This window comes from Acanthopagrus latus, chromosome 1, assembly GCF_904848185.1.
Source record: "Acanthopagrus latus isolate v.2019 chromosome 1, fAcaLat1.1, whole genome shotgun sequence".
Lineage (NCBI taxonomy): Eukaryota > Metazoa > Chordata > Actinopteri > Spariformes > Sparidae > Acanthopagrus > Acanthopagrus latus.
In genome coordinates, this window is record NC_051039.1 from 15,957,742 (window position 1) to 16,027,703 (window position 69,962).

Genomic DNA, 69,962 nt, shown 5'->3' on the forward strand with positions numbered 1-69,962 from the left:
ATATTAATATTATTATTATGGTAGGTCAAATACAAATTATTATTATTATTGTTATATTGTTGTTTTATTTTAAATAATCTACATGTTTTATCAAATATAATACTAAAGTCTTATCTTCTAATTGTTATATGTGATTACCTTAAAGCTATTCCCTTGAGTCCCATTGAGGTTTTTTTTTTATAGGATCAAGCAAATAGATGCTTTGTTCTTTGTTGTACTGTACTACTGTCCATCTATGGGCTGATTTGCTAATTTAGCTAATTTGATAATTGTTTGTATTTACTTTCAGATACTCCCTTTTAGACTGGGAGAGCAACCAGCTCTGTGGTAAAACAGGACAATGTAAAATAGACGCATTCCATGTCAAATAACTATTGACCATCAATAAAAGGCTTCTCATAGCCAACACTGGAAAGAATGATACAGGTGAATAACTTATAAATGAATAACTATTGTGATTTATTGTTAATTATGTCCACACGGTTGATGCCAAGAACCACAGTGTTTAAAAATACCTCAAAATAGCCTCAAAGAAAATACAGAGTGTAGGGGTAAGAATTTAACCTCAACAACAACAGGATGCAGTTCATGTTATCAGTGAAACCTTGCAGGAAACCCACAGTAACAAAGAGCCTGTCATACTGCAGAGCTCAACATGCAGATGGACAGAAGCAGCAGTTTCGAGGCTGAACGTGTTGATGCACAACCTCATCAAGTTTAAAGCAAGGAAATGTATCTCCACTATTATGAACACCCAAATATCGTTTCAGCTAACTGGTCGCTCTGCTGACCTCTAAAAGGTATATATATATATATATATATATATATATATATATATATATATATATATATATATATATATATATATATATATATATATATATATATATATATATATAAAATCATGATATCCCCTAATAAGGCCATCATTACTAAAAGTAATCCACAGTCATGATCCCCCAACTATGCATCATCAAACAGTATGTGCTTATCACATGATATTCTGTTAATTAAAGAGAAAAACAACATTCTCAAAATTTATTTTTAAAGTGATTTATTCAAAGTAGTCAATCTACCAAACAAGCTCCATGTCAAGCAAATTATTCAACAAGCAAGACTAGTGAAAAACATTAAGTTCAAATAAGTGTTAAATTTAGATAGTAAGTCAAATAAAGTCTTCTTCATATTCATTTTGAATGAAATCTAAATTACAGTATTTTTTTTAATGACAAATGGTCTCAGGGCTTTCAACTACTTTAACCAAGGAGGGGGTTAACGAAAAAAATAGTAGCTGATATATTTGTCTCCTCGTATGGCAACATCACAACAAGGATTCAGTAAGTATGTCTGGTCTGTCTTCTTGTTGATGAGCACAGTAGAACGACGTGGTCGTTAGTTGTGTCAAACAGCACCAATGCAATCTTCATAAATCTCTCTAAGTAGCCTCTTTGAACAAAATGTGTGTCTAACACAAGTTGCGTTCCAAGCTCACAATCAACAAACACGGCAGAAGCTTGACAGAAGATGAAGATTTGCTTTTTATAGGCAGAGAACAATCACGTGAAATTACCTCAAATTCAAAATGTTAATTAATGTTAATTTAATTTAATTTAAATTTAAATTAAGTTAAAATTGTCATTTCCTTGTGGCTGTTGGGTTTTATGTGAGGATTTACAGTAGCATGCTAGTTATTTAGTTTAGTTAGTTATTTAGTATTTACGGTAGTTATGGCGTATAATAAAACACTTGACTGGAAATCTTTAATACAATACATGTACCGTATAAATGTGTTTCCTCCTTCCTTTCTTTTAATGAATTGTATTATTAACAATCACTGAGCCATTTTTTGAATTTCAGAATGGCTTTGGAATCTAAATACAAAGAAAAACAGCATATATCCTACAACTAATAAATAACCCATTTGGACTTTATTCATTTTTTAAGATGAAATTTCACATTTCAAGATGTTATATTGGCAATGTGAAGTTCTTTTTTTGCAGAACAATGCACATAATTTCCAGATTGTACAACCTCGTCTATGTCTTCAATTATCAGCTGTTAATAAATCATCAGATGAGAATAGCCGATGAATTCTTACATTCACATTTCATTCATATATCCCTTACACAGAGACAAACATATTAAGGACTTATTTCAAAAATATATTTTCAAATCAAGTAAAAGCAAGGCTACATTTCCAAATTACTAAAGGTACTAACTTTATGTCTGTAAACAATAAAAGAAAATGTAAATCCTCTACAAACATCAACAAATTAAAGCAATCAAATCAAATGCACACATTTAAAAAAAAACAAAAAAATTCGAAAAATAAATGACAGTTTGCAAGCAAACTGTTCATAAGCGTTTGGCACATGGTAAGTATAAGGTTTTTTTTTTTTTAAAATAATCTTGGGTTTTCTTGATCCACAGGATCAGACCAGATTAGTTTTTTATTATTATTATTATTATTAATGGATCCATTTTTGTTTATGTGAAAATCTGACACATATTCCAAACCTCTGGGCTATGTTTGTTTGATCTTGGTCTTAAAAATGCCCCACTGAATTTAATGATAACACTACCAAAATGCTGTGAGGTACCTCCAAGTGAATGGTAGAGGGCACAAAATAAATCAAAGACACCAGCAGTTTTGGTTAAGATGGTTCATGCATTGGGGAACACTGTCATTAAGAAATATATATTTGCTGTCTGTTTTTTTTTTTTCAACATTTATCAACGGAACCCACCGTAAAAGTCCCGCTGTGATTGAAAATAGCATTTGAACTTTTGCTCATTCTGAAGATTAAAGGGGCTGTCCCTGCTGCAACAGATCCACTCTGACACTTCTCTTTCCATTGATATACAAAAAGTATTACAAAATATTACCTAAACATTAAAAGGATTCATTTAATTTTTTTTACATTAAATAAAGTATTCGTTGCTACAGACTTTATGTTATTTGTGAAGGCCTGTTAAGCTGTCGCACATGAAGTATTTAAGGCCCTGAAAAAAAAAAAAGGTAAACACTATCTATGCAGCATTGAAATGTATCAAATATAAAAGTTAGGGTGAAAAAACATCCTTAGACATCACTTATTAAGACTCGGACTAGAACAATGAAATCAGCAAAGGTGTGCAAAGGTGTGGTTGTTGATCAAACTAAATTGTTTGTTCATATAGGGCCCCAAGAAGCTTATTGAAAGAATATATTTTTAATAGGTCTCTCTACTAAATTGTTTCTTGCTTAATACCATAAGCCTTCAGGATTGGGGGAAAAACTGTGAATGGAACGAAATTAACCCAAACATTACTCAGAATAGAATACGTTCATTTTCTACTACAGTCAGTGTCTTCATTTGTCGTTAAAAACTAATTCAAGCATTGTCTCTTATATAGAAGAGCACTCAGTATAAACATCATGTAACTCTTCAACCACAGGCAAAGCCCCAAAACGTCTACCACTAAAATAATATCTGGCATCAACCACATGTCTACATAAGACTTAACAGAAAATAAATAATTTCCACTTCTTCTCCACTGAGAGATCTAACATATCTAACTGACTTATATGTCCAAATGTCCTGTTTTTTGCATTTTATTTGTTTGTTTTGTTTATTTTTTTTACAGGCAACGATAGACATCATACATGTATTGTGATTCCGTCAGTTTTTTTTTTTTTTTTTCCCTAAAACAGAGAATGCAAACATAAATATGTTATCTGTTTCCCTTACTCTATTTGGTTATTGCAAACACCACTGTCTCTGAAAATGAAAAAGATATCTACAGTGTGGTCAAACTCTCTTTGATGGTTCAATAAAAAGTAAATAATAAGAAAAAAAAGAAAGAATTTTAAGGTGGTTATCAGAGTTTGTGAAGACCGCTTTGAAGCTTTTCTGGAGCTGACTCATTTTTCTTTTTAAAGAGACTTTTCAACTTTAAGGATTTCTTGCTCTTTTCCTTATCATGGTTCTTCCCACGGGGCGATGCAGGAGATGGGACAGCGATCCTTGGCGGCGGCACGGGGGGCTCCGCCTCTGTCAGCAGCCTGCTCTGGGGCAGGTTGGGTGTTGAGACGGAGAGGCTGGTTGGGGTCATGGAGTTGCAGGCCTTCTCAAGGATTCCATCATAAACAAGCTGACTCAACGGGTAAAGGTCCGATGATGACCTCCATGGCCCCTGGGAGGTTGCCATTAGATCTGGCTGTCCAGTTTGACTGGGAGATGAACTTAATTGGGATTCTCCCAGCTCCTCCCTCAGTACTGATTGTTTAGGTGTTTCCATCTGACTATCAATTCTATCCCAAGTGAGACTTTCTGTGGAACTGTCAATGTCAAGTCTCTGCATTCTTGGCATTCTCCTTCGGAGAGATCCTGCAGACATCTCAAGTTCATTTTTCAGTGTCATCCGACTTGAAGATGGTTCTAAACTGAACTCTTGCTTCTCTTGAATATCGGTACCATACTCCAGCTCATCTCTAGATATCTTTCTTTGGGGTGTTCTAGTGGTCTCTACCACTTTGTCCATTGCTAAGGCCCTCACAGAGGAATCAAGCTGGCTTTCTCCTTTATTCCATGGAAGCTTCCTAGAACTTGCGTCTAGGGACTTTCCCATTGAATCTCTTGTGATCCTTCTGGATACAGAGTCAAGCGTACGCTCAACATCGTCCCGTATCATCTTTCTTGAGACATTGTCCATTGAGGAACCCAACTTATCTCTTGATATCTTCCTAGGTACCATATCTGTTGTCGCTTCTAACTCGTTCCAAATAATCTTCCTCACATCCAGAGACAAATCACTTCTTTCTCTGTATAAATTCCTTGAAGCAGTTTCCATCAAATCCCCAATTGTATCTCTGTCTCCTTTCCTGGCTGCAAAGTCTGTGTCCAAGTCACTGGAAAGCCCCTTTTTAACTGCAACATTCATGGGAACATCACCTCTGTCTCTGGATATCTTCCTTGAAGTAGCCTCTATCAATAACTCTTCTTTGGATATCTTCAAAGAAGGAGTTTCCAAGGGAGAATCAAAGATTTTGTCTTTTGCCATCTTCCTGCAGGAAGCATCTACTGTAGCTTCAAGCTCGTGCACAGATATTTTGCGAACTGGAGATTCAGCAACAGCTTCGACTTCTTTACTCCAAGGCATTGTAATGGAGCTGTCTGAACGAAGCTCAGTTTCATCAAGATAGAGTTTTTGAGAGGACGTGTGAATCGTCTGACTAGGGAACATTTTGCTGAGAGGAGGTGAGGTCATATAGTCTGTGTCTGAAAACATCTCATCGGAGTCTCTATTAGTGAGAAAAAGAAAAGGAAGACTATGGGTGAGAAAGGACAAGGAAGGAAAGCAGGACGGAATCAAAGAACGGACAACATGTGCATCAACACAGATGTAGCTGAAACATAGTGGTTTAGCATGGGAGCATGTCAAAATCATTTGTCTGTAAAAATTGTGGTAGACATACTGTTTCTTCAGAGTTTTCAAGAAGCGCCCCTCTTCCTCATCAAAACAAGGGTATGGGGATCGGATGGGGATGAGAAGGTCGGGGTCTTGTGAGATCACGCCAGCTGGTGGCTGAGTGATGACACCAGGACGACGTGACCGACATATGGTGGACCCCCGTGTTCGAGGAGAGCGCTTCAGTGGTGGAGCTGTGACCGGAGAAAGGCCAAAGATGAACCAATCAGCAAAACCACTCCATCCATACATAAGAGAGGAAAATATTAGATTCTAGAAGATTAGTGATGTTGTGACTAGTTACAGCTTGCTGGCAGGCTACTAAGACTGGAGAGCTAATCACAAAAACACTAGCCATCTAGCTAGTGCTATTGAGAAAAAACAGATTTTCAACCTTTTTTCTATTTTCTCTGTTCCTTCAAATGTCCTCTCTTGCTATTGGTCAACGGCACAAATCTAAAACTTTAGAGTCTACCAAAGTTTAACTCAATGTTAAAATGTGTGCAGATTAACATTGGCCCTTTTGATCATCTGATGAACTTGAACACATTTACTAAATTTGCAGCTTTCAAACCTAACAGCTGACGTTGATCACATGCCATGGCCTCCACAGTCATCAGGTATGAGGCTGATGGAATACTTTGTTGACTGTAATGACGAATAAAAAAGGTCTGCTACCTACCTGGCATTTGTGATAAGACTGGAGAATCAGACTCTTCTAACAGATCCTCTATAGATCCCTGGAGAGAGCCGTGGTATGAGCAAGACGACTGGGGCGCTCGGGGCAACCCAAGGGCAGCAGAGTCTGAGTAGAGCTGGGCAGTGAGGTTTGCTAGCCCTGGATTCCTAATGATGGGGAAGCCACAGAGGCGCTCAATTTGCTGCCAGCGATGGAGGCGCTCACGTAGGCAGGCTGTTACTTCAGACAAAGCATTCCTTTGTGAGATAAATAATAATAAAAAAAAAAACCTTTGAGAAATGTGTTGCACATTACACACACAAAAAAACTTGTTTTGCTTGCTATTTTTTTTTTCTCACTTTGCCTCTAGGATCTTGTGGTCAACTTGGTCTAGAGAGGAGCTGTGGGCGACATGGAGAGTCCCCAGCACGGAATTCCTCTTCTTCTTAATTCTCTCTGCCTGCAAGAAAGTGTGGGTGCAGGTCAGATTGCTAAATTCATCATCCTGTGTCTTAACATTAGCAACAATTGTTATTGCGATTGGGCTGTTTCTATCCAGAAAAGGAAAGGAATTTGTCCCTTTTTTCATGAATTACCTCTTCCTTGGCAGAGGAAAGCTGCAGCACTGCGCTCTGCTTCTTGACATTGTAGTACTGGACCTCAACCTCATGTGTCAGCTGCAGCCACTGCTGGAGGGCTTCTGAGGCCGTCCAGCTAGCATGCATGTCCTTCTCTGCCTGCTTCAGCGCTCCGAGGACCTAAGGGGATGACATCAGTCAAATGTTGGAAATTACCATGAGCAGGAGTTGTTGAAAACTGAGCTCAAAGCTGAAATCCTTTTCTTTAAATTCTTTAAACTTTAGCAGGGAAAACGAGTATCTAGCATAGGTTTTGCAAAAGTCGTGTCCTCGAGTTGTATGGTGTGCCACCTGCTCCAACTCCTCCTCTGCGTATCTCAGGCGGCTGAGCTCACTGACAGCTCCCTGCCTCAGCCTGTGCAGACGGTGAGCCTCCTCCTGCGCCCCCATGATCTCATCCCTCATCTTCTCCTCCAGGTTCTGTTTCTCCTCTGCAACATTGCGTTTTTCTTCCTGGGCTCGCTCCAGTCTGAGGAAGCGAAATGTTTTCGGTGCAATCAAAAAGAAGTTATCTTAAAATCGCAGAGCAGGTGAGAGTCACTGGACACCGAATACTCACTGTTCCTGCATATCTATGAGGCTCTGTTCAGCCCTCTGCAGACTCTCCAAGTCTTTCATCATCTTAGCTATGTGGACCTTGCTGGCTTTGTTCTGGGCCTGGGCAAACCAGCAGCCTCCAATTCCCATCACCACTGATACAATTAGCAGCAGGTCCTTCATGTAGTTATGAGGACCTGTGGTGAAATGGAAGGTCACGATTACTTATAGTGCATTGATCCCAAATCCATCACAGGTGAGGCTAGAGGAAAGAGTCATTTTGATTACACATTAGACACAAATAGACAAACTAACACCACACATAGTTGACAAATGTTTTCTTAAACACGCAACATATCATTTGTGCCACTAGGGGTCTCTCAACCAAAACAAAAGACGTAAGAAGCATGGCATCATGGGAGCTGTTGTCTTTATTGTTGAGCAACCATCAAAGCCAGTGAAAATCTATCAGTCTATCATCTATCTATGTGACTTTAAGTGTTCACAGACAAGGTAATGCTTTAAAGTTTGTATTCACATTATGTTATAGTCTCTTTTGCTGATTTCTTTCCTCACTGTCTCCCAGAAGTTATAGCGACAGGCAGATAAATAAAAAGGCACTGTTACCTTGAACAAAATGTAGTATTTCCAGGTGTTTTAACACTGTCAGAAAGATGTTAGATAGTAAATTCATAACAAAAGTCTAATTGTTTTTAGTCTTTTTTAAAAGCAGAACTGTTACATATCATACCTTTAAAAACACTACCAACACAAGAGCTTTCTTGGATAAACAACACAACTGGAATAGTTAGTAGCTGTCCTCTGACTACTGGAAAAATCTGGGGGAACTAAGAAAGTAGTTTGGAATTTAAACTAAAAGAACAGATACATTGACGAGACATACGAGTAAGGAGAGGACTTGTTCTTACGTGTGGGTGGTCCAAACAGAACGACATCCAGAGCTTTGATGTTGAGCTTCTGTTTGTCTCTCTGGTCCTGAACCCTCAGCTGGCCACTCAGGAATGAAGGCTCATTCGCTGCAATCCTGCACACAAATGTCGCAGACAGTTCAGCGTGTTGATATGACGCTTACCAACAACCGACTTGCTTTCACGGTGACGTGCGATGCAGTAGCACACGAGACAGTTGACTATCGCATTGTCAATGGATATTCTCACCTGGGGAGTGTGTTTCCATTGACCTTAAAGTCTTTAAAGTTCCTCTCATACTGTGGCAACTCAACAAACTCCCTTAGCCAGCGAAGCACCGCATCCTGAGTCCAGTTGTGTACTGGGAAGTGAGACGAGGAAAGAAGACAAAGTGAGACTGAAAGTCGGACAAAGTGGACACAAACCCATTCGTTCTTTTGTACACACACAGACACGCACACACACACCTTCAGATGACTTCCAGCCCCTCCAGAGCTCCTCTACGGTGATGTGCTGGTCTTCTCTGTGCAGGTTGCTATGTTTGTTTGTCTGCTGCTGCTTCATGTCCTCAATGATAAACTACAAAGACAGCGAGGGACATAGGAAAGACCGTTTTGAGATAGAACATTAAAGAGCAAGGTCAGAGGGCAGAAGCACTTAAAATTAGCTGAGCATGAACTCTCAGCATCTCTGTCTAAAATAAAGTGGTTGTTGTTATGCGTTATGTTCTTGGGTTTCAATTTGGTAATAAGGACTGGGTTGTTCTGAGACTGTTTTTATTTAGAATGCATGCAGAGGCGTGTTTGTGTGTTGCAAACTTCAGTGATTACGTGTGTGTGTGTGTGTGTGTGTGTGTGCGTGTGTGTGTGTGTGTGTGTGTGTGTGTGTGTGTGTGTGTGTGTGTGTGTGTGTGTGTGTGTGTGTGTGTGTGTGTGTGTGTGTGTGTGTGGTGCTGTCTTGGAATGTGTCCTTGGCTGTAAACTGGAGCTTCATATGATTGCTAGGGGAATTTTGTGGCAACCGCAACCCGAGCTCCTGGATAGTGTGTCCATGAACTGCATTCTGGATGGCAAATGCATTCTAGAATTCTGGATTTACTACCAATGTCACATACAACGAAAGACACACACGGTCCTTGGACAAAATACATGTTCACTCTGTATATGATTTACTCTGACATTCTAGACCGAACTCTGAAAACATGCAACAGAGATCACATACATTACATGCAGTAAATATGCCTTTACATGCACGTGAAGAAGTGGAGGAATGCAGGAAATAAAGACTAAATACTTGTTTACATGACTTAATGAAAGACATGTTGTTCTTCCAAGTTTCTTTTGCAGGAAATCAAAAAAAAAAAAATCATACGTCAACAAACAAAGCAACAGATAAAGGTTTCACACCTTGTTTTGCAACAAAACTTTGTAATATTTCTGAATTTATTCCACCATAAACATTTATTCATCTTTCTAATGATTATTCATTTGTACTTCGATAAAACAAACATCATGCAATTAACAAACACAAATAACTGAAGTTAAATATTTCCCCTCTGTGCAAAAGCAGTGTATGACACCACAGATGCAAGCATTGTGTCCTTTCAAGCTGTTTGTGACGACTATCAAAAAAAATGTATTGAAGTAAAAGAGAAGCTGGAGTCTGGAAACATTAAGAGTTGTACTCTTAAGCATGACTATGAAGGTCACCAGTGTTACAGTATTCTATTAGTGCGAACCAGTTTTGTCACTGAGCCAAAAGCAAAGTTATACCGTTACTATCCTTGAAGCAGCACTTGACTCTGCCGCCGGCCAGCGCACCTGTTGTTGTATTGCTTTACCCGCTCTGTCTTGTGCATGCGAGAACACGCACTAGGATTTGCAAGAGCCAAGAAAATGGGGTTAACGTTTCATGAAGCGTGAGTTTCGTACCTCCACACTCTCCTCCACCTCAATCCCGCCATCTTGGTCATCGTCCATCATCTGGTGGATGCTCCGCAGGGCCTCCAGGCTGTAGCGATCGGCCTCGCTCATACATGGAGGAGACACCACCATGCAAGGGTCTGCACGGATCAGGAAATCACTGTCATTATTGATTATTATGTCGCTGAACTATGCTATTGGGCACCTTTCATTTCAATTCTGATTACAAGTTGAATACTTTCTTTTGTATCATCACTGCTACCTTTTTAGCAGATACAAGAAAAGACTGTCTTACACTGGTATTCTTTGACTTCTGGCTCAGAAAGGGAATGTACACTGTATAATTCCATTCATTTACCAATAAATTATTTTCTTCTACTGTACATTACATAAGTCTCCTCTGTTTGATCCAAAATCCCAACAGGTCAATAGACTAGTTTCCCTGAAAATACATTTAAGATGCAGAAAAAAGAAGACATTTCAGGCCAGCGAGGGAAACATGTCCCCTTTTCAGAGTCACAAACGAAAAGGATTGAGTATCTTGTACTGAAAAAAACATGATCTCTCAGCCTTTTTTAAAAATTTAGATTGATCTCTAGGCTATTTTTTGTCTCATTATTAAGGCTTAGCTATGGAAAATGAGATATAATACTTTGCTAGGAAGAAAGGGCTAAAAAAATAAACATCCTTGTAATTCTGTAAGTGCTGTTTGGCAGGCAACTGGACTTGTTTCACCTCTAATCCAAGAGGCTTCTTCAGCTCTAACTAACCAGAGGGGAGTTGCAGGAATTTAAAACTGAGAATCTTTAAGGCCATCTTTAAGTCTAGAGAGAAAGCAACCTTTCCAATCACGTAAACTGTCACATCTGTCCAGTAATGAGTGCTGTTAAAAGTACCAAAAGTCATAATTAAGCACACGTGTAAGTCACCAATAACACTTGCGAAAAAGCCTTTTGGTATCTGAAGTAATCTTCTGGCAATAAATGTACTTAAGTATCATAATTCTTGAAAATCAAAACCCTCTTATATGTTTTCTATCTATTTCTGTCAAATAAATTAATTAAAACAAAAACAAAAAAAAAAATCAATCCACATGTGCTGTATTAGGCAAATTTGGACAATTAACTAACCACAGAATGGGTTAAATCCATCTGTTAACAAAACAATCTCACCTCGAGCAGCACTCTGCAGCTGCTACACAGAACTTCACATGTTTACAAGTGTAAAAATGAACTCTTTTTACAGGGACTGGAAAGAAAATGCTGTTAAAGGGCCCTTAAGACAACATGATAAAGTGCCCTTCAGGGTGCACTCCCGGTGGAGAAGTGGAGGAGTCTGCCACTGCGCTGACCCAAGGGATGGAGGGCTTCTGCCAAGTTTGTATGAGGGGATATAGATCATAGTTAGTAAAGCAGGCTTTTACAGTCACAACTGTGAACCAGCAACAGTGCCAATGACAAACACTGATTTTATACTGAGTCTAGATCACCATTCTAAAAATAAATTGTGATCGATATAATTGAGGTTGAATCCTTAACTGCATCAGACTTCGAGGCAATGACTGGCCAATGAACTAAGTCACAGCTCAGTGAGGCCTCTCTAAAGAATAGGTCAACGTGGACCAAACAGCTGTGGTAATTTGGATTTAAATTGTGCAGTATGTTCCGAGCTTAACGATAATACCGCAACACAAATACATTAGAGGATGACTCACAGCTTTCCGTCATCTGGCACACTGAGTCACAGCCCATTTTTGTCCCTGTGACTTTAGAGTTTTGGTGCTCCAGGAGCTGAAGGGACTGGGGGTCAAAGGTTTGCTAGTAACCGGTAATACCCGCAATCAAAACAAGCTCCAGTAGCACTAGACGCTTCTTGTATGGATGTATGGAAGGAGGAATGAAGCCATGGGGAAAAGTGACTTCTGGGAAATAAAGATAGTGACGTGAACATTTCTGCAAAAATACTGACATTCATTTCCAAAGTATTCTATTTTTCATGTTGTGCAAATCCTGTCCCATGAACATCAGCCCAGAACTATGGATGTTTAATAGTGCAAGATGATCCTGTGACATAGGGCATCTACATGAGCAGCAGGGGTGCTGTGACGCATAAGGAAGAACGCAAACTGAACATAGGGAGACGAAATGGCTTTAATGATTCATCGCTTCCTTGCTTGACGTGTGGGGATGGATGACAGATGTGAGCTATTCTGTTCATGATCGTTATTGTCTAATAGTTTAAATGCTTCACAGGCATTAGTCAGTTTTGTGAAATGCTGAAACCTTTGAGAGTAATCATGTGAAAAATGTGGTCGATGTTCATCTGCTCACTCTCACAGGCAGGAGCTGGATACCATTGTCCAGAGAAGAGACATCGATCTGTTTGATGATGAAACTTGAATTTCTAAGCTGAGGAAACCTCTCAGCTGGATAGGCTATCAAATATCAATGGAGCATGACAGTCCTCTGACCAGTGTGTGTGCGTGTGCCGGTGTCCCTGTGGGACCTCCACGTGACCTGAGTTTAACCCTTTCCACAGGTGAGCTGGAGCACAAAGCAGCTGACGTCACACCATCAAAATAAAACTCCTGCAAGATTTAGTACTGTGACGAGTTTTTAGTTTTCTGTCTAAATGTAGATTCAAAGTACCTACTGTTTTCAACATGCATTTTGACAGGATATGTAAGATTCACAAAAATAATTTGGGCTGTTCTCTAAAGATGTGGAAAACCGTGAAGCCGCTCACTATTTTGTTATCATCAAAAGGAGGTAAACTCTCTCTCTCTCTCTCTCTCTCTCTCTCTCTCTATATATATATATATATATGTATATATATATATATATATATATATATATATATATATATATGTATATATGATTACTAGAATAAGCCCAACAAGGCATAGACTGTACCAGAATCACAATCCATGAAAAAGTACCTTGGAAAGCAAACGTGAAAACAGACGCACGACAGGAGAGACTGGTGCCCTGCGTAATATCTGGCGCTTCACTGGTGATGTCAGGAGAGATTGTAATGCTCTGTCTAGCAGGATGAGAATTAATATGTCAACCTTCACTATTTGATTCAGTCGCTCTCTCGTTGCCTCATCCACCACGTACCTGTTGGGTCGAAGCCTGCGCCCCCACCGGGGAAGGTGAAACCGTGGAGGTCCCCGGCGCCCTGCGCGGCCACGAAGAGCGCAGCGGGGAAAACGACGAGCAACAAGGGGGACAGAGGCAGCATTTCGGGTGCTTGATAATCTTGTCGTCCTGAGTTGAGAAACTCTTCAAGGCAGACAGAGAAAGAGCACACGCGGTACCGACCCCCGTTCAGGACTCACCGGTGTCAGTCTGCGAAAAGTGTCAAGCGATCTGTGTTGCTATTACGGGTGCAGCCAGGAGTGAGATGTGATACTGATGATTCACTTAAAGAAATCGGGTTAGCTGAATAAGTGCACCTCGAAGTGGGGGAAGCGCACAAAGACAGGATTGCGCAGTCATCCAAACACGATGCGGCCGTGCGTAAAATAACAAGGTGGCCGTGCGTAAAAACAAAGTACTCCAAAAGGTTGCCAATGGTGTTCCGGCGTGATGGCTGTTATAAATCCATTCTGGGTAGAATAACAAGTTAGGATGAAAGTGCCCGAGGCTCATCCATCGTTAATACAACGAAATAAATAAACAATAATAATCCAGACATAGACCTATAACCCTGCTCAGGCTGCACCCCGCCTCTCTGTTCCTCTTGTCCAGTTAGAGTCTGCGCTGTGCGGCCTTCTGGTGTCTCTATAAGCCAGCTATTCGTTCACGTCCGGAGCTCTGTTCCCTCCTTGGTCACCCCTTTCCCAACAGAAACGTTGATGTGTGACGTTCTTACTCGGAACTGAGCTTCTCCTCCCCCCACCTCCCACTCGGCCTGTCTCTGGCAGCGGGGCCCCCAAACACCTTATTATGTTTCCAAACCCACCGCCCCCGCCCAGCGCACAGAGATCAAACATTCTAGTTAGCCGAGGTGTTGATCCAGTGACCTCAATGTACAGTTCCTGGATATGCTTTAATCTGTCATTGGTAACAGAACCGAGCATAGAAACACAGTATCCTAATGGAGGATTTCACCCTCCAGTTGTTTTTTGTGGCTTGACTGATAATGGTTTGGGTGGGGGGGATCAATTAAAGCCTCCAGACTCCACCAGTGCTTGAGATCTAGACTGTCATGCCAGGAATAGCATGTCATATTTCACGTCATGTCCAGGCTGTCTGGGTCTGACAGTTGTATCCATGTTCACAGATCTCCTCGCTATGCGGATAGACACAGTAAATGTTTGCACACCTGTTCGTGGGGCCTCCAGTGGTGTCTGTCTGTGCATGGGTTGCAATTTTTTTTAATTTTTTTTTCTCTTCAGCACGTTTGCACAGAAACACGCAGATGCACGTGGTTCGCCCTCATTAGACTACAAATCTTTGGTAGAAACGTCCAGAATGTGAGGGACACAAACAGACCACATGCACACACACACACACACACACACACACACACACACACACACACTTAAAACAGTTACAAGGCATCAGGTTTCATTCCAGCAATTCAGCACCCAGTTTAAAAATAGAGGGGCAGATTTGACCTCTACCCTGTGGAGCATGCCCATGTGGCAAGTGTCCATTAGGCCTGAGCAGGACCTGAGTGAGGACACAACATATGAGGATTTTACATGATTTCTTCCCCCCAATTTCTGCAGAAGTACACACACACACACACACACACACACACACACAGTTTATCAAAGGGTGACGCAAGTAAGAAATGCGACTGAAGTCTTCAAAGTGATGTAGTTTCAATATTATTTAGATTTAGCATTTAACATTTAGATTTAATACTTAGATTGTTTTTTTCATCTAGATTTAGATTTAATATTTTACATTTACCTTTTACATTTAGATTGAATCCCTATATGTACATTTAGCATTTAGTTTTCATTTAGATTTAAGATTTGGACATAAAATTCAGATTTACATTTTACATTTAATTTAATGTTTTTACTTACCATTTAGCATTTTGCTTTAACATTTCCATTCAAAATTTAGATTTAACATAAATTTGGCTTTAGATTCAACATCTATATCTTTTTTGCAGATAAACATTTTTTTAAACCAATTTGTCTCAAATGGAAATGGAAAATGAGCTAAATATAGAAAATATATCAATTTGAAATCTGCAGTCAGCGCCCCATACATACAGACTACATGTATGACCTACAATGTAAACGGAAAACTGAAAGGGCATCCTTTAGTAAACTGCGGTGTCTGAACTGATATCAAACACTGAATCAAACCATGAGTTGAAGCATCGGTCTGACACAAAGTATTGACACAAAGAGCCATAAATCCAAATGTTGGGCAAATATGCAACACGTGCAAGAAATTAAGAGATTGTCATCGGTGTCAAGGAAACTCCTGACTGTGTTTTTTTAAAGGCAACATAATCTGAATGACATGTGACTCTTGACTTGGTTAGTAAGTCAGGTCAAAGTTCAACCTGCTGAACAAGAGAGGCCAAACAAACTACGAGTTTGAATCTAAATAATCATCTCACTGCAAAAAAACCAAAAACAAAACAAAAGCAGAACCACAGTGGGTTGTATTAAAATGAACTCTATTTGCTGTCAGAAGGCATGTTTCACTTGACTTAATTTACATCAACTTCGTACAGTGACTTTGTTCAAAGGCTTCAGTGAAATAAGCATCGCTGCTGTGTGCACAGCAAAGGCAACAGAGGGACCGAGTATATTTAAAAGTGCACCTTGATACAATAAACAGAACACTGGTTAGAAAACAAAGGCCTTCATCTCCCAGAATACATTGATAGTGTATTACATATCATCACACACATACACTGCTCGCATCCGAATTGACATCTTTGATATAAAAAGTATTTTGGGACTTATCAATTAAATCCAGTGACCTAGAGGATTTAAGGCAGTCAAGCCCAGTGACTGCAGGTAGATTTGCACGTTTTAATTGCCTAGTGACGACTCTCCTACACACCTTAGCTTGAAAGTTTCTTTTTCATGGAGGAGAGCTAAAATTTCCAATTTCCAAATGACTGATAATATGATGCACAATAATGTTGGCACATTCATCAGCAATGGCAGTGAAAAGCTTTCAAAATAAAATATTGGCATCAGCTCAAAATGACCATTTCTTCAGATTTGACAGGCCAATAACATGATGCTTCAATTTTGCACATCTGACCCGAACTGTTGACTACTTTGTCCACTACTTAGATTAAAATGTATAACTGGGTGCACCAAAAGGATGTGCTAGTATACCTAAATTAAACAGTTAGGTGCACCAGTGCAACCAGTGTGAAAGCTGGTCTGGAGCCCTTAATTTGGTGACCAAGTCCCAAAAAACACCAGTGAATATTAAAGAAAGAGGAGACAAGCAGAGGAGCTGCAGTCAGACCATTAAGAGACGCACTACAAGAAATGTCCACTTTGAACAGCCAAATGAGGCAAAACTCAAATAGGTGTCAACATGACAAATTCTATTTGGTAACAAAAGTGAGCTTACTATGTAGAATCATACAAAAAAATGTACCTCGGCAAAAGCTTATAAAATATTATATGAATAAAATAATATAATAATATTCCTTGGTCCGTAAAAACTATGTTACTCTTACAACACAGGTTTCCCTTGCACACAACGTATAAATCAACAAGTTCAGTGAAAACACAATGTCTGTAGAGAGAAAGAACATGGTGAAAACAGCTTCCAAACCCACAGGCATATAAAAACAAAAATGTTCTTGTACAAAGGCTGTTGTGAGCATTAGTTTCATCTTCTTTATGTGAATGTCCGTGGCTATCAAGGTCCTCTTTAGTGGGGCTTTTATCATGTCCACAACACACCACAAGAGGGAGCTAAAGAGAGGCATTCTCTTCAACCAAAGTCTTATCCCCAAATCTCTTCAGCTTTCCTGATGATCACAGTTGATGTTTGACGAAGGCTTTCTGAGCCTGCGGTGTGTTTGCATTTACTCACAGGTCCATGATCCTCTTTGGAAAGTACATGCACACACTGTCTCACTCAGTCTTCCATAACACACATACAAATGACACACAAAGTACACACACACATGGACGCACGCACACGCACGCACAGAATAAGTATTACTACGACAGCACCGACATGTTTGATGCCCCTGACGACATGCCTGAGTCACTGCTGCCATAAGCCCCATGGCCGTCTGTGAGGCCACCCAATGAGGAGGATGGTGAGGATGAAGATGCTGGTGATGAGGAAGAGGTGCTATGTGAGCGCAGAATTGCCCCAGCAGCGCTGCAGTGGGGCCTGGGCCCTGGTTCAGGGGTGTAAGTGAATGTGAGGGCGGTGGCGTAGATGATTCCATCGTTGCGGACCAGTGTGACGGGGACCTGAACCGGCTGCCTAACCCAGCGCCAGCCCTCCCTGAAGGCAGAAATGTCTGGCACCACGCAGAGGACGCTCTCTCCACATCTAACGGGAACGTACAAACAAGAGAAGGGTCAGAGAATTTGAGCTGTTACACACTAAAAGTGCACCTAACAAATATTTTCATTATTGATTAACCTGCTGATTATATCTATGAATACTCAATTGTTTTTAATTGTAAAATTTAAAAACATAAAACATGAAAAATTATCACAATTTCCTAAAAAGACATCTTCCAAACACAAAACACAATGACTTGTTATTTATCATAAATGACAAGGAAAAGCAGGGAATCCTCACATTTAATAAGCTGGAAACAGCAAAAGTTTTTACATTTTGCCTTGAAAGATTACTGAAACAATAATCAGAGTAGCTGATTATTTTATTAGGATCCATTAATCAACTCGTCAAGTAATCGTTGTGACTCTATTGCACGCACCGATATAAACACCTCACCTGTACATGGTGTCAGCCTCCACATCTCCAAACCACACTCTGAGGTTAGGGGTGAAGTTCTGTCCCGTCAGCTCCAACATTGCCACATCTCCTCCACCATTTAACTTGACACAGACATACAGAATGGCTTTTGAAAGGTCTGAGGAAAACACTCAAGTCTGCTGATTTAAAGGAATAACAACCACATTTGAAACTAATAGGGTTGTGCGCGTACCTGCAGGCTTTCCACCACGGGGACAGGTGTAACCGGTGTGGGGACGGGGCCCATTCCCTCATAAAAGGTGTATTCTGCCTTGTCGGTGCTGATGATAGTCCAGGAAGCCCCGTCGTTAATAATCTCCTTGTTAGTCTCTTTGGAGCACGCTGGGGCCTGGAGAACAAAACAACATGCACATACATATGAGAAAGAGTGTCGGGTAGGAGCTCGCACAATGAGAGGGATAAAGATTAGCGTCTCGTCTCCGGCATTCCAGCTCATTAAAACTAATGGGTAGACCTCTTACATGGATACTAATTTCACAACACACACCCGCTGGTAGGTAATGCTCTCAGCAGACTGGTTAATATTCTGTTGTCTGCATGCACAAGGAACAGCGCTATTCCAGCTAATGATAACAAACCACAGACAGAAACATCATCCATACTAACTGCTTTTTACTGCAAAAATACCTGTTTTATCTGCTGCAAAGAGGGAGGAGCTCTTAAGACACATTCACTTCTGGTTATGGAAATAAAAATCAACTTCATTTGTGAATTCAAGCCTTTGGAACACACTTATTTTCCATATCAGGAGTCAAGTTTGATGTGCATACTATTTAGAGCCATTTGTCATGCAAAACTTATGTACACAACTTTATTTGTTCAGTGTTTTTTATAGAGAGCAACATTGAGATTGTTGAAAGAAATTTGAAATGTATATTATTGGGATAGGTACACGTAGAACAAGCAGCTACTTCACAGGAAATCAAAAAATAACGCTATGAAACGGGACCATCAACATTATTTTTTAATCAATACAAAGAACCGGGGCTGAGACTTACAGGAACCGTATTCAGAAAGCGGGATTAAAATAACTGTGTGTGACTGATTGCCCACCTGGAACTGGATGATCCTCTCCTGTGAGAGACAGAGATACATTCTGTCTGTATCTTTCAAGTAGAAGCAGCACTTGTGAAGCTGGGACACTGGGTCATCTGCATCCAATGAGGCAGTCTGTTTGTCCACTTTGCGAATGACCTGAAGAATTTAGGCGAACACACCGATCACAAACAGATGGAAAGGAAAAATAAAAACATGTTCAAATCAACACAAACACATTTGCAAGGTTATGAACATCCCTGCGTGTGTGCACATCAGTGGCATGAGCGCTCACTTTCTCACAATTTGGAACCGTTCTATACCGATCCCACCAATCCTGACACCAATATCAGTAATCGGTGGGATCGGTATTGAACCATACTCAACCTACTTCTCACAATCAACTGACTGACATGTGAAATAAGACAGATGCATGCATACCAGTCTAGGCAGGGCCATGCCAGTGACAGAACAGACCAATTTAACCGTCTGGCCGTAGTGAATATAGCCATCTCTCACAGCAAACTCCTCCCCTTCAGACTCCTCATCATCCACTAAGCCAAACGACACAGAACACAAACAATGATAACGTTACAATGAGAGTATCTGATCTCATGCAGGTACGGTTTAACATCAGTAAAAACAGTCATCAAAGAAATGAGCATGGAGGTTAAAATAAAATAGAAAAAAAGAGGAAACACAGGCGTGACTTACAAAGGTGGATGTAGAATGCTCCCCACTGTTGTGAGCTGGCAAGAAAGTTTCCCCCCTCTACATGAAGATACCTGGTGCTAACCGTCTGGGAACGCAGGCGGTTAAACAGCGCCACCTTAGTCCCTGACGCTATACACACTGGGGAGAAAGAAAAGTAGAATGAGTGAGAAGAAAAGAGCATCTTCGCATGAGCTCCGTGCTTGTTTGTGCGATGACACATCCCGCAACTCACAATCTGCGTTTTTCAAAGACTGCTTCTTCTTGGAGGGCTTGGAGATGACCTTGATCCTCTTGCTGAGGAAGACTCCTATGTTGGCACTATTCCCGTACAACATCTTCACAGACAGCATGAAGTGCTTCCTTTTATCTGAGTCACTGATATACAGCGTCTTAGCGGTGCAGAAGTGCTGAGGAGCAGAAAGAAGGAGAGGTTAGGAGATTTCATGTGAACGTCTACTCTTTCACTTCCCTCTTATGTTCTTCATGGAACAACTTTATAAGTGGCACGGATGCACTAAAAAAAATAGATGACACGCAAGGACATTAGCCACAGCAGGAACACTGTTAGCAGGGTTTTGTGGTGACAAACAACGGCAACAAAGCAGATATATATTTGTTTCGTGCTGTGGTTACTCTGCATGGTTTGTCAAAAAGCAAGCGCCTTGTTTACTGGGAGAGTGAGTGAGGTGTGGGGGGAAACACCTGCAGTGTTATAAATGACCACCCACCTTCCCCTCCAGATTGAGCTGCTGCATCTCCTGCTCACTGCTGCCTATGCCGATGAATGCACATGGCTGGGCCTCCTGCTCTGTGCAGCCCTCCTTCTCCATATTCTCCAACTTCTTCTTCCAGCCACTGCCCATCAGATACACGCATGGTGGAGGGCAGAAAAACCTACATTTCACAAGCATAAGTCAGAAAATAAACATACAAAGGGATTTCAATGCAAGATTTCAGCATCAAATAGTCGTACATTAAAAGTTTGCAGCTTTGAAGCGTCCCACACAAACCTTTTTTCATTTCCATATGACTTCTGCGCAACCTTTGCATGTAGTATGAGAACTGTTTGATCATCCTTTCCCTTCAAGTAATTCCTCATAGCCTCCCTGGAAAGGAGGAGAAACATGTTAGCACTTTACCCTCACAAATTACATTTTTAATCAGGTTACTTCATTCAACTTTCTGCAATGACTCAACAAGCACTGTGAAGGGTTGCTTGTGTCAAAAGGGTTTCTACCTTGTCAGGCGCTGAGGCTGTGGTCGCTCACCAAACTTCCTGCAAAACGAAAACATCAGGTTTGCAAGTTGTTTATACCTGGTTTCAGTGCTAAGGCAGTGTAGCAGAGATGAAAATCAAAATCTGGAACGGAACCTCTGAACAGGATACTTAAGTGTGATAACGTAGATGGAGACTTCATCAGTAGGTTAAATAGGTACAGATATATATGTAGTCAAAACAATATATTTAAGAACTACTTCCAGGTAATATTCAGAAACTTTCTTTTTGATAGAGAGGGGGGTTACAATTTGAGGGAAAGGTTGAATGTCAAGATGCCAGCAGTTCGTACGACTATAAAAAAGAAGGTGCGTTTCAATCGGTGATGTAAAATTGTAAAACAGTATGATCATGGAGCTTAAGCAATGTCTAAGTTAATGATCCAGTTTTTGTTTTTTTTTTTCAAAAAAAGGTACAAGGAGATGATTTTCAAAAGCTACAGGGATGAGGGAGGGCTTAACAAATGCGTTTGTGTGTATTAAATATGAATGTCATGTTATTTAATAATGAGATACAGAAATTAGTACAGGTGTGTGTGTATATATATAATGTATAGTATATGGGTGTGTATGTAAATATCTTTATACATAACGTATTAATAACGTATTAATTAATTATTAAGTGTATTTAGTATATTGAATATATATATTATTAATATATCTTATCTTATTATGCTTATCTGTCGAACTAATTCAACTTTTTCTCAAGTTTTTTTTCACATCTCCCAAATAAATTTGCATTTATTCATTCATGCTGAGAATGATGCTTAAGTTATCGAGCAACACTCTGCTGGCTGCTTAAAGCGACTGCTATGAGGTTGATGTACATTGTGTTGCAGTTTGCCCACTTTATAGGGATATTGCGTTGTTGCTGTACTTATTTGCTGAAGCAGATGACACACACCGAGTAGTTAGTCTACAATACAAAACTGGTGACTGACTGAAAAGTTTCTAAAACAGTTTGAAACAGGACTCAGCACCGCGCGACAACTAAAGAAACGGCAGAGGAACCAGGCGATACTGCGAAGAATAGTTTTACACAACTGACCCCACATCAAGCCACAAGTAGCTCTGCGTGGGGGGAGGCTAGCTGACAGCGAGGCAACAGCGCTAGCATCCAAAAACATCACCTAAAAGCACTTCAGCCTGCCAGTGTTTTATCACAAGACAACAAAACTTTATTTTCAATAACAATATGCTTTGAATTTCAGCACTTACCCCGTAACAACGGGCGCCATCTTCCAAATAACCCCCCCCCCGAAAAAAAAAGAAATCCCAACAATCGCGAGATCCCTCCCCCAGGCCCCCCTCCCTCACCACAGTCAACGGTACAACACACAAGAGCCAGACTGGAAGGAAAGGCAGGGGGGGAGAAAGGGGCGGGAGGTGTGACGGGGCAAAGGGGTGAGAAAGAGGGGGAGGGAGCGGCGACGGGCAGAGGGCAGACGCCAAAACAGCAGGCGTGGGAAAGTTGCAAAGTCGCGCGAGAACGGGAAAACTCTCACAATCGACATGAATGAAGACGGGCCGATTGTATCGCGAGATGAGCAGCCAAACCTCACAACCTACTTTTTTTTTTCTCACAAGGCGCCCTCACTGTAACTCGATTCCCACGCCTTATTGAGCAATAAAGCAAACTACACCTCTCCGTGTTGAGGAGCTGGAAACACAGCATGAGGATTAAAACGCCTTTGAAATATATATATTCTTATATGAACTCTTCATATGGCCTTTATAAGAGGAGTAATTATTATTCTTCAAGACACATCAGTGTGCTTTAGAGGCCTTTAGACTGATGAGGAAGAGATTATTAGAACTTCACAACCCAGCATCAAACGCAAACAACAGAATTAGTATCTTGGAATAAATTTTATTGCATTAACTTACTTTCAAATGGTTAATATAAAAAAATAAATGTATAAAAACTTGTCTGAAAGTGAATTTCATTAATCAAGACAGTACTAGATGAAGAATAATACCAAAATCTCTCAAAGCATTTGGAAATTCTAGAAATGAGAAATGATTTTGTAAAATATGTATTTTTAAAAAATGAATATTTGTATTAACTGTCAATCACAGAAGGGGCACATTTATTTTGTGGCAGCAATGGTAAGCTTATAGAAAAAAACAAAACAAAAAAAAAAACAAACAAGAATCTCACAATGACACTACTGTACATGGGAAACATACAGTGGAGTAATTATAAATCCATGACCAAATTCTTTTACCAAAATGTGAAAAATGGTAAAAAAAAATAGCAAATCCTTGCTTAGAGAAAGGGGGGCATGTGTAAAGACTCACACAAAAGAGGCAGTTTAATGACTTATGGCTTTTAAAAAAGAAAAAAAAAAACCTGACCAAAAAGATCACATGCCATGTTTCCAAGTCAAAATGCAAAACAAGCAGATTCCCGTGTGTTTCAATAGTCTAACATGCCCTCCTTCACTCCCCCTCAACACATGGTAACTAGCGGCATCATATGTCACACCACTGGACACTTGCTGAGAAAGGGAGCAGTGTTGGAGGGGGAGCAGAGGACTGCAAAGGGAAAACACTTGAGCAAGCCGACAATAACAAATGAAGTACAAGAAAGGAACAATACGCATCTCAGAGGTTTAACTTTCATTTTTAAAACCTGTATTTCCCCTTGTTGAAATATCACTTCCATCTTCCACTGTGCAGTGGAAATTACCAAATAAACACAATACATTCTTGGTAGCCTTTTCTCTTGAATGTACATCATTTGGTGTCTGTCTTCATAGCAATGCAACAGTGCTTAAGTTGGCTGCAGTGATCCCCAAGGAGAAGTAGGCTTGTTAAACCACTACAACACCCTGCTACTATAGTCAGTATAAGATGAGGAATGAAAACCAGTGTTTTTTAAAATATAGCAGATTAACTACGTCAGTCTTTATAGTTTTAAATTTTCAAACTATTCTTGGCCATGTTATTCCTGAGTCAGTTGAGATATTTGGCAGGGGTCAGCCGCTTCATATCTGAAGATCTTTGGAAAAAGAGTCTTTAAACATTTATGGTCCGGTAAAGTAGTGAGTAAAAATTGAAAATATGAAAGAAAAAAAGAGGTGCTGTTTGAAAGAAGAAACCCATCAAAGTTCAGAGACAGAGAACCGTCATAGTTTGGACAAATACGATCAGTCTCTTGTTTCCCGCTTTCCAAATGTTTTCAGGTTCTAACTCCAGCAATTGTGATGTAAACAATGTCCTCTGGTTTTGTTGTCTGGCCCCATTTTAAATTTTCCAGAAAATCTTCTTTCTGTAGAGCACGTAGGAGATTAAAACCCAACAGGAAGTAGCCACGAGGTTCTGGGTGAGGTGCTCAGCGTGGGACTGGCTGTTGGCCATTCGCCAACGAAAGGGGAAGTAGTCCTCCAACACTTCATGGCCCACGTACACGAGGATGGAGTTCATTCCTGGAATCAGGTACACAAGTCAGGGTGAAGCAAACGTAATGCAGCATAGCCCAACTCTAAAAAAAATATTTAAAATTGGTAAAATCAATTGATTGGATTCCTCTGTACTCAAACATCCCATGCCAGAAGTTAAGACAGTTACGCACTTGTGCAGACTTAATATAAACTACTTCCCCACAAATACCTGGCCTTTATATTCATATCAAATGCATTCAAAATACCACAGAAAAACGGAAGGGTGAATTGTAACGTTTGTGATGTCATCAAGCTAGTGTACATGCTTTTTGTATAAATAGTCGATGTATCCGACAATACGATGCAATGCTCACCAGGGTAGTAGAAAGGTGCTCCAGACCACCAATGTTTCACGTCCACTGTGTAGTAGATCATCACTAGCAGCACAAATGCAAAACAGGCCAGTGTTGTCACATAGGACAGAGACCTAGAAGTGACATGAACAGTTCAAATTAAAAAACAATTTTAATTTAAAGCCCATATTTTAACAAATTCGGACTGTGCAGATGACCCCACGCACCAACGTAAATGGGTGATTAGTTTGGGCTCCAGATTCAAGGTAGTTACAGTCTTTGACTGCATTTTCTAATTAAATATTTGTGTGTTCAATATTTAGTATAAAGGATGCATGTGTAAAACCTGGACATGACTAGAAGCTTTGACTTTTCTATCACTGTGTGTGAAGCTGGGTATGGTGAAAGCTGGGAAATTGTCAGTACTCTACCAAAAGATAAAATATAGAGGGCAAAAAACAGCCATACAGCGGAGAAAATACGAGTATCAGAGCCACATTAAGTACTAAGTAGTGTAAGTAGTGAAAAAACCTAAAACAAAAGAACCAAGAACAGAAAGATATCAGACGGGGTGGTGCACAACCATAAAAAAGATAGGAATTTCACTTATTTATTAAAGTCGCCTGGCAGCAACTTCCTCAAAAAACAACAAAAAAAAACCAACAAAAAAAAAACTCAGTCATCAGATACCAAAAAGCCATTGCTAAGCAGACATTGTTCCATCTGAAACTGATTAAAGAGGAAACTTTACCACAGGTTTTTGTTGACAGGAATGAAGCCCTCGTCTGTGGAACACTTGGTCAGGACTGCTGATATGACTCCCTGTGTGTTACAAGAGACTCTGTTATTCAGCAAAAGTGTTAATAAATGTGTGGAGGAAAACTCACAGACATTGAGATTATGATCCTGTCGAGCCAAACTCTGACTCCTACATGTACTGCAGAAGCATAAGATGAAATGTAATGTGTAATGTGCTTACCAATGAGAGGCTCCATATTAGAAACCTTGACATTATGCTTGTGTGGAGATCTCTGTAGTGTAAGATTATTTTCCCTGCCTGGGGACATTAAAAAAAACAATTATATCATTAAAATCTTCTTCTTTTTGGTTGTTCTAATGACCTATATTATTATCATTTTCAACACAAAAAGGAAGAGAGAAGCTGACAAATGCACATTACAAACCTGCAATCCAAGAAAAGCCATGAGGATCGAATTGATGCTGCCCAGAACACCTTCTGGATCATAAGGCATACGAGTTGCATAAATCACCTAAATTCAGATAGAAACAGGAGCAGATTTTTGTAAACATACTTCACCCTTTCATCACCTGAGATATTAGCATAGTTGGGGTTCAGAGAGAGAAACCTGAGATGGAAGCTTAAGTTTAACATCCCAAGTCATAGAAAGAGTAAATGTGACCACTGTTGGGTTATTGTGCAAGTCTCTAACCCGTGACGAGGGGGTCTGGTAGATGTGGTTTTCTCCAAGCAGCCATCGGTCAATGAAACCAGCCGCTCCACCGGTGCAGTTAGTATATAGGCCCATGTCCCCGATCCCACCTGGACCAAGATAGCCCCTGTTCAGAGGAGTTATAAATCAGTGTAGGGTAAAGGGTAACACGTGCAAGGTTAATGTTTAAAAACAAACACAACATTTTTAAAAAGTACAGAGTAGCCCACAATGGACAAACTAAACACTGGGTCTAGACACTGCTAGTTGTTTCTTTTGCTTTTTAGCGGCTGCTATAAGAAAGGGTGAAATACGGGTGTTCAAATGGTTGCAATCTTTTACCTCACTGCTAGATGTCACTTAAAGGCTCACATACTGGATCGTTAAGGGAGTTCATCAATTTGGGTTAAACTTTTTGTGCTGATTTTTTCAACCATTTTAATCACTTCTTTTATGACACATTGCGAGGAAACATCTATACTGCCAAAAACACTACAGTAGTGACAGGAAACAAAACAATGTTCTAACAGCAAAAGGTAAAAATTTGTTCATGTTAAAAAATCCTGGGATGGGATGTGGACTAGCTGGCAATTAAGCAATTAAGAGTGCATTCCTCTGCCTCCAAATATATATTAATGACATAAAATGTTCAGAGATTTTAAACCTGCAACTGAACCTTGGCCTGAATTAATATGTAGCTACAGACTAAATTCAGCATGATGATCAGACTAAGGTGTCACTGCCTTTCACACCAACACATACCAAAGACATGAATACTTTTAAGAAGCGGACAAAACCTTGCCGCTTGCTGAGGATCTCCATTATTACACTGACGCAAAAAGAAGTGCAAACATCCTCTGTTTGACTCACCTTGGGCAATCTGGTACAGGAAGGATGAAAGTAAGGCAGAGCCAGAGGGTTTCTAAGAGGAGCACACACAGCCAGGCCGGCCAGTACAGCAAGATGTCAAGGGCAGGAGACCACCATGCGTCCTGTATAAAAACAGACACTCTTTAATCAAACACTTTTGTTCTCCTTCAAAATAAAATACATTTATCATACAGATGTAAACAAGAGAATATTGTCAAAACATCGGAATTAATTTAGAATATCCACAGTAAATATGGCACATTTATTTTAGCTGAACTTAATAGAAAGTTAAACGATGAGGGGAAAATGGGGCTGTTGGCTGACCATTGGAAAGATGTCAAAATGACCTCTTGCCACCAGCAGGTCCAGACAGGCGACAACTAGGTATGACCAGGCCAGGCGCTGCAGCACACCTGGTATCCGCAGGTTGCTCCAAGACACTGTCGAGTTGATAAGGTGGAATGTGAGCACACGTGCAGACAGAAACAGTTTGGAAGAGAATTAAAGAAAGTGCTTTACTATGACCATCTAAATGGTCAGAGATATTATGGTCAGCGTCAAATGAGAAGTGTGTTTATACTCACAAGGTCCCTGGCAGTAGTTTGGGTTGATGATGACGACACCAATGATGAATAGCTGCATGCTTCTCCACACAACTTTCCTCAGCAGCGAGCAGCGGGTGGAGCCTGCACGGAGCTGGGAGTTGATTGACAGGGCGATGGACGTGCCCATTATGAAGACAAACCTGGTGGAGGAGAGAAACACAGAGTGTGAGAATATTAAAACATGGAGTCATGTGAAAATGAGTTACAGCTCATTTGAACTTTGAACGCTGGCTTTACACTTCTAAAGTGAAAGCTTTAGTATGGGAACAAGGGAACTGATGAGGTTTTAGATAGAAAGATTCCCTGTGGACAAATCCAACTGCCTTGAAGAAACCTTAATTGTGAACAATAAAAATATTATTTTTCAAATAGTGAAATATAGATAATACCAGCACAAAACACCCTTGGAGACCTATATTTAACATACAAATTGGATTTTAAGGGTTTGCAGCTCTGGGACACATAATAATATAATGATATTGTATATTTGCTTCAGTGAGTGAATGGAAATATAGAGTGTTCATATAACTGTCAAACTCAAGTGTGTGTGGTCTGCAGGACTGGGATATGCAGGGTTGAAAATTTAAATTCACTTACCAGGGAAAGACTAGGTCTGCAATAGTGAGGCCTGTAAGAAGACAAATGGGAAACAAAGGCTTCAGAGTTCAACTACAACACGAAATATAAATATTAACTAATAATAATAATAATAATAAATATTAACTAATTTGCGAGATAGTTAATGGTGAAAATGAAAAACAGAAGCCTGTGAGGCTCACCATTCCAGCTTTCGTGTCTGAAGAACCAGTATCGCCCTCCTCCATAGTTCACAAACACCATAATAACTAAGGAGATACTGGAAGGAAAAAGAGGGAGGAAATGCATTAAACTCCTATGAAAAAAAATTCTACAATTAATAGTCACCAGATCTGCGCTAATGTCATCAGTAAGGGCTCATTAACAAAAGGCAATTCCGGTTTCAGATGCAAAAATGTCACGCTAAAGTGAGGATCACATGATAAGGCCATAATGTCAAACAATACCAAAGGGGGATCGAGTTAATATTTTTCTTTCAGCAAATTGAGCTGCTGTGGTGAAGGGGAAGAAGGAGGGGGGTGTACCCTCTGAATGTGTCCAAAGATCGCAGCCTCTTGCTGGGGCTGGGTGGTGGAGGGAGGATGTTGTCCGTTACTGGTGCAGCTGTCCTGCCGGGGGTGCCAAGTTCCTAAATGATCAAAGATTTTGTTGTAAAATGTTGTAAAACTCTCGTCATAAACCTTTAATCATTTTTAGTCCTACAATACAAATCCTAATAAACGGCAATATCTGGTTACTTATTTAACTACAGATATAGTGCAATCTTGGTTTAATGAAGTTGTTGCCGACAAAATGCCCTCAACACAAACACTCACAGAGTTGATGAGCCTCTCTGTCTCCATGGAGCTGCTGATTCGGAAGAGGAACGCCCTCACTACATCCAGCCTGGACAAGAAGCAATTTAGCAGTTTAGACATACAATACACACCAGCTCACAGTTCACACTTGAAAGACAACAATACAGCAGCAGGAGCTCTCCATGCTTGGCAGTAATCGTAGCAATAGATGTTTGTGCCACAGCACCACAAGACAAATGTCTCTATGTAATTATTCAAGGACAATGAAATCAGGCTGTCATCAATTTAATATATCATATGTAGACTTGGTTCTATTTGAATATGTGTATGATCCGTATTCCGTAATAGAAGTATAAACTCATCACAAGACAAGAAGAAAACTATAAAATGATCTTACCCTAATATTATTTTTCCAATGGCAGACACCAACGTCAGTCCAGCAAAGATAAGAAAAGCTACCAAGATCGCTGTGTGAAGAGACATGTGCAGCATGTTGGAGATGACTATCGCATCAAAAAACACTTCATGTGCATGTCATGCGAAATTGTTAATGCATTCATGTGACTCACGTATGTAGCTGTTGACGGGGTCTGCAACAGTCACCATGGAGCAGTTTACTACCGAGGAATCGTTCAGGTTTTTCGCCCACAGAGAGTAGTTCCCGTGCTCCCCGAAGTGGTATGGAACGCTGGAAATTAAAACCAATAATGCTTACCAGACAGCAAACCAGCCGCACTGTTTTATATCAGATATTTTTTTCAGAACAAGCAAGCTAGGTGAAAAAGCACACTGAGAAAGACAGCCTGCTCTATGTCAAATGTACTTCCTAAAATGTTGAATATTATGGTTCGCTTTATGTGAAAAGCCTATATGCTGAATGGTTAGGCCAACAATATTCTTTTCTCTTCTTCAGCCTTTGTATGGCTTTATTGATAGGACAGCTTCAGAGATGACAGGAAACAGGATGGGGGGGCATGTGGCAAAGGACCCTGGGCCCAGAATATTCTTTTTTTCCCCAAGCATTTTTATTGTGAAGTGGAACTGTGAAGGATTTTGAATGCTGCATTCCTCCATTCATAATTAGCCCAGCTGTATTACTGTCAATGAGGGTGTGCAGCCATGTACGACAAATTCTGTAATAAACAATTTAAATCCCATGAAAAACATGCTTGGATAAAAATATCACACTGTTATTGTATAGTTTTATATCTATACACAGCACAGGTGTATGTGAAACATGTCCATGAGATTTAGCTGTCTTGTGAGGTTAATACCCTACACTGATCTAATCCATTTGGACATAAAAAAAATAACTTTGAACTTTGTCACTTTGAGGAAGACTTAACAACCAAGCCTGTGTTGCCAAAGCATAAATTTTCCACGTCACAGAGTGCAAGAAGGTTTTGTGTTGAGTTGTTTAACTTACCTGCAGAGCTCCAGGTTGACGGGAGTGCTGTTGAGCTGTAGTGTAATTTCATGCTGTGTGCTCACAATGAAGTCTACTGAACTGGGCTGACCAGAACTGGGCCTTCCAGGTACCACCCCTAGCTGCTGGTACAAACACTAACACACAAGGGTCCAGATCAGACTATCATCATCATCTGAAAAAACAAAACTTATGGTGTGTGTGTGTGTGTGTGTGTGTGTGTGTGTGTGTGTGTGAGCTTACCTGGTAGCAGTGCTCTGACACCCAGGACACCACCACATCAGTGTCCAGCTCATTGATGACCGTCAGAGATGCCTCATCCATCTTCAGGACCGTGTGCTTATGGTGATGAGCGAAGCCAGCTTGGTAGAAGAAACAACAGAACACATCGTGCAGATCAGTCGAAAACAATTAGCAAATCCATTTGCTTAAGAAATATGCAGAAAAGATGATCCAGCCCACAGCTTAGCTGGCCACACCCGACTGTGAAGTCACCCAACTCAATTCATAAACATTATGAATGTAATCTGAAAAAAAACATGACACCATGTTTGCTACGGCACTGATTAGTAAACACGGGCTTAAAATAAAAATAATCCCAGCAACATGTTGACAACCGTGTTGTAGGCTACACATCGGACGAATCACAGCGTTTGGGCTTTGCTTCCTGATGCATATGTAGAGGCTCCAGCTGTGCAGCTTAGCTTCCTGTAACTTACCCCAAACCTATCGTCCACTGCTATCCTATCCTTAGGGGAGGCGAACCATAACAACGAGAAGATTTTAAGACGGAAAGCCTGTCCAAGCTAACTACAAGCTACAGCCAGTGAGCTAACGCTGCAGCCTCGTAGAGGAAAGCATGTGAGAGAGCTGAAATTATGGCTGCTGAGCCCTGGTCACATGCTGAATTAATCCGTAAACTACCCCCGGGAGGGAAGTTCAAACGAAGAGTTTATCCTTGGACTGTCCACTGTTTCCCTGAGTCAGTGCTGTTTTGCGTTTACCACCAGCTAGCCCCGTGCTAACAGATTTTATAACCTAAAAGTTAATCTTCAACATGTCCTTATACGTCGTGACGAATCATGTGTATTGTCAAATATAACGACATAGGTGCAAGGCGATTTTACCACATAAAGTGGTGTAAAATAATGCTGGGCATTAGTTAGCAAAGGAGCTAAATCAAGCTAGCTATGAGGCACTGACAGTGGTTTGCACTTGGTCAACAGTGAGGTGTACTTACAGGTAAAGTTAGACATTTCAGCTGTCAGTGGTGCCACGCTAACGGCCACAAGCAAAGCAATGGCAGCAAGGGAAAACATGTTGTATTTCTCTGGTTGCGCCATTTCTCTCTGACTCGCCTCCCCCCCTGCGACTGAAGATGTGCCTTTTAAGTTCTTTTTTAATTTCCTTTTTGCCATAGCAATGCTTCCGACCCTTCCTTGTTTTGACTTTGTAGGGGGAGCCATAAGGGACAAAGTACATTATCATCAACGCCGCCAGTTTGATGACCTCAGCGGGCACTACTACCAATGCGTCAATCCTGTTATGTGGAACAGATAATGAATATTTGTCTTTTTAAGACAGACAACAGACATCCGTGGGACACACACTGTTGACTGAACCACTTAAGTATGGAGTGCACAGATGAGATCATAAATGGGACTGCAAGATCTGTTGCTATGGTAACGCGTACTCCTTTATATTAACCGATTCATATCTGTGTTTAAGAGCGCCACTTCCGTATTATTTTCCGTGCACTGGAAATGATTTAATACGAGCATAACCGACCCAAATTCCCTTCTTTAAGCGGACGATCATTATGCCCGAGTCGTCAGAGGCCACGGTCTGTGTTAAATCAACTGGCGCATGCGCATACGGTGTGATGGCAAGGACTCTAAATCGATAAACGAGTGAATCAACGACGCCTCCCTCCGGGCTTAAATCCACCACAATGGCAGATAAACAAAATTCTCAGAAAAGGTAATATCGAATGTTAACCCGTTCACGACGTGTAACATCGGCGCTACAAGTTAATTAAAAAATAAATTGATGAGTAAATAGCAACAATGAGGTTATCATGTAGCTAGTATTGAAGGCGATGCCGAATAGGCTAGCTAGCAACGTTAGCTAACATTTTCATCCTATTTACTGTCATGTCCACGGTCTCTGTTTTACTCTTTGCAGCGTCAGAATAGCCGCCGGAGCCGTAGTTTGTGTTGAAAGTGAAATTAGAGGAGACGTCACCATCGGTAAGAACTTTCGCCTCGGTTCACTTCCAAGTAGTTACTGCTGACTTAACAAAACCTGCTTTCCTTTCCCTTAAATCGGACTAGGATCTTAACTACATTCAGGAAATATTAACCTATTAGATTCTTTGTTTCCTCAGGCCCCAGGACAGTAGTCCATCCAAAAGCTCGTATCATCGCAGAGGCAGGACCCATCGTGATTGGAGAAGGCAATCTGATCGAGGAGCAAGCTCTGATCATCAATGGGTAATAATAATAGAAGATTGTTGTTACTCAGTGTGTAGCCTGTGCATCACTGTTACACATTAGAGATGTGTGATCTTTGCATTAAGTGATCCCTCTCTGTTTTAAAATCATCCTTACGTGCTAGGTATCAAAACTTTGCTTGTTCTCCCCTACAGTTACCCAGAAAACATCATACCGGATTCAGAGGTGGAACCAAAGACGATGACCATCGGCATGAACAATGTATTTGAAGTTGGCTGTGGTATCCTTTTGAGTTGCCTGACAAGTTTAATCCTATAACTCAAATGATTTCATATTGTTGTAACCGTTTTAGAAGCCTTAACTGTCAACTAACAGTGTCACAAGCCCTGAAAATTGGGGACAACAACGTCATCGAATCTAAAGGTGGGATGTGTGCATCTTTATTTGGCTCTGATTGTGTGTTCATATGTGAGCGATGCACATCTGCAGAGACCGATGCAGCGTTCAGATGAACAAAGTCACTTAACAGATATGATATTTTCTGTTGTCTAGCTGACGTTGGAAGGAACGTGATCCTCACCAGTGGCTGTATTATTGGAGCCTTCTGTCAGGTCAACACATGCGAAGTCATACCTGAGAACACGGTCATCTACGGCTCTGGATGCATGAGGCGGGTTCAGACGGAGAGACCACAGGTATGAATACACACGTTTGGGTTGTAAGCTGGCTTGTGACGAGCTTTTGCAAGTTCAAAAACAAAACTGTGTGAACATTGTACCTTACGTTTGCCGATTTTAATAGTAGACCTCTCCTGGTTGAAACAATCATGATCATGTTTTAGTGGATTCACATTTGTTTTGTTTTTTTCCAGACTTAGAATAATTATTTAAAGAAGTAACAGCAGAATGTGTCAATATGACTACTTTAAACATGATTTTTAGTCGGCACACACTGACTCTGAGTCTGACTCTAAATCTTCCCAGGTCTACTGTGGTGTTAAGCAGTAGTTGCAAGATATTCAAACATGGCCAGCGTCTGAGTACGAAAGCTTTGCAAAAACTGTCTTTTGGCATATCATTTGTTTATTATTGTTTTGTTATCTTTACAGCCCCAGACTCTACAGCTCGACTTCCTGATGAAGATTTTGCCAAACTACCACCATTTGAAGAAAACTATTAAAGCCGGCCAAAGTGCTAGCTAGAATGCAACTTTATACTTTTTAAGATGAATTGTAAATGGCTAGCAAACGCTTATTTAAATGAGTCTTGCTGGAAGGAAGCATGAATGTATATAATTACATAGTATTAACTTTTGCTTCAGCAGTACCTTTTCTCACTTATTTTCTATTCTAACCGCAACAGCTGATTAAGCATTTTCATCTTTCACCTGCTGTGCTGGTGCTGTACTGTTTTCTATGATTAATAAAATAATCTCAGAAATGCTGTTGGTTTGCGACATGAGCTAATTTCTGATCACAGTTGTCATTTGTCATTTCCTCACAAGGTTATAAATAGTGCGGTAAGAATATTAGGAATTGGTAGAATATCTTCAGTCTATATCCCATAACAGTAAATAAAACTGAAACCTTAATGGTAGAATTTTAGGCAGCTAACAAACTAATTTTAAAAATGGTATCTTGCAGTTGCAGTACATGTAAATAAGGCAACGAGGCAGTATCCTGTAACAGTGTCATTTATTAAAATAAGTTCAAAAAGTTTTTGTATTTTAAACCACTATGCCATGGTGCTGCAAAGTGAAAGGACTTAAATATTCCATGGTAAGTAATGTCCAAGATGTTCCATGATGGCTGAGAGACCTCAGCGTGATGCACTGCACAACACAAGCCTGTCAAATGCAATCACTAGTGACAGAGTGGAAGGGTACTCTTTCAAATAATACCTTCCACACGCGCGCACGCACACACACACACATACACACTCCTTTACATTATAGTAAATAAAATGAACAAAAACAAATGTACACAATTTAACAGTAAGGTTGTAGCTCACTTTGGTGTCCTTAATGGTCTCTGCTCTTTTCCTCCATGCCCTTCAGTTATCACTGATCAATAAACTAAAAAGGATTCCACAACACAGTTGGTATTTACTCCATTTAATACATGACCACTGATCACTGAGAGGAGTGCAAAGAAAGGAAAAGAAGCTAATTTGTTTGCCATGAAAAAGTCTATCGTAGTGTGGCCAGGATCTCCATCTCCTGCCATCTTCGATTTACAGATTCTACATCGCCCCTCTGAGGGCCTGAAGCAGTGAGGGGGAGGATCTCACTTCTTTACAGGGACGCCATCCGAATAGTCCTCCAGGACACCTGCCAGATGGTTGTTGTGGGTCTTGAAGTGTCTCTTCCTCTGCCCACCTTGCTTCTTCCTCTTTTGCACTGGTAGCTGTAGGGAGCCCAGAAACACAGACACCGATTAAGATGCTTGATCAACAAAGTAAAAATGTCAAATTCAGTGTTAAAATTTGAAAGCCTTTATTTCTAGTGAAACAAATCAAGGCATGTCTGTTGAAATCTGGGGAGCGAGAATGAAAATCAAGCAGATGGGACAGCAGCAGACACTGACCACTTTCTTTGGTCCCGTTTCTTGCATGGAGGAAATTCCTTGTTTCTTCAGGTACTCTTCAATCTTCTCATCATCAATGGAATCAACTGGAACGCTCCTCCACAGTTTCTGGAATTCTACATTTGAAAGGCAAGCGTTGATCCAGGAAAACATGATCAAACAGCTGAAGAGACTTATTTCAAGATTCTGACCAAACATATTAAAGTAAACCAAAGGGAAGGCTGAGATGAAATGGACAAAATGAATGTGTGTTCAGAAAATTGGTCTAATAAAGTACACAACATGAATTTTAAAGTAAGGTGCAAAATAGTCTTCAAGTATTGTCAAACCAGTTTAAGAGCTCACATCCCAATAGATACATTTACTTTTTTTTAGAATTCATCATGATATTACTGACAGTGGGGACACATAGGAGACAGCAGACTGACTGTTTACTTGCATTTCTATTTATATGCCAAACACATAAATTCAAGTATTTTAAAATTTTCCCCCTTCAAATTCACAAACTGTTTATAATTTCAAGGACCCATGGGAACCTTGTCACTTATTCTGCCTGATTAGACTGTGATGCCACATTTGAGATAACGAGTTAATGGCAGAGATGGGAAATGTTTTCATGTTTAGAACTTGCAAGTATTCATTCACATACAGCTCAAGACAGCTTCATGATTGGTTGAGTAAAGGCTGATATGTTGTGCATTGACAATATAACACTACTGATTAATTACGGGTTGGCCCACCTTGAATGACCAACGTTGGCTGGTGGTTTCCCCAATCAAAATTACAACTTGCTGTTACCATCAACAATTTTTGGAAGTTGGAACCTCATATATAAAAAGATCAAACCAACTTTTGTATGACATGAGCAGGGCACGAACACTGAGTGGATCGTGACTTGAAGTCTCAACTGTAATCTTCGCTGCCTTCAGCTAAAGAGCCAAGGTGGTTTTGTACTTTTATATGACGATTTAAACAATTCATTGTCAAAACCTACAGCAACCAAATCTTTGAAGTGCAGACAGCCTAGATGAAAAATAAAAGTTGGAGAGAAAAAAAGAATAACCCAAATCACAGTTGACTTCTGCTCACCTTCGTCCACAGCAAACTGGCAGTGTTTGTCATTGTAGAACAGGATCTTCTTCTTGTCTGGTCTGGTCACGAAGATGATCTGATCCCCCAAAGCCTGTGAACACATGGGAGCTCATGTCTCTAATATAGTCCCTCACAGATTGTTCACTAACCATACAAAGATGAGAGACAAAAGTCGGTATCTTCTCCATTAATTAGCACATTGTGTAGTGTACATATGTGGCTTAATTTTGCACATACATAATATTTATTGTGTTACCTTGATGGCCTTTGCTGAGTTTGGCAGCCCCTCCTCTACATCGTCCAGCAGCACTCCTCCCAGGCCCAGCTGGTCGTGTTTGTCCAGCAGCCTCAGTAGAGCTTTCTTATCTTTAAGGTTGTATTTGGGCTTGAAGCCATACGTCCCATCCCTGACGTCAATTTTTGGGTTGTTGACCAAAGCCTGGGGTTGACAGGGAGCAAAGGAGCAGATGTCAGGTTTTAAGCCTCTAGTTAAATAGATGACAACTGTACTGCCATTGTTTTCTTAAGGATTCTACCATCAACTTGAGTATCTTTAACAAGGTGTTGGATGTTGTATGATTTGCGCTATCATCATCGTCGTCGTCACTTAGCTTCTACTCACTGGCTTCCTTCTTTTGTATACAGGATATTGTGGTCATGGCTCACATCAATCTAAAGATGACTTTGAGGCAAAGTAAGTGTTAATAGGTCATTCGATACTTTAGAAACACAAAACACACCTCAGTCATGAGCCACTGTTTCTGTTTCATGCTGATATCAAGAAGTTTTGTCTCATCCAGAATCTCTTCAAGAGTCAAGAAGTGTGTATCACCATTCTGATGCCTTGTCTGAGAGTTAGGGACAGAAAAGCATGTGTTAACATGAAGAAAACATACACACAGTCCACAAATAATAACAAATGATAATAAAATCTCCTTGGCATTTATTTTTAATAATGCAATTCTTAGCCTTACACCTCTCACAGTAAGTTTGTGTCTTACATCCAACTGTCAGGGTAGTTTACACAGTTTAAAGCTCTGTGTATTCAACAGATGGCACAAAAAATGCACACATTAAAAGAAAATCTGTCAACTTGAGAGCGAGTTCTGCAGTGAGCGATGAGTCAGACAGCTAGTGTGATAAGGCCTGGCTGATTTTCTGCAGAGCCACAGCATGACAAACAAGCTGTTAACATACCAAAAGAAAGACTGGGCACCAAATGTTACACAGCGGACACGACTGACTCACTGGACTCACACAACAGGCAACAAGTCGAGCTTTTAAAGAGCTTTGATGGAGATGACGACAGGCTTAAAATCTGGCAATTAAGTGAATGCTGTTGTGACAGCTGATGTCATCTTGGAGAGGAACAATATCCCTGTGACTGAATCATGTCTTTGTCTAGAAAAGTGCTCATTTGCAGAGAAGAAAAAAAACATGAACGAAGAAAACAATCTCAACTTTATTGCTGAGAACTTTCCTTTTATAAAATGCTAAATGTCCCCAGAGGCTTACCTTCATATAATTGACTATCTTGGCCAGGCAGCCAAACTTGTACCCAGAGCTCGTCTTGATGTTAAAGCTGCCATTACTAGACTCTGTGAAGAAAAGGAAAAGGAGCAGTTTAGGAAACACAGTGAAATGTCACATTATTTTTTTTTTGTAAAGGCTGACAATCAGTGGACTTTCTGGACAGACAGAAGCCACAGTATTCTGTTGACTGAACGGCTTAAAATCAATGGACATGATTGAGTAAAACCACCATAAGATAAAAACTAAACCAAACTGTGAACCTTAACAAACCTTCTGCTCCCAGTTGTCGTTTGAATGGATGGCCTGTTAAACCAAACCTCATTCTAAAAGCAGGTGTTGCATTATTTTCTCTGAGGTTGCGGATCTTTATTTAATCAGCCTTAAATTTTAATTGCATGCATTATTCAACATTTTAGATATATCTACATATCCTTGTGTATCTTCTTTTTCTGCTACTTTATACTTCCACACTGCACTACACTTTTTATTATTTTTTTTTAAAACATTTTTTGGTTACTACTTATTTTGCAGATTGATATCACTGTATTGCTTATAGGCTATTAATTATTGGGATATGTTACCTATCAGATAGTGTTGAGGATGGTATGCTTTGTTAGACGTTGATGCTGCATCAGAGTCAAAGTGGCACATTTTTGAATCAGTTTATTTTGTCGGCAACCTGTAAGAACCTTACTGTTGTACTATAAATAGGCACTCATCATCTTTGTCACAAATGTTTGCTAACCACTTTTGAGGAATTGTTTAAAAAAAAAAAAAAGATTGGTATGGACTGCTTTTGCCCTGGCCCCTTTTTTGGGACAAAAATTTAGCTAAAATGGGTTTGTTAAATGGATTAATTCTTCATGGATTTGTTGATAATAAGAAAGATCTGGAAAATGACTAGCCTTATCCATTAACGCAACAAAAACATCCTTAAAATACTGCAGGAGATACTATGAGAGTAATCTGGTAAGAATGACTTGAAGTCTGGCCAGCTGGTCCTGTTCTCTGCTGGAGTCGTATATTGCTGCTTCCCCCCTGCAGACTGTCTGAGGCCTGAACTGAGCACTGCCAATCAAAAACTGAAAACAGATACTGATCCATGAATGATTCATGGTGTGGGCAGGAGCTTCTGTTGCTGTGAGCTGCGCTGTGGGCAGGACACTGGAAGTGTGGCAGGCTGATCAGCGAATGGTGCAGAGGCAGGGCTAAGAGGGAAGAGCCAATGATGGAGAGGAGCCTGCGCCTGTTCAGCCGGGACATGAAGAGCTGCAAGGAGTGGCGGAGGGAGTGCACGAGTGACAGGCGAGAGTGCATGAGAGTGGAGCGGAGGAAAACAGGTCGAGGGAGAGAACGCGGAGGAGGGAGAGAGTGGAAGACGGAGCGATAGGTGGAGCACCGAGGAAGAGGAGAGTGCATCTGTTGACTCGCATCTTATAAAAGACTGAGCCAGACGCACAGGTGAGTCTGCAGATTTTTCGGGATAGCATCATCAGAGGAATGTGTGCGCATTTGGCATCTGCAGATCATAACAACCCACGGTGTTAATCTAAGCTACAGGCTGTAGGCTGCTCTTGGTCTCACTGTGTAGCTATGACTAACATGGGTTCTTTTAAACGGGTAATCTAGCGACTACCGGAAAAAAAAATCACACATTTTTAAATGCAGCAGATTCTATTTTAGAAGCTAATCCCTTCTGCATTAGACAAACCTGAAAGTGCACATCAACATATCAAGCTATGCATGCAAAAATTGAATTATACTGTAACAAGAACTAAGTGAAGAGCTCAATAAGCCGCTATATTATTAAGGCCAAGCCTCAGCAACCATGCAGTGGATTAAATAAACATGGATGTGTCTGTCTGCACTCTTCCAGCTTGAATACCAAGCATCAGACACAGTGTGTGTGTGTGTGTGTGTTTGTTTCTATGTCAGTAATAGTAATCATGTGCATTTAGTCTGCGATTGTGTTCGACTCGGAGTGAACTGCAGCTCTTGAGACAAATCAATGTGGGGCTGACAGCTGTGAGGACCCAGCCCGGGGCATTAGGGAGTATATAAGTGCGTTTGGTGTGTGTGTGTGTGTGTGTGCGTGTGTGCCGCCGAGTAGCCGCCAGAGAGCAATCGCTGGTGCTACAACACCTTAAAGAGCCTGTCTGGGGTGGGGCTCATTTGGGGTGAAATAACAGATGCTGTGGGGAGCCAATCTGTTCTTATGTGTTTGACTGCTCTGACAAAACAAAAGGACCGCTACAGTCACGTTACGGTTTCACAAAGTTACAACCACACAAACTGTATTCACTTGTTTCCGCAAGTGCACTATAACACACTCTCAGGACACGCAGTATTCCCTGTTACAGTTAAAATGATCTTGGAGGAAAATACACTTGTGAAAAAAATGCAACCTCACAGGCTTAGTCTAATGTAAAGAGAAGCTCTTATGCCCCTTTTTCTGGGGCTCACTCAAGTAATCTGGGTCAGCTTCCTCGGTCTCAGTGTGTAAAAATGTCGGTGTGCGCGCATGCATATGTGTGCTTAGAACATGTATGTGCACACATGCAAATGCGTGAGTGTGGGCAGAGATACTGGCACACTGTTCAGTGAGCACGTTTGGCTGAAAATGTGAAAGGACAGCCGAAGAGAAAAAAAGTGTGCACGTGTGCAGAACATGTTTAACTTCATTAAGTAGACTGAAATACCCGAACAACAGCATTTTTGTGAGGTGATGGCCAAGTTGAAAACCAAGCGAGGGTGCCACATTTCACTGTGCTGTGATGTTTGTCTACCAATCTATTTTCTTTGTGAGCAGATGGTCTCAGTAGGGTTTATGCTCTTCTGCAATATAACCTTTTGCTCTCATAACACTTTGTCCTCGCATTCAACTAAAAATAAATTCTAGAGCTAGGGTTTACTTGTGTGTACAAACAGATATTACACTTTTCCTTTCATATCATGATGCCCCATGCGACTGACTGATAACAGCGTTCTGTCATAATCTCATTATGGCAAATTACCTGAGAGAAGTCCAGATGGTTTAAGGAGGAAATGGCTTTCCCACTCTGTACTCTCCAGTGAGATTATATCTTTGTCAAACAGCACATTAGCTGTGCAAAAGCGAAAATGTGAATGTCATGATCTGTGGAGCTGGTAGGAGAGGGTGATCTGGCCAAAAAAAAAAAAATCATCATGGTCCATTTAATTGCAATCATGATCCATGATCTAAACTGAAATCTTTATTTTCAATTTGGAAATGCCCTGTAGACAACAGCCTGATTTGAAATAGCCTAGGAATTCTCTGCATCATTAAATACATTTTGGCTAAAGCTGCTTGTCCACCATACCACTAGCTATAAAGCTTACATTATTTACAATATGTTAACCAAGGAAGAAGCAATTGTTCATAATCAGCGTAGCCATCTAGTTGGTGGCACCACTCTGGTGGTTTTTTCAGCATGGATCTGACAGTATGAAGACATTACAAACTGCAGTTTCTACAATTGGTCCAAAACCCATCCCTAAGAAATGATGTTATTCTAAAATTCTGGCACTTTAGTGCCCAGTTCATCAATTAAAAAAAAAAATCTAAAAATCAAAGAATCCTGTATGCCCTAGAGAGCGATTCTTCTATTGCTTTCATTTTTTAATCATCTTCTCACCATGGAAACAAGTTTTCTTCCACCATCCTTGTCTAATTTGGTGTCTCACATGCTGACACCACCTCGTAGTGAAACCAAGTACCAAACGCTGTCACAGGCATTAACAATCTGTTCCTCTCTTTGTCTTTTGTTGCTTCAAACCAGAAACCATGGCCAACATCACTGCCACTATACACCCAAGTAATCTGCCATGGCACCAAGAGGCGGCCCCTCTCTCCCACGTCTCCTTGCAGGTCCAGGAGGTCTACCCTTTCCATGATGGCTGGAATGTTGCCTGCTTCATCATTCTCCTGCTCTTCATTCTCACCGTCCTGTCCCTGGCTGCCTTGGCCGTGCTCTATGAGCTACTGGACTGTGGGTGCTGTGCCAAAGGGAAGACACATCAGCAGCTACAGGAGGAGGGGCCAGGAGGCTGCGGCAAGCTCATGACCAGCATTTGCAAGGAGCCCGAATCCCACACTGAGGTGGTATAGGGGTGGCGGGGATGAAGATGAGGCAGAGTGGGAATTCAGGTTCATTGCTGAAATGGGCAATACCACAGCATTGACCCTGAGGTCCCAAACAAAGAACTTCTAAATCTGCTCGATAGTGGTTCAGTTGCTCACAGTAAAAGAGGATGCGGAGGAAGGAGGCAGGATAAAGAAACAGAAATATGTAAAAAGAAAAGAAGCAACGGGGGCTGTTTTTCAATGATTCCGAGTGAGTCTAATTAGCTTTTCATTCCAGTTAGGGGGGAATCTTCACACAACTACATTCACTAACGCTTAACACACAGGGCAGTGATAGCCCTGTTCCACACCAAAAATACTTCTAGTGGAAGGACAGAGCACTCAGGTAGAGTAGTAATAAGAGTACCCGAAATAGTACTAATAGTGTGGCTGGAATATCATGCTAACATAGGCAAACAATTATCAGGCCCAATATAAACTAGGTTTCTTGTTTCAACGACACCTGCCCTGTTAGTACTGCACGTATTTGTGACCTGCTGGACGCAAATGAGCTTCTATGGAGATGTGTTGTTTACAGACAGAAAATGCTGTCCAAACCTAAGGACTTGAATATCCTTGTTTCTCAACAGGACATGAAAAACAACAAATAAATGATCAAGCTCAGTTGGACAGCACCATTGCTTTGGATAAAGCCTGTGCTTCTCTATACTTTATTAACTTGTATGCCAGTGTTGTCAACATGTTTAGTAATACCAACGTTATTTCATGACAAGTGACACTTGACTGCTGCACATGTGACGTACTGTAATTGATCATGTCATGTTGAGCACAATGTAAAATTTCATATGCCTTACCACAAAATGCCTAACAAAGTGTCACTAAATTATGTACCACATTTTTTTTTCTGCTAAAAGAACAAATAAATGTTAGGTGGTGAAAAAACAAAGAAAAAAACGTGTTTTATTATTTTACTGTTGCTAATATTTTGCATACTCTCAGTTTAAATTCTCAAACTATTGAGAACATTATTATAACAAAATCCATCATAGATAGGCTATAGGGTCCCCAGAGACCAAAGGCTTGTAAGAAAGTGACATTCTTTATAGTAACTGTGTGCTTGATGCAAGTCTTGGCAGGTAATTTTGTGTTTCTCTGTTTAGCCTCATGACGTCAGTTGTCTCACTGTTCCTATGAATAAATATAAACACAATTAATGATAATTGTTGTTTGTATTAGTGTACTGTCACACTAACATGATAGTGCACCACGTGGCTGCTAGGTTTAGTGAAGAGGAGCCTTTTCTTTGACAATGGAAGGCTTTCATGACAGCAGTTCAGGGCATGAAGATTTACCTGTGACTAGGGATGAGGAGGAGTTTGTTTTTGTGCCATTTATAAATCAAATGATTTAAAAGCAGAACTTGAGCATAACAATGTCAATGCTAGCTCAGTCAACATGAGCTCTGAATAGTGTGACAACTAGCAAGTCGCATTCCGGGCAAAATGTACAACTTAAGATCTTACAAGCGTTGCACTTTCAGCTTGGTCAGCCCAACAACTGTTGTGGTCATGGTTTGTGAAACGATAAGTGGTGCTACCCCTTCTAGATGTTAAAAGGATGCTGATGGAGTCTTCAGTTTATTCAGAAACTGAGGAACTCCGACAGTAACATTGGTAATGCTACTTCTGTCCATGGACACTCAGCTGCAAAACAGTGGAGCAGTGCACTCAGTGCATTCAGTGCATGTTGCAATGTCAACAAGCAAGTGATTACTGTGCTGACTGATTTGGGCTTTGTAGGGATCAATCTATGAGAAGTTACAGTAGCCTATATGCATGATAGTACAGAATACACATGAACTATAGCAAACTATGCTAAAATAAATATGAAAAACACGTTGTCCTGAGTCTATAAATGATTACAAAGTTTTGTTTTCGTGAATAACATGTTCTGAAATGTTCAAAACTAATGTCGTTTAATTTCTGCAACATAAAAATGCAGTGTCATTACAGACCAGAGATATGTAAGAATGCCTGAATTGTTTTAATTTTATTCAAGAAATAAATTAAAGATCAACTACACATATAACTACAAAATATGCTGGTAAATAAATGGCAAATAATAAAATTCATGGCAGTGCCATTAATGCCTATATAAAAATATTAAAAACCTATACTAAGAATATAATTCAAATTGATTAAAATCCACATGTTCTATTTGCTTTAAAAAAAAACTGTGATAAATACATAGTAGTTGTAGTAGTAACAGAGTAGTTGTTTTGAAATACATAATCTAATTTTTCAAGCTGTTTTCCGATCATGAAAATGTTGATCAGCACATCCTTGGCAGCACATCGAAGCGGTGTGTTCAATGCAACTTTTCTGCCAAACAGGTCAGACGAGAGGCAACGGAGCGGTTGGATAAAGGAAGTTGGCTGTTGGTTTGAATCTGGTTGGTGTGTGGGGGCCTTTACAGGTACAGTGGGGATTAGTGCCAGAATCAGGTGTTACAATCACAATGTTACTATGGATTCCATCCATACAGAATCCACTTCCAACTCAACAAGGAAGCCATTCGCTCCAGCGGGCAGTCAGTCATTAAAAAAAAAAAAAAGAATTTGTAGTCTTCGTCACTCACCAGCACTGTGTTTGGACCCTGAGGAGCCCTCCTTGTCAGCTTTGGGCTTCTTCTTCTTGTGTGATCCCGAGTCTGAGGCAGCCTGTCTCTTCTCTACTGCTGGAGTGGATAGAGCTCTTTTCTTGAACAGCTCCCTCTCCCTCAGTAGAGCTGGATCCATCCTGGCTGACAGGGCGTAACATACATCAACAAACAACAACAAAAAGATTAAGATTAAGCAACAATTGAATGAGACAAAATAAAAGCTCCCTTTGGTCTGAGACCTTTTCAATAGGCCATCAGAGATGGCAGTCTGGACAGGAACAGTCAAGTTGTTCTGACAAACATTTTATTTAAACCTGGCACTTTTTATCAAGCAATGAGGAAACTGAAAAGAATCTGTTTTTATATCTGTATGAAAAACAGATGACACACTGTAACTATAGCTAGATAAAGGGGTCTGAGGTAAAACTGTGAAGAAAAAAGCTGAGACCCTAATGATAACCTTTTCTAACACTGTGCATTGTAAATGTTCTCTAATGACAACTTATCACCAAGCACAGTGCACAGATTACACACAACAGCTTCCATATTTCCGAACAAAGTCAAAGACGTACCTTAGCAATACAGTGGGAGAGATTTAATTAAGACTGTGCACGTCTGAGCACAACACTCAAATGATGAACATATGTATTTTGACAAAGGGATTCCCTACGTGACAATCAATTAACCTAGGCTCCTAACTGACAGGATATATAAATATTATCATAATGCGACTTATGAGCTCTCTTGTATAAAAACAAACTAACGTCAGAGAGGAAAAGGTCCTCAACATATAACAGCTAAATCAGCATTATCATTAGCTAGTTTATTTGGCAGCCGGGTAACTAGCAGCGTTGGCTAGCTATGGTTAAGCATCGTTCTAAGTTAGCCTAACATTGTTCCTGTATTGTGAAAATGTAACCTCCAAAGATAGCAATGGCTAACGTTATCTAGCTGCCTCAGCCAACGACTCTGTCTACTGTCTAATCATTTCTAACAGATACAATAACAAGCACAAATAAATGAAGGAAAGGCTTATTAGTTAGCATTAGCTTGCCGATTTGTTGAACGCGATCCTAGTGAATATTACCTGGTACTGTGTTCCCGTTTCTCAGAGAAACTGATGGCTTAACCCAGGAGGGTTATATAATTTCAGAGGATATCGAAGAGATATGTTCTCTTCAGCGAATAACGGCCTTCACTCGTCCCTTCAAAGATAATAAGTTAACGTTAGCCAACTAACTTCATCTCTCTTTTTTCTCATGCTCAACTTCCGTTGTTGTTGGATTGGTCGGAAATCGACTGTCGGTCCTTGGTTGACGTCATCACGTCATGAAGCTACGCAACCGGAAAAACAAAATACATGTGTTAATGGGAATATATTTTACTAGTGTTATGTATGTATTTAATAACGTTTGTATTATTATTATTATTATCAGTATCATTAGTATTATCATTATTATTTTTACTTGGATACACTTTACCCATTGAATCTAATCTAAATGGTAAGAACCACTGAAGAGACAATGTGTTATAAATGAAGAGGAACTAGAAGGAGCTCAGTAGCCTGCAGTTTTATGAATTATTGGTTTTCCCTCAAGCCCTTAGACAGTGTATTTTTCTGCTTCCATTGCAGTGTTGGGTTATTTTCTCAAGTCATATTTAAACGCTTAAAAGGTTCACTTCATTAGGTACAACATACTGTATGAATACATTAGGTACAAATTAATTGCAAGTAAATCTCTTTCAATTAATTTGAAAAAGTCTGCTAATAGAGGAAATGCCAGATAACTGGATCTCGTTATTTTAACGGTGACAGTAATATTTATGTATTTTTTTGATTTATTTTTTAAATATTTCCGCTGGGTATAATTCTTTAATCAGTGCCCCTCGGTGTCACATCCCCATACTCTGTATTTGAGTGAGTAAATGGCACATTGGTGCCACTTAGTGGTTCATTGATGATACTGCCTCTCTCTCGCTCTCTCTCTCGCTCTCTCTCTCTCTCTCTCTCTCTCTCTCTCTCTCTCTCTCTCTCGCTCTCTCTCTCTCTCTCATACACACACACAAACACACACAGAGGTTTTGCCTGTCATTTCCCTTCCTGCAATTTAGAAGTAGTGGCCGTCCGAGAATATATTTCAGACAAGGCTTAGTCTTATGATAAATCATATTTGGCCATCAAGATTCATAAAAGCCAACCCAAATGTCCAGGCAGGCTGGGACTGATAGACCAACTGAACTGCAGGTGAAGAATCTTATAGCCAAGTTTGGCGATCCTCTTGACTCTGACTGAGGTGATAATATTCAAATATTTTCAAGATCAACCTGAGTGGTGTTTTCAGAGCAAGGACTTGACTAAAGAAGGAACACGCTTTTGGTGGGAAAAAGACTAAGCTGATGTGCTGATCTATTTATCAAGATTTCTCAGATGTCTGCCACCAGTGCATTGCTTTCCTGTTGCCTGGTCTCGACATACCACCACAGGTAAAATGACTTCACAAGCAAGTCCAAGTTCATTCTTACTTGGTGTTGCAAATCCAGTTGAAACAAAATAACACAAAGATGGCAAAACATGAGACGAAACGTAAAAGCATCAAGGCAAAACTTTTATCCACCAGACAAATTCATAGTCAACACCACACAGCATATCACCAGGTGACCAATGGGAACTCTGAAATGGGATGGGGCTAGCTGCTTAGCATGTTAACTTCGGTAGATATCTCTGCAACACAGTACATGGATGTCATAACATCAGAACTGTTATTTCTTCATCTTTTAAAGGTTACAAAAAATTAAAATGTGAAATTGTTACACAGTGCAACCCCTGAACATCTTTGCATCAAAACCTGAGAACTATGAAAGATCTGCGTTCGTTCAAACAAAGTACAAACACGATCGCAATGATGAAATCCTGGACACGATTCCGCCATTTCTTGTCACTACTCACTGTGTTCAAAGATGTTCCATACGGGAGGCTGGAGCGCGTGTAAGTTTGAAAGTACATCAGTTCATGCAACTGAAAGGCAACCTGAACCCCCTCTGAGCATGTTCAGGTGAGAGAATATGTCAGATAAGGCCACAGTTTAACCAAGTCACTAAAGCAAATAGAGAGCCGAGCACTCAGGAGCAGCAGAGTGTAGAATATAAGATACAGAGAGGAGCCAGAGCGTGGCATGGCATTCAGCTGAAACTGTAAGAGGGGAATAGAGGCCATTTTTTCCAAATTAGTTCTCAGTTCCTGCACACGCATAAGCTTTCACGCATGGATTCACTGGCACAGGATTTCACATAAAAGATGCTCTCTCATTTTAGTCAAGAATGACGCAGTAACTAGTTTCTGAGTGTTCCTTCGATGTTAACATAAAGAACCTTAAATAGGCTACCGCTGTCTTTTTTCTGGCGATCGGTTTGAACAGGGCTGCACAGTGGCCCAGTGGCTAGCACTGCTGCCTTACAGCTAGAAGATCGCCGGTTCGCGTCCTGGTTGGGGTCTTTCTGTGTGGAGTTTGTATGTTCTCCCTGTGCAAGCGTGGGTTTTCACCGGGTACTCCGGCTTCCTCCCACAGTCCAAAAACATACTGAGGTTAATTGATCATTCTAAATTGTCCGTAGGTGTGAATGAGTGTGTGGTTGTTCGTCTCTATGTGTAGCCCTGCGATAGACTGGCGACCTGTCCAGGGTGTCCCCTGCCTTCGCTCTAAGTCAGCTGGGATAGGCTCCAGCCCCCCCGGCGACCCTGCAGAGGATTAAGCGGCGTACATATAATGTGTACAGATGATGGATGGATGGATCGGTTTGAACACATCGCCGTAAGAGCAGTGGCGGAAAGTGCAAGTGCTGCGCCAACCACAGTTTTGAGGAACTGAACCCCAAACTGCTCTTGATGAGCAGGTCGGCGCTTCGTGTTGGACAGCACTTTGAACTGTCAGTAGACTGGAAAAGTGTAATAGCAATGCAAGGCCATTTACCGTAACTGTAAAGAAGTTTACTTGACAAAACAAACTTGAAATACACTTCTTTTGAAGGGTTTATTTTGAGGCTGATACTTTAGAATAGAATAGAATGTAAGATATGTCAACCACTGCTGCAGTTTCTGTGGGTGGAATTGGGACTTTAGGACTTTTACACAAGTATGATTTTGAACGCAGCACTTTTACTTGCAACAGAATGTTTATACACAGTTGTATTTGTACACTTGAACTGTGAATGAGTATTTTTCTCTTTCAATTGATTTGCCTTGCGATGTGAGGCGCATCTGAACTTTGCGCCTGCAGTATTTCTGGGTCACGCATGTTTGGCCTCGAGAAACTCCATACATTGAGGATGGTTTTATGAATATGTACCATACAATTGTTGTGGAAATAACATACCTTTTGCATTTTGCCAGCTCTACAGCATACTGCTGTTGCATTTATGTGAACAGATGACCCTGTGAAAGTATGCTGTGTAAGTTAGGACAAATTCATCTATTGTTACACCAAACACACGCACGGATACTGTACATGCTCACTGAAGTGTTTTGTTTTTTTTTGTTTTTTTTGTACAACACAGAGTGGGAGGAAATGCCCAAAGTTGAACCTGAATTTGCTTTTTCCCTTTGTCCAAACTGCACCGTCTCATGCATTTCTTATGAGGACGTTAGCATGTTATGTAAGCAGGCTGGAACAGCTCTCCGAGTACTTTGTTGGATTTAGTTTTGTACGTGTGTCTTCTCTCTTTAAAAGTAACACATTGCACGGCACACTGCAACATATAAGGTGCTTTGTTTGCTCCGTTCCACAGGGATATGAACATTTGAGTTGGAGCTTGTGTGCACTCCATTAGTCTACATTAGTTGGATATTTTTCATCTAAACCCAAAAAAGCCTGAGAGGTCGATGAAGTCAGTGTGTCCTCTGGTGTGTTTGTGTGAGTGTGGGGGAGTGGACGCATGTCCTCGGCTGGATGTATTATACCAAAGAAATTATGCAGCAAACATTGCAGGGGAACTCTCTTTGTGCAGGTACAGCAGAGGACATTAAAAAACACACGCAGTTCCTCCAACTTTCAGATGCTCACGCGGATCATAGAACAAATTAGCATCTCCAGGACTCATAATTAATGATTCAGCAGGCCGGTCAAAGAAGTGAGTCCACATGAATGATTAAATATGTGCTAACCTAATTTAGGGCCTAATCCATAATGAATGAATTACACTGTTTAGACATAGGCAGAGAGAGAATGGAGGGGAGAGGGAGATGATTTAGACATCAGAGAACAGCGAGACTTGTGAAGGGACAGCCGTAAATTATTCTGCTTCGGATGTCTCAACTTCACCGCCACTTTGACTGCAGCCACATTCAAGGCCCTGCAACCGGGGTGAGTCCAAAGTGTAACCACGGCTCAATTAGGCCGATACTGTCCCCGATCATTTTATGAGTCACTGTGTTCTCTTTATCGATTCCTGTTCTGTTGTTCTTCACAGCCAAAACTGCAAGACCTGGTCATTTTATTGGCAAGCCTGTGCGCGTGTACAAGAGAGGGATGTGAGACTTTGTGTATTACAGTAATGGAGAGAGAGAGAGATAGTGAGAGAGAGCGAGAGAGAGGGAGAGAGAGAGAGAGAGAGAGAGTCAGCACTGTAATATAGAGGTGAGGAGTAATATCAAAGAGAAGAGACGAGTGAAATCCTGGAGCTGCAGCCAACCAGCGCAAATCCCTGTGGAGGAGAAAATCTCAAAGTGACAGCTTTCAATTACAACAGTAGGAGGAAGTGTGTGTGTGCGTGTGTGTATGCGTGTGTGTGTGTGTGTGTGTTTGTGTGTGTGTGTGTGTGTACCTGTCAGCACTTCTGGGCTTCACTGACAGTTCGATGTCACAGCTTCTGAATTGAAAGTACCTCATGTACACACAAGGAAGACCAGACACGCACACACAGACACAAGCAAGCACACGCACACACACACACACACACACACACACACACACACACACACACACACACACACACACACACAGTGTTACTCTCCTGTTTTCGGCTTCTTTCTCTCTCTCTCGGTCTCACATTTGTCTGTGCTGTATTCTCAGGTGTCTTGGTCGAACTGTTGTTGGACCTAATACCAAAGAAAGAGGAGGCAGATGCTGCTCCTGGAACTCACTGTGCTACTGTACATTGTGTGTAGGTGTACGTTATCTGTGCCCATGAGTGTTTGAGAGCATGTCACGGATATGGATTTTTGCTTTTGCAGCCCTGTACTTCAGGGAAATAAAGGCTGGTACTGAAGCCGTGAGGACTTTGACATTCTCAATTATTGGTTAGTTTATAGGGACACTATAAACACATATTGATAAAGGTCACTTAGGTAATGTAGACAGTGAGATTTTATAACTTTTCTGGTGTTTTTATTGGTGCTTATGGCCATGGTACACAGGCCTGTAAGAGCTGACCAATCGGAGCAGGCGGGCCTTAAAGCTGCCATCAGGATGCTGGGAGGGGATCTGCAGAAGCCCATAATAAAAATATGAAACTGAAAATGAAAATAATGGAAGAGCTATAAACAGGATGAAGACATGAAAAAGACGCACATAGAGCATCTAGCTGAAGCTAAGTCAACAAAATATATGGACATAAACAGTACACTCCGTGATTTTCACTTTGATCTGGAACTTGGCTGCAGGGATTTGCTCCCATCCAGCGTCCAGAGTTTCGGTGAGGTCAGGCTGTGACGGTGGGCGATAAGGTTTTTCTCTCGGCTGGCATTCCACTTCATGTCAAAGGTGTTTAACCGGGTGAACTCTGTGCGGACCAGTTAAGCTCCTCCCCACCTGACTCTAAATATAAATCCTGTGTATGGAACAAGCTGTACACAAGGAGCCTTCCCCAGACTGTTGCCACAAACACAGAAGCACACTGTTGTCATATAATATCACCATATCACTGTAGCTTTAATATTTCCTCAAACCTTAAAACGCAGCCCCAAACCGAAAGGACGCAAAGACATCTGTCCAGATACTTTTGGTCACATTGTGCACACTCCTTTACAATATTCAGATCAGGTAAATGTACTGTATGCATCATTAATTGTAGCTTATTTATATTTAATCTTGGTCTCAAAGTAAATTCAAGGTGCTATGTACGCACTTTGTGACTACATTATTCAAATTAATATTTATTTGTAACATAAATTAGTAACTATTACGACCTTACTTTGTATTGGCGCCTTGTAATAGCAAATCCTTTTTAGTACAAGTACCAAGTACAGCTTTACCTCAAGGAGTTAATTTTGAGAGGAGATATTTGGGGAATGAAACTCTGCAGTTGGCTAACCACAAGGTGGCAGTAGAACAGCATTATCCTCTGCTGCAGTCTGCTGAGTGACTCATCGAACCAGAGGAGCTGCAGCCTCTCAGACAGACACAGAAGATAAAAAACAGCCAAACCTGGTGTATTGACCCCAGTCTCAGAGCTGTAGCTCATCTGCCAACCTTTCAGAATGGAAAGCACACAGTGGCTGCAGAAGCATCCACATTTCCCAGTTAAGTATAAATACAGAGGATCATGGGACAAAGCATCTCTAATAGAGAAGACGAAGAGGTCTGACATGCTGTCACGCCGCTCTAAACCAGGCCAGCTGTCTTTGGCTTTGTTCAGACACTTTTTTCATACCGTGCCCTCTCTTCAAACCTTGCATCAAAGAAATCAATGGTCTGATTTTGACTGACTGGAGAGAAGTGCTCTGGTCAAGCCATGCCATCCTCTGCTAAATCTGACCGTTTAGAAGAAGGAAGCGACGCCTCTTAAGGATTTTGAACGAGCTCACTCGCTGTGAGGTGGCTGGTGAGGCATCGTTATGTAAGACGGCACACATACACTCAAGGATGGGGCAGAGTTTTGTTGCAGAGGCAGTTTTTCAACTGTTCTGTACTTTGTAGCAGAAATAATTTTCCCAGAATGAGTCTCATAGCCTTGTGAATGTGAGATGACGAAGAGCATTAATGCATTATTCTGCTGTTTATGTAACTGGAGAAGGAGGATTTTCATGAATATACAGAAATAAAAGGGTTAAAGGCTCTGCCATCCATTACTGTAGTTTTCCACTGAAACACACACGCGACTACATTACTTTACCTGTATGTATCCCCTTAGCTGCATTCCCTGATGTCAACTTCCTCTTAAACATTCCATTCATCTTCACGTACTGCACACCTGTGTGTTCTCCTGCCAGATGCATGTACAGTGTGTGTGCCGTGGGGTTGCGGGGGCGACATCCGAGCGCTATGGGACAGCCAGGTGAAACGAGTGTGTGCTGTCCAAACCCTGCAGGAGCAAGCTAATCCCGGCTCCTGATGTTAGTCTGAGTATTGAGCTTCTGTGTGGGGGGGCCATGCTGACACCTGATGGTGTGGAGGTCAAAGCTGTGCGTGTATGTGTGTGTGTGTGTGTGTGTGTGCGTGAGTGATGCTCCTTTTGCCCTTTCCAAATGTCACAAAAGGGCCAACTCCTGAGGAGCAGGCTCATAATGTGGGCCCAGATATTATGCACGTGTGTGTGTGTGTGCGTGTCATGGTAATCTTCCCTATTCAGCACTTCAAACGCATCATTCCCACTGATGTGTGTGTGCGCGGGCAGGAAAGGGTGCTCTCGTGTTTGTGCGCCCAGTCTGTTTGCGTGTAGCTCTCTCTCGTTCTGCATCCCATTTTCTATTCTCTCATTGCATCTTTAATAATTGTCGTCCACGGAACAGTGCAGCGGTCCACAAACAGAGTCTTCAAAACAACATCTGCCTACCACAAATTTTCAAAATGGATTTTCATATGTTCTTTCCCCCAGTGTTTTATAGTTCAGCAGTGATTTATATTCATGAACAACTCCCCTAAAGTTAGCAATAAGAGACCCTCAGCCAGGCTTTCAAGTGTCACTTTATTAAGTGAGCGAAGGCCCACTTTTTCCAATGCTGAAATGTTGTACCAGCTGTTTTGTTTGTTTTTTTTTTGTTTTTTTGTTTTTTTTTTCAAGGATTTTGTTTGGCTGAAGTGCTCCAAAAAATAATTAGTTCACACATGTATAAAAACAATGTGAAAATGCAACACGATTAATCCACAAGCCGATCTTAGCTTCATGAATCCCCATTTATGTTTTCATTCAAATTTATTCCTCACCCATGTGACTAATGCTGGTGAAGACAAAGACGAGTGCTCCACGGTGCTGGATCCAGGCTAGCATTGTCCGCCTACAGTCTGTCACCAGTCGGTCCTAATCTATTCCTTACGGCATAAAAAACAATTAGCAGAGGCACAGTGTTTGCTTCAGAATTGTTGACCATCATTGCCAAAGAGAAACAGAAAACCTATGCGTCAAGCCTTGCTTTATGATGCTAATGTTTGTTTTTTTTTCACCGGCACTTTTCAGCAGCACGTCGTTTTTGCCTGCTGGGAGTGTGCAAAAAACACAAGACAGTGAAGCACTGCAAACAGGTAATGTTTGATGTATTCCTTCTCCGCTCTTTTCACTGCTTGTGCCTCATTTTCTGTTTAGTTCTCTTCCCTTATTTGGTCGGCTTCTGCGTTTGAGAGAGAGAGTTGTTTGCGTTACAAACATTGATTAAGCGCTCCGGAATTACAGGTACAATACAAGATTGATTTTCCCTTTAGCCACCACGGTAAAGTACACTTTTCACAAAAATTGAGCCAGAATGATAGAATGATTCTAGTTGCGCAGCGTATCAAACCACACAGTTCATAATGAGAAGCACCTGAGGTGTGTTTATACGCTTTCATTTGCAAAAACATTATGAAAAACAATTCAAATGGATCAAATGCTTCTATATTCCATTAGTGCATCCTGATAAAAATGTGCATTTTTACAGCTTTTTAGAGTCGAGCTCTGCGGGCGACCAGGATTGGTGTTGGTTCTGATGGCAGGGGGCTGCACAAATAATGCCAAAGTGCAGTTTATATAGCAGTTTCTATGACAATCATAACTCGACAGGTTGCCTTGCTCATATACAGAACACTTAATGATGGTGTTGGAATGCTTACAAAGTGCAAAATGCTGCCATTATTAGAGCAACAAAACTCCAAACATAGTGCGACTGCCACATAACTATTAAAGGCGAAACAACTTTTAAATTCACCACGGGAATTCAGCTTCTGTTACAGAGATCATCAAAGATATAGATAAGGCACTGATGGTTTATATGAAGACGTTCAAAGCAAAACAACTTGAAATAAATACTGTGTCTCCGTATTTCTTCAAGAAAAGATGAGGTTGATGATATTATATACTTTTCATTTTCTGGTTTATTCTTTTTTTTCTCGGTTGCTACCAAGAGAGGTTTGCATGCTTTAATGCCCAGAACCACATCAGTTTTCTTATACTCTCCAGTGCTGCAGCTCTGTATGAAGCGCTGTCTCTATTATTTAAACAATTACCATCAGTGAAAAGTAGTGTGAGTTTTTAGAATTGTATGGGCCTCTTGCAGGTCACAGCCAGCGATATTCTTGATTTATTCAGTGTTGTTGATGCTTAAAGATGTTATTCACATGGGGAAAAAAAAATATTCTAAAATAGACTGTATACATGACCTGCGCTAACTTTATAATACCGCGTTTGCCGGAGCTACATGGATGAGGAGCATGGAAAGCAAAGGGCCCAATCACCTTTTGTAACAAGTTCTGATTTTGGAACCATTAGTTCAGCCTTGCCAGAGCATTCCCAGCGGAGATGAGGCTTACAGGGAGTCAGAGGATCCCCGATACAGGCAGCAATCGGACCTTTCAAAGCTTCAAATCAGTTCTAAACTAATAGGTTAACAGCGAAGAGCAGCGAGGATGTGTGATGTCTTAAAAGCCTGTCTACAGCGTTTTGTATAAATTGCAGTCTTTGGGTGTTTCGCCTTCTGATACCAGAATAAAGTGCATTGCAGTAGTCAAGTCTGATGGATTAAAAAGCGTGGCTGACCTTTTCTGGACCTGCAGAGGGAAGGAATGACCTGCTCGTGGTTAAATGTCTCAGTTGGACAAAGCAGGATTGCACCGTTTAGACCACTTGAGAAGACGATTGTGAGAGGGAAAAGTATACTTGGGTCTCTTTTTTATTGACATTATTAGAAGAGGCACCTAGACTAGATGAAAGATTGTTAATGCTGCCAGTTCTGGGGTTCACACCAGGGCTAATTATAGTTATTCTTTTTTGCTTTTTGGGACATTAAGTTGCAGAGTAGCATTGACGATCGATATGCATGATTTGTGCAGCAGCATATAAGGGTTAGTGTATATTTAAAGTAAACAAGAGGGGAAGAACAGGGGAAGAGGAGTTATCTCCAAGCACAACAGATTTCAAAATAGTTGTTACAGCAGCTGATTGTGTTTTTGTGTTTCAAAGGTTAATTACAGGCCAACATCAGTAGTATGCACTAAGTCACTGATGATCTTGAACACAGCAGTCTCGAGGCCTTGGTAAACTGAGGATGTTTCTTTTTCTTGCGATTAAGTCCAAGCTTTCACACATACAAGGAATAACATGCCGCAAAAAAAGGAGAATGTTTTTTCTTCGACGCAAGACAGCATCAATCAATCAATCATTTACTGACGGGGAGCTGAAGCCGTTATATCCATCTGTGCTCTCTACAAATTCACATGCTTTTAATAAACAGTTAGTTTGTTTGTAACTTTGGTGTTTTAACATATTATTTATGGCGGACCAGACCCGACTAAGGCCTCAAGACAAGCAGCTGAGATACACCCGGTGAATGCGACCTCTCTCTTAACCCATCAGCAAGTCGGTCAGTGCTGCAGTGCGACCCCAGAGGCCCCCGGGGCTCTCTCGGAGCTCCGCAAGCTGGCGCCATTTTTCTGCCAGTGCCTATCCTGCTTGATCTGTGGAGAACATCATTTTAATGTGATCATATTCCCGTGTCACATTTTTGCATATTGGAGCGTTATATGGCGTCGCTGCGGTGTGAATCATTTGAATGCAACAAACACGAGGCCATTTCCCTGTTTCTTTGTCACATCCCCGGTGTGTTAAGGCCTTGAGCAAAACCAGATTTAAATAACAATATTGGGTTTGCTCTTTTCATTGGCTTTCATTTGACAATAAGAAAGAAAAAAAAAACCTTTATGCTTTCTATGCTTCAAATGAGTCACCGGAAGAATGACTGAGTCATCCATGGCATATCATTGCTTTAATCTTAGTATTACTGCGTTAGGAGTGCTGTTAATCACCTGTTAATAAAATGGCAGAAATAGCACTGTCTCACTAAAGCCACTTAAATCCACTCATCTACTGCTGTTTTGGGCCACTCACTCTGTTTTTGTAAATTCCTCTTATGTTCTGTAGACCATCGTGTCATGGGAAACCAGAAGGGTTAGTCATTTTTTTCTTTGTGTGTGTGTGTGATTGTGTACTTGGACGCATGTTTATTTATGTGCGTGCACGCGTGTGTGTGTGTGTGTCTGTTTGTGAGCTTAATTTATTCAGGAATTCCCCTGATATCAGCTGGCACATTACTTTCCCAGCCTCTCTCATAATCCTCTCCCCCCTTTATAAGTGTTTCCCAGACCAAAATGGAAAACCAATTGAATAATGAAGTACAAACTGATACAATACTTCACATACTTCCCCTCTTATCATCCCCCAGTAATGGGCCAAACAGGTCAGCTTAATAGGTTGTTTAGGCCGGACATTATTGATAATTCACAGGACATCCCATTGGAAAACCAGAGAAGAAAAAAGAGACATGCTCTTTTCACAATACATCTGCATGTTGGAGGTAGAAGTTGAATGTAACAGTTTTACTGCACCAACAGTACAAAATGAGAATCCATGGATTACATATTCCACCTCATATTCTCATTTGTTCATTGTGTGATCTGTCTTTTGAGCATCATTTTTTTTTTTTCACAAAATGTTGTCATAGATTGCTTACTGTCCTTTAAAAAGCTGCGTTAATGGACAACTGGGGTCAGCTGAACAAGCTATAAACACAACATCTGACATTATCACCTTATAAAGTTGTTCAGGCAGGTTAAAGCAACATCAGCATTCATTTGGAGTCGTGCCTCTGTCCACCTGAAGAATGAAAGTCCAACATTTACCCTCCTTTTGAACTGGGAAAAGTATCTTTCTCTTTTAACCCACTGGATGCTCTGCCATGTAGCTACTGACTTTGTCTGCATGTCATTTTTGGTCATTTGGTAGTGTCCAGTGGTTATATCAAAACACCTTTCTGGGCACATTGCATCATACAGCATTGTAATTAAATGTTTTGGCCACTATGTAGAATTGGCTCGGCTGGTGCTCTTTTTGGGGGGGCTTGATCCACACCAGGCTCCGTCACCCCTGCCTCATGGCTGAATAGAAGTGGTACATGCATCCACCATTGTGTGTCGTGATGGCGACACATCTTGCCTCTATGCATTCTCGCAATTAGACATGAGAGTGAGTTTGAATACTGACAGTCGGGGGAAGTAAGGGTATGGTGGATGAACGAGTCGAACTGGGATTTGTGTCCTGCCTGAACCCAAAACGCGATGCTGAGTCATTACTCTCCATTTTTTAAGGTTATAATGTTTAATTTTCGTCCACAGCTTGGTGAGGTTGAGGAAGAAATCATGCTTTGGGTTAAAATGATACACCAGTGATTTGGTTTAATTTAAGCAACACTTGCATCCTCCATAAAATATTTAACTAGAAAATGGCAATCCACCCAAGAGCTCTTGAGAAAGTTCAGAGAGCAGAAAAGTAAGGAGTCCGCTAATACAGCAGAATGAATCGTCGTAGTTTTGATATTTCTAAGTGTCTTGCCTACCAGCCTGCCGACAAACCCAATGCCTTCCCTAGAGCCACGCTGCTAGTGTGACCAAAAATATTGATCTGAGTAATTAATATGCTGTGAAGGTTTTAATTGCAACACCAGCAAAGTGATGGCTAAACCACATAACATTTAGATGGCCAGTCAAAATGCTAATAGGAACTTAGTGCATGTGGTTGCATAATGAAGACAATCATCCAAAGTTGGTGTTCTGGCCTCGGAGGCTGGATGTGGAGGATCAAGCTCTCTTCCATTTTTGGGTGAGATTTAATAGTCATTACGAGGAGATGATTGCCTCTGTCCAGCGCTCCTCCCTCCTCCCACACTCCCCTTCATCCCTCTTTATTGGAGCTTCGAGCACATGCAGCCGCAGATCCTTCAGAAGACGCTGCCATAACTACTCATTCAATGCTGCGGGTATTTTGTGTGCGCGTGTGTGTTTTCAAGCATGCAAAGCTACATCCACACACAAACACTTGAAATAACACACACATGGACACACACATGCATACGTGGTTACACACAGGGTCTAAAATATCAATCCAGCTAAGTCCCAGCTATCGCCAGGCACTTTGGCGTCGGTGGGTGAGAGTATGGAGAGAACATGAGTGTGGTGTGTGTGTGTGTGTGTGCATGTGTGTGTGTGTGTGTGTGTGTGTGTGTGTGTGTGTGTGTGTGAGGGGCAGACAGACAAAATAAACCTGAAAGTTGTGTTAATTTGTTGTGTGTCAACTTTCTCTCTGCACTCTCTATGTGTGTATATGTGTATTTATATAACACTAAATGTGTATGTAATCTCTTGGCAAATTGGGGAAAAAAAATCAGTTACGTTCTAAAATTGGCTCAATGTGCGTGCTGATCAGGAACTCTCCCACATACCAGATGTAGGCTAAAGCCAAAGATGACACTAAAATTATCTTCATTCTTGTTTGTCTCTCACACTTTTGCACTTCCTCTCTCCTGTTGCAAAGTTAACACCACAAACGCTGTTTTCTCTCAGTCCGTCTTGCTTTTTTTTTTTTTTTTTTTTTCTCCATCTCGCTCTCCCCAGCTGAGCTCGGGTGAGTGTGGTGTAGGCAGCAGTGATATTTCAGCGGTGGGTATTATTAGTCTCTCTGGAGAGCTCCACCTGTAAACAAGTCAAGCCACTGTCAGCGATGGAGGGGAAACCGACTGTGAGACATGGGCAGTATAATCGGATGCAGTGGGAGTAGCACACTAATGAGAAAATAACCACGGAGAAGACACAGAGATAAATATCGAAGGAGTACGTCACCCAATATTAGCATTTTTTTTGTATTAATTACTCCCTTTTTGATGAAACGGATGATGAAAAGGTTTGCAGGAGCAGACTCTGAAAAAGTATAAAAACGAAGGTGATGCAGATCCTGTTAAGTTTTAGTTCTGTATGTGAGTGACTTCATGCTCAATTGGTTATGACTGTGCAGGTTTGTTTTGCAATATTTCAAAGAAAGAAAATGAGGGATGGAACATAAATATGTGCTGAATGAGTAGATGGAGAAGTTTAAGAGTTGAGCGGCTGGGGCTCACAGGTAGAGCCAGAGTCTTGTTATCCAAAGGTTGCTGGTTCGATTCCCGTGGTCTGCATGCCAAAGAATCCTTTGGCAAGCTACTGAACCCCAAATGTGCTCCTGATGTGCTGGCACCTTGCGTGACCACCATCACTGTTGGACAAAAGTGTCTGATAAATGCTGTGAATGTAAACGTGGTTCTCTGTGAAATTCAAACTGTTCATCTGCGGTGTGGTGGTCCAAAGGTGTCGCTGATAACATTCAGCCACTAAAGGTGGCATCCCACCTCCCTCCATCCACCAAATTTACGATACAACACTATTGCTTGCCCCCTCAATTGATTTCCAGTTTGTGCACTACCTTACGTTGCCAGGTTGCTAACTTTAGCCAGCAAACATTAGATAATGTTGCTAACACTAGCTGTATGTGTTATATATATATTTTTTTTTGAATGAAAAAATCATATCAATATGACCTTGAAAATATGGAGACAGCTCTTTTTTATCGTGATCACAAACTTTTATTTCATAGCAGTTGGAGCAGGTTAAACGATGGTGAAATATTGATACTCCGGTGTTAGGAGCTCAGAAAGTCTGTAGAAAATGGTTGGAAGTCCTCTACTAGCTAGCCTGCCCCATTAACTTCACATCTTCGTACTGAAGCATGAGACAAATTAGTTGTCAGGTGTTATGTAAACACATTAGCGAATGGAGCTACAAAATGTAAAATTCAAAAGCCCCTTTAAAACTCTATCTAAAATTAATTCATTTATTTATGATTTAAAGACAGTGGAATTATTCATTGTAAAGCTATTTTTACAACTTTTTCTTTTATTAATTGTCTTAATTGCACAATTTAAATGCATTGAATTAACCACCGAATAACTGAATGCATCAATTAATGAATCAATTATAATTAAGCACTGAGAAAGTCCATAATGATTTCAGGGGCACCCTTAAGCCTCGATAGAAATTGCCCCCAAAGGACATAAAAGATATATTCAATTTGCACTGAGAGGAATTAAACTAGACGATTTGAAGCACGTATGTCTTCGTAGTCCACTTTAACACCAGGAGGCTATCTAACGTAGTCACTGTCCCAACACATGGGAGTTATCAGAGAGAAAGATGACACCGACTAGGATTTTGAGAAATTTTTTTTGGGTCACTGAGAGAACAGAGAGCTGAAACAAACTGTGTGTCAGTGATTCATTCATTCAGCGCAAATCTGCCATAGCAGTTTGTTTCAGCACAACAGTGCAGTTCGAGCAAAATGATCTCACTTATCAGTCGTTTCTAAAGGGAAACTTAAAAATCCATGTAACATGTCGGTAGCTATTAATCAATTAGAGCAACTCTTTAAGCTTAAAATAAGAGCTTTAAAATCATGAGGATGGGATGGACAGTGTCTTCTAACAGTGAGAGGGGAGGATCACGGCGTTACATACATGTTTACTTCAACATACAAATAGCTGCCAAATTCTACATAATGTTGCTTTAAATGATTAAACAGTTCTGTTAAAATTATATAATTGAAATGAATTTATTTTCATAGTCATCTCAGACTTTTCCTTGACATACTCGATAACAAGTCTGAAATATCAATAGCTGACATGTAAATGTGCAATACTGTTGCAGTTAATCCTGTATTCACTACGTCTAGTATACATATCTTCACAGACTAATAAACAGTTATTTTTTGTCACGTTTTCACACAAGGCTCCTGCATGGAGTTGTTAAGTTCATGGCTTGTATTTCATTTTGAAGTGGTGTATGTTATGCAAATTGTGTCAGACAGGTTGGACTCCACAATGTGAACGTCTCTCTGTAAGATGATGAAAATAAAAATCAATCAGCAATCAGTTGATTGTAACATCCTCAGTCTACGAAAGGTATATAAATAGATTTAGGCTTATAGATGCAGTCTGCCAGTCTGGTCTCATTACAGGAAAGATGCATAATACACGCTAATGTCTGTCTTAATGACATGTTGTAATTGTCTGCGCATGTACTTTATCATCATGAAGGTATTTGACTTTGTGTGCATATTTTAAAGGCTTTTTTTTTCTTTTTTAAATGACATTGATTATTATTTTAACTATGGTGACTGTTTGGATAAAACCAAAACAATAATGTGCATTTTTTTTTTTCAGCAAGGCAAGCCAGCAACAGATCCATGTGGGAGACGTTCTGAAGCTATGACTTTAATTTTTCTGTGCCTGCGCCCATCGCTAAAGCAATTTCTGCACCCAGCTGAGCTGAACACAGCCTCCGTACTTCAGACATGTCAAATTCGCCACTTCTGCCACCCAACCTCCACCCGCTCACTCCTTTTAACTCCTGCTTTTTAATATCACTTTCACTTTTGCTATCTTCGCGAATCTTTTAACGCAACCATCGCTCTCACTGTCTCGCACACACACCACCTCCGTCACACACACACACACACACATATACTCACACACTCACGGTCTCATTTCCTCACACACCCAGCAATCTTTTCAAAATCACTTCCTTGATTCACATCTTTGCCCTCCCATTTATGAGCACTTTATTGAGAAGCAGAGAGGTGGCAGAAAAACAGACATAATTGCCTAGGGTGGTAAGTTATTGGAAAATGGATGAATTGCTTTCTTCAGGGAAGAGCTGTGAGAGTGTCAGGAATAAAGAAGGCTCCTTAATAACGCTGAAGGTCAGGTGCAGGGGTGTCGGGGAGGGATTTCTTTATGCTGCAGCAGTATGGGGGATGAACATACACATATAGCGTTTTTTCTCCCTCCCTCTCTGCATATGCAATCTATCAGTGTGTGTTTTTTGAGGGCACGTGTGTTTGTGCGTGTGGGGCACGAGGGTTTGGGTGTGTCCTACAGCAGGGTATTGAGACCGCTGATATTGTTATTCTTTGCCAGCTGGGCCTGGCTGAGTAAGGTTAGGGCTCTTTTTGAAAAGGGGCGTTCAAGTTCATCTCCATGGTTACACTCAGATACCCACAAGGTGGTTCAGTTACATTTAGTGAGGACAGACACGGATAACAAAAGGATATGGCTGAGAACGGCACATATAGTCAGGCTAAAAACAGCTTCAGTGTGTTGAGTTATCGACGTTTATGTGTGTGTGTGTGTGTGTGTGTGTGTGTGTGTGTGTGTGTGTGTGTCACTTCATAACTTTTCTTACCATTTCAGCTATTCCAACTGTTTGAGAGTTTGGGAAAGTACATCACATAGTAAAGGTGCAAGAAACTCTCTACGGAAGTATTGCTAAAGAAGTTTTAATGAAGGATCTCCTTCTGCAGTCCTCACCACTCCAACGTGTTATCGGTATTAATTTGTATTCATTTATAGAAAATATGTCATGAAGTCACAACCAAGGCCATTATCGTTAAAGGGATATTCTGATGTAAATTTAATCCATGGTCTAACACACCGTGACACTGAGTAAGTGTCTGTTCTGAGCATTGTTTGTGGCTATGAGTGGCTTTTTGATGGCAGTTTCTCAGTTGGCGGCATAGACTGCAATGTATTGTTATCGTGCGGTCATTTCTGAGGTTGCTAAAACTACCTAAGCTAGCGGCCTGCATGGTGTCACGGTGTGTTAGACCATGGATTAAACTTACACCGGAATGTCCCTTTAAATAAAACTAATCTAAAAACTCATGGTAGGTGAAAAAAAACCAAAAACATTTTAGTTTAGTGAAATAACAAATGGAAACCAAACTTTATTAATGAAATTAACTGAAACAATAGCGTATGCACAAAATTAGCTTAAAGTGGTATTACCAATCTAGTCTTAAACAAGTGATGTAAGTAAATCAGTCATGTGAACAGAAAATTCACTTTACTTGCTCAAACGTCCTTAAATGTTTCTATTTATAATTCTAGCGTCTAGCAACTTGGCCTCAAATTAGTCAGTGCAGACAGATGGACACTGGATGAAAATAGATGTAAAGGCATCTTTCTGTACATCCAGACAGAATATCCAGCAGCCCAGGGACAAGCAGCACGTTGCAGCCATTCTGTGGGTGGACTCCCTGTGACCAATCGGTAAGAACAGCCTGGGAGTGCCAGGAGTAAGAGCTGCCGGAAGTCCCAAGAGACTTTAGGTTTTTGTTGAAGCTTTTGAAGGCAACACACTAACGGATATCACTGTGAATTAAAGCAGCGTTGCATAAGATAGGGTCAGAATTAAAATTTTGTGTGAAGAAAAAGTGTTTAGTGATTTTAGGTCAAGGATGTCCATGTGTTGTTTTGTGGAGGTGTGTGCTTAAGTTAGCATGCTAACCAGCTAGCACTGGACCATCTTGCCTCGATATAACACCTTTGTACCAACAATAAGGAAGCAGTAGTTTAAGCTGAGATGTATGCCAGCTGTTAGCATACAAATGTACAAAATAAACCCACCAAATGTCAAGAAATGAAATGGTCTTACCTCTGTTTTCCAAACTAAACGGAAAAATACAACTGTGCACCTTCAGCATTGAAGTCTCTGAACTGAACTAAGACTAGTTTAATTGCACTGCTAACTCTTGCACATTTTATTCAACCTAAACTAAATAAAACTCACCAACACAGTCTTGGTTTGTCATTCCACAAACACCTCTGGTTTGGTTGAAATGAGTCCTCAATCCACAAAGTAAGATGTGAAAATGTTCCGGCTCTACATGCCGTTTTTCAGCTGCAGCTCTCCGCTGCTTCTCGCCTGCTGCAGGCCTCTCCCCTGCCATTTCTGTCATCCCCAAAGTCATACTCTTGGTCAGAGTTTCTGTAAATGATCTCGGTACAGATCTCTCTCATTGTCAAACTGACATACAGCAGCCTTGGAGGCTTTGTTCAGTCCCAGTTTGGTGTCCAAGCTGTGCTCACTGAGCCCGATCTCTCGTAGTTACTCTCCCTGAGGTCTGAGATCCTGGTCCAGACAAACCATGGCAACTGACTCCATGGCTAACTAAGCCCAAGTAGCTAACAATATCTATCTATATTCTACAAATTTCATCTTTAAGGCTTGTTTTACCATACGTTTTCTGATATTGTATGTTTACATATGTTAAATAAATGCAGATTAACAAAAATGCATGCTAATTTGTTACATTTTCAGAACATTAACCTTTTGTCGACATAGTCAAGTCAAAGGTTTTTACACAGGGGATCTCAGATTTGTCTTTTTTTTTAAAATCACTCCATAAATTAGAAAATAAAGTCAACTTCCACATCTGAAACAAAAAATCAATTCTCTGTCTAGAATAAAACTGGAAAGTTTGGGAGTATGTAAGTACTACTCAAGTGTATATTTCTGACTCACAAAAATCTGTTGTTATTATTAAATACACAAAAAGGGTAATTAAATAGGCCTGTGGGACATTTTGCATAAATTAACAGAAATCTAAATTAAAATAAACACCTTAATGCGTGTTCTTTCAACTCAGCTGAAATAAGACATGTTATGAAAGAAAAACAGGTGTCAGACGCTGTGTGTGTCAGACAAATGACTTGCTGCTTCCTTAGCAATTTCAACAAGATTATTCCATAAACACATACAGGCCCCCCAAATACTCTTAATTTCTGCATTGCTCTCCCTCATCTTTACCCAAATCTCTTACCTCTGAAAGTCATCACCTGTCAGTGGTATCTTGTTCAGAATTTGACAGACAACGTAGACATGGGCAGCATATCATACACTACACAGCCTGACATGCGGCAACATTTCTCTCTCCACTGCTCTGCCTGTCAAAAATCTCATATTAGCCTGCTTGGTAGGAGCAGAAGAACTCTCGCTGTTATCCGTAACCGGAGCAGGCGCTCCGACATGGACCTGTTTTTCTGATGAGGTGCTTCAACAGATTACTCGCCGAGTTTGCCTCAGTGGTTAGAAGATTCCCAACATGGACGGACATTTTGGCATTTATTTTGATAGCGACGGGGTGGGGGTGGGGGGGGTTTGAACCATGGATGTAAGCTCATGATCAGCATCTTAAACACCAGTGCCACCAGAACACCTCCGCCTGGGTTCAGCCTGTGCTCAGTGGTGACATTCTTTTCTTCACCTGGCATGAATTCAAATAATGACCAGACCTCCGCTTTTCTCCTGGCAGGAAGAATAATGAGACAAGCCAAATTGATTTTCTTTGATAGATAATAAAAACAGGGTTTTCATTAAATGGAAAAAAAAAAATAAATAAATAAAAAAGCTTGCTGGAAATAAAACAGCGGTGCCTAAAACTGCTGCGTTCCTGAGGAGAAGTAGAAGTAGCGTGATTACATGGCATGTCCGGTACCAGGTGGAGGTGTTTGCCATTGCAATCCTGTCTGGCTGACGTAACGCTAAACCAGACCTGTAATGAGTTAAGCTTGGGGCAAGATGGGATGTTGAGAATACAGCAACATGATAACGTGAGGCAGTGGGCCTGTGTGTGCCTGTGTGTGTGTGTGTGTGTGTGTGTGTGTGTGTGTGTGTGTGTGCCTGTGTGTGTGTGCAAGCGTGTGTGTGCGAGATAGAGAGATGGAGCGTCAGAGGATGGGATTTGTATGGACTGCAGCCTATCATAATTACAAGCTTTGCAGACAGCCCTGGAACTGCGGATGCCAAGAAGCGCTTACATTGTGTGGTTCTGAGGGTTCGGCTTTTTTTTTTTTATCTACCGGCAAAGCGACGCCTCCCCGCCGTCTCCATCTGATCCCCCGGGGACACGAGACCTGACATCATTCACACAGAGACAGAAATACGGCAACACCTCAGTCTACGCCCATCTACAAATAAACAGACGTTCAAAACGCCTGTACATGCCCCCACGCACGCGCATACATTTCCCAACAAAAAAGAGTTGTTTTTTTTTCTCAGTGGGAAACTGGGACAAACTGCTCCTGGCAGGGGGAAAACGTCTGTGCTCAGAGAGCAAATCTAACTGTTTGGCAGCCAGCGAAGCGGGCGGGCAGGCTAGCATGTGCACTGGAGTGGCGGCGCTCACGTATTAGAAAGTAGCAGGCCGCAGTGGCAGATGTGAAAGGGACGACATCTGGTGGTTTTCTCTCTCTTTCCGTTCACGTTTGTCCTGTTGTCATGAGGAACGGAGGGAGGGGTGGCTACATTTGGTCTTCTCAAGATCCAGAGGTAAAAACCACACGCACACACAAAAGAAAAAAAACAAAACAAAACACAAACTGTCATGGAGGAATGAGTTAATATTAGCTGAAGACAAATATTAACTCGACGTATGGGAGACGAGAGAGGAGAGGCTGCGCTGAAAAGGCAACGGGAAGAGCTGAAAATAGGATTGTTGAGGAATAAAGAAGACAAGATGTGAGAGCAGAAAGAAATAAAGGTGGATGGGAACAGGGAGGGGGGGGAGGGAAGGGAAGGAAAAAAAAACAGCAGCAAAGGAGGTGGTTGGTAGTTTTTTAGTTTTTTTTTTTTTGCTCTTGTTTTCTTCCCCCCACTTTCATTCAATCTCTCTATTTCTCTCCCCCACTGCTGCTCTCATGGGAACTAAGTTTTGAGTTGCTCGAGCTGTTTGGAGGTGCTGTGAGTGTTTACCAGTTTGTGTGTGCGTTGGTGCGTGCATGTGTGTGGGAGGTGGCAAATTGAGCAGGTGTATCAGGAACAAAAGAGCAGGGAAGATCAGTGAGTCAACCGTCGCCGCGCCTGTGTGTGTGTGTGTGTGTGTGTTTGTGAGCGCACGCGTGCACGTGACTGTGAGTCGCGTGCGTGCGTGCGTCAGAGAAAGAGAGCGAGGGTAATAAAACTGTCGACCTGGGGGATTTGTCAGGGGAAACAACACACGGTGAATCCCACTTAATGATGTGCAAGCGAATGCACGCACTCGTGCAGGTAGAGTCAAACACGCAAAACGCACACAAACGCACAAACACAGCGCTGGATTATGTTGATTTTTTATTTTTTTTTCCCGGCAAATTCCAGCAGGCACTCAGCTACAAATGTGCTTCTGATTATGTCTCAGTTTGAGGTGAAGAAGCAGCTCTTGACAAACAGGAAATCTTCCAAAGCTTTTTTTTGGTTTTTTTTGTTGTTTTTTTTTCTGAGCGTCAGCTTTCATAAACTGTCACCGTTGTTCCACTTGAACACACGAACACACACACACACACACACACACACACACACACACACACACACACAGAGGACATCTTCTGTTCAACTATTGTACAGGGGCAGAAAATTACATAACGTTGTGACAGCTCCGAGTTCATTTATTGTACAGGACACAATGTGTGTCTTACAGTATGCTAATCCTATTCAAATGCAATAACCTGAACATGAGTGAGTCAACAGTATTATTCAGCGCCGCTGTCATGGAAAAGACTTGAGCTCCAGGTAATAGCGGCAAAGATGCCCATATACTTGGGAAACAAAGAAGATATTTTAACCACGTATAGATACACAATAGGAAAAAAACAAAACAAAAACAACCTGATTTATTTTGTTTTCATTTTTCTCGCTTTTGATCCCTCTCTTTCAGAACTTTAATGAGGTGCAGCGTGGGTGCTGCTGCTTCTCTTTCTCTCTCCATTGCTTTCTGCCTCCCTTGACTCCCACTATTCCTGTTTTTTTATTTTTTTATTTTTTTTATTTTTTTTTATAATCAAATACACCCCAGTCCAGTTAAACTGCCTCCACTTTCCGCAGGGGGTAATCATGGAGGCAGCCTTCTGAGAAATGTTGTCTTACTGAGTTGTAATGAAAAGGTCCAAGATGAAACATTTGTGACATCAGACTTATACATAGATAGTGCCACCCTGACTGCCACGAAAAAGAAAAAAAAAAATCATGTTTGTATATTATTAAACTGCTATTATAATTTTGTTGTGCAGAAAGATAATTGCTGCCTGGATTATAGTCGGAGACACCATATCTTTGAGATAATGATACACTGTGTAGCAGAAAGTGCAGGGAGGTAATATCAGAATCCAGGGTTCACATCCAGACTCCTGTCTGTTGTCAAGTTTGGGCAAAAAAAAGCACTTTAAAATGGGCTCTGCAGAACTTCTGTGTTGAGCTGGAAGCCTGTCGTTAGTTGACGTTAGTTTCTACACCAACGTTAGCTGATGTTGCTCTCTGAGTCCTTCGCAGAGCGATCCACAGTCCAGCAGCATTTAACAACTTCCACAGGCCGAGAGAGAGAGAGAGCAAGATGGGGAAGGTCTAATTTTTTCGCGTCACGTTAGGTTACAATCCGCTCACTTATGGCCAATAAAAAAAGCCATTCATACATTTAAATTGCTAAAAGAAATGTTACACAGAGCCCCTTTAAGGTTAGAGAAAGATGGTGATTTTGGTTAAATGTTAATAAAGAACTTATTTCTCAAGTCACTGCTGACTTTTTCTGTAATGAAACGGACTATAATCAAGTGCTGACCTGTGCCTGAAAAACTTTTGACTTTAAAATTGTACGTAGTACGTACGGCAAAAAGCTAATTTGGTGCACAGTAACATGCAAATCCTTGTCGATCCTGCATTTGTTTTAACTTATGTCTGTGACATAGTGTAAAAGGTAACATATTTAGCCCAGTCCTCTATCTTTTCCTAAACCTAATCGAGTAGTTTGATTGCCCAGAAACTGTGGTAGTTTCA

At 40.9% G+C, this 69,962-nt stretch overlaps 6 protein-coding genes across 11 annotated transcripts; 2 read left to right on the forward strand and 4 right to left on the reverse strand.

The window, feature by feature from the left end:
* Positions 1–1,058: 1,058 nt before the first annotated feature.
* stim2a (tromal interaction molecule 2a) lies at positions 1,059–13,976 on the reverse strand. 4 transcript variants are annotated; one of them, XM_037109484.1, is made up of 12 exons: positions 13,276–13,976; positions 10,166–10,296; positions 8,702–8,813; positions 8,484–8,595; positions 8,235–8,350; positions 7,328–7,502; positions 7,060–7,237; positions 6,727–6,888; positions 6,490–6,590; positions 6,134–6,297; positions 5,459–5,645; positions 1,059–5,284 (listed from the first exon to the last, which is right to left on the reverse strand). In XM_037109484.1, the coding sequence occupies exons 1-12, from the start codon at positions 13,397–13,399 to the stop codon at positions 3,862–3,864; spliced, it is 2,985 nt and encodes a 994-aa protein (XP_036965379.1). In that variant the 5' UTR covers positions 13,400–13,976; the 3' UTR covers positions 1,059–3,861. The 4 variants fall into 4 exon arrangements, with proteins under 4 accessions (XP_036965379.1, XP_036965370.1, XP_036965398.1 ...); XM_037109475.1 differs by having other exon boundaries at positions 6,134–6,387; XM_037109503.1 differs by lacking the exons at positions 8,484–8,595; positions 8,702–8,813; positions 10,166–10,296; positions 13,276–13,976 and having other exon boundaries at positions 6,134–6,387; positions 7,328–7,567; positions 8,235–8,278.
* Positions 13,977–15,789: 1,813 nt separating this feature from the next.
* On the reverse strand, positions 15,790–22,388 carry LOC119025686 (recombining binding protein suppressor of hairless-like). Its single transcript, XM_037109516.1, has 11 exons — positions 22,369–22,388; positions 21,113–21,151; positions 20,886–20,981; positions 20,604–20,769; positions 20,108–20,282; positions 19,876–20,013; positions 19,603–19,715; positions 19,180–19,320; positions 18,299–18,454; positions 18,085–18,188; positions 15,790–17,673 (listed from the first exon to the last, which is right to left on the reverse strand). The coding sequence occupies exons 1-11, from the start codon at positions 22,386–22,388 to the stop codon at positions 17,331–17,333; spliced, it is 1,491 nt and encodes a 496-aa protein (XP_036965411.1). The 3' UTR covers positions 15,790–17,330.
* A 618-nt stretch (positions 22,389–23,006) lies between these two features.
* On the reverse strand, positions 23,007–32,317 carry hgsnat (heparan-alpha-glucosaminide N-acetyltransferase). 2 transcript variants are annotated; one of them, XM_037100673.1, is made up of 18 exons: positions 31,876–32,317; positions 30,879–30,997; positions 30,636–30,772; positions 29,779–29,897; positions 29,607–29,676; positions 29,228–29,297; positions 28,937–29,040; positions 28,595–28,671; positions 28,413–28,443; positions 27,795–27,955; positions 27,535–27,650; positions 27,211–27,332; positions 26,341–26,467; positions 26,074–26,160; positions 25,869–25,946; positions 25,641–25,711; positions 24,911–25,023; positions 23,007–24,581 (listed from the first exon to the last, which is right to left on the reverse strand). In XM_037100673.1, exons 1-18 carry the CDS (start codon positions 32,099–32,101, stop codon positions 24,400–24,402), a joined length of 2,010 nt encoding a protein of 669 aa, XP_036956568.1. In that variant the 5' UTR covers positions 32,102–32,317; the 3' UTR covers positions 23,007–24,399. The 2 variants fall into 2 exon arrangements, with proteins under 2 accessions (XP_036956568.1, XP_036956573.1); XM_037100678.1 differs by lacking the exon at positions 31,876–32,317 and adding an exon at positions 31,355–31,846.
* An 18-nt stretch (positions 32,318–32,335) lies between these two features.
* Positions 32,336–34,532, forward strand: LOC119020919 (dynactin subunit 6-like). Its single transcript, XM_037100712.1, has 7 exons — positions 32,336–32,615; positions 32,820–32,884; positions 33,022–33,127; positions 33,283–33,368; positions 33,464–33,511; positions 33,641–33,783; positions 34,197–34,532. Exons 1-7 carry the CDS (start codon positions 32,587–32,589, stop codon positions 34,287–34,289), a joined length of 570 nt encoding a protein of 189 aa, XP_036956607.1. The 5' UTR covers positions 32,336–32,586; the 3' UTR covers positions 34,290–34,532.
* A 232-nt stretch (positions 34,533–34,764) lies between these two features.
* On the reverse strand, positions 34,765–46,374 carry gtf2e2 (general transcription factor IIE, polypeptide 2, beta). Of its 2 annotated transcripts, none has more exons than XM_037100700.1 (8): positions 46,151–46,374; positions 45,040–45,200; positions 38,280–38,362; positions 37,505–37,612; positions 37,021–37,203; positions 36,762–36,855; positions 35,673–35,788; positions 34,765–35,492 (listed from the first exon to the last, which is right to left on the reverse strand). In XM_037100700.1, exons 2-8 carry the CDS (start codon positions 45,197–45,199, stop codon positions 35,373–35,375), a joined length of 864 nt encoding a protein of 287 aa, XP_036956595.1. In that variant the 5' UTR covers position 45,200; positions 46,151–46,374; the 3' UTR covers positions 34,765–35,372. The 2 variants fall into 2 exon arrangements, with proteins under 2 accessions (XP_036956595.1, XP_036956587.1); XM_037100692.1 differs by having other exon boundaries at positions 45,040–45,204; positions 46,151–46,373.
* smim18 (small integral membrane protein 18) lies at positions 38,441–43,344 on the forward strand. The gene is made up of 2 exons (XM_037100725.1): positions 38,441–39,758; positions 42,098–43,344. Exon 2 carries the CDS (start codon positions 42,103–42,105, stop codon positions 42,424–42,426), a length of 324 nt encoding a protein of 107 aa, XP_036956620.1. The 5' UTR covers positions 38,441–39,758; positions 42,098–42,102; the 3' UTR covers positions 42,427–43,344.
* Positions 46,375–69,962: the final 23,588 nt, after the last annotated feature.

Bases quoted from the DNA above. Each gene is read 5' to 3' on its own strand.
- LOC119020919 (XM_037100712.1), top strand. From the start codon at position 32,587: ATGGCAGATAAACAAAATTCTCAGAAAAG. The intron at 33,369-33,463 runs GTATCCTTTTGA...GTCAACTAACAG, and splicing joins TGTATTTGAAGTTGGCTGTG to TGTCACAAGCCCTGAAAATT. The intron at 33,784-34,196 runs GTATGAATACAC...TTATCTTTACAG, and splicing joins TTCAGACGGAGAGACCACAG to CCCCAGACTCTACAGCTCGA.
- LOC119025686 (XM_037109516.1), bottom strand. From the start codon at position 22,388: ATGGCGCCCGTTGTTACGGG. The intron at 21,152-22,368 runs GTAAGTGCTGAA...TTCGTTTTGCAG, and splicing joins ATGGCGCCCGTTGTTACGGG to GAAGTTTGGTGAGCGACCAC. The intron at 17,674-18,084 runs GTGAGGTGTTTA...CGTTCCCGTTAG, and splicing joins GAGGCTGACACCATGTACAG to ATGTGGAGAGAGCGTCCTCT.
- stim2a (XM_037109475.1), bottom strand. From the start codon at position 13,399: ATGCTGCCTCTGTCCCCCTTGTTGCTCGTCGTTTTCCCCGCTGCGCTC. The intron at 8,596-8,701 runs GTGTGTGTGTGC...CTCACTTCCCAG, and splicing joins GGGCTGGAAGTCATCTGAAG to TACACAACTGGACTCAGGAT. The intron at 5,646-6,133 runs GTAGGTAGCAGA...CTCCGGTCACAG, and splicing joins AGTCTTATCACAAATGCCAG to CTCCACCACTGAAGCGCTCT.
- gtf2e2 (XM_037100700.1), bottom strand. From the start codon at position 45,199: ATGGATCCAGCTCTACTGAGGGAGAGGGAGCTGTTCAAGAAAAGAGCT. The intron at 38,363-45,039 runs GTGAGTGACGAA...TTTTCTTCACAG, and splicing joins AGGGTCCAAACACAGTGCTG to AGTCTAGTAATGGCAGCTTT. The intron at 35,789-36,761 runs GTGAGCAGAAGT...TTTCAAATGTAG, and splicing joins CCAGTTTGCTGTGGACGAAG to AATTCCAGAAACTGTGGAGG.
- smim18 (XM_037100725.1), top strand. From the start codon at position 42,103: ATGGCCAACATCACTGCCACTATACACCCAAGTAATCTGCCATGGCAC.
- hgsnat (XM_037100673.1), bottom strand. From the start codon at position 32,101: ATGGCTCCCCCTACAAAGTCAAAACAAGGAAGGGTCGGAAGCATTGCT. The intron at 27,956-28,412 runs GTAAGTGAATTT...CTCCTCCACCAG, and splicing joins GCAGACCTAGTCTTTCCCTG to GTTTGTCTTCATAATGGGCA. The intron at 25,024-25,640 runs GTAAAGTTTCCT...TGTCACTTCTAG, and splicing joins CCTGTCAACAAAAACCTGTG to GTCTCTGTCCTATGTGACAA.